The sequence below is a fragment of the Pithys albifrons genome, chromosome 2 (genome assembly GCF_047495875.1).
Source record: "Pithys albifrons albifrons isolate INPA30051 chromosome 2, PitAlb_v1, whole genome shotgun sequence".
NCBI classification, from domain to species: Eukaryota; Metazoa; Chordata; class Aves; order Passeriformes; family Thamnophilidae; genus Pithys; species Pithys albifrons.
Genome location: NC_092459.1, coordinates 71,286,339 through 71,358,427, shown reverse-complemented (window position 1 = coordinate 71,358,427; position 72,089 = coordinate 71,286,339). Strand labels below are relative to the sequence as shown.

General features: G+C 40.1%; 1 protein-coding gene across 2 annotated transcripts; it reads left to right on the top strand.

Moving 5' to 3' along the window:
• The first annotated feature begins 55,104 nt into the window (after positions 1-55,104).
• TBXT (T-box transcription factor T) lies at positions 55,105-63,873 on the top strand. Of its 2 annotated transcripts, none has more exons than XM_071547962.1 (8): positions 55,105-55,393; positions 55,518-55,782; positions 56,350-56,484; positions 57,219-57,280; positions 57,372-57,433; positions 58,132-58,308; positions 59,974-60,103; positions 61,927-63,873. In XM_071547962.1, the coding sequence occupies exons 1-8, from the start codon at positions 55,188-55,190 to the stop codon at positions 62,192-62,194; spliced, it is 1,305 nt and encodes a 434-aa protein (XP_071404063.1). In that variant the 5' UTR covers positions 55,105-55,187; the 3' UTR covers positions 62,195-63,873. The 2 variants fall into 2 exon arrangements, with proteins under 2 accessions (XP_071404063.1, XP_071404062.1); XM_071547961.1 differs by having other exon boundaries at positions 59,971-60,103.
• Positions 63,874-72,089: the final 8,216 nt, after the last annotated feature.

The following is a 72,089-nucleotide window of genomic DNA, read 5'->3' as shown; positions in this document are numbered from 1 at the left end:
TGTGATTTAATGCTTCAAATTTGCCACCTTTCTGAATCCAGATCTCAGAGCTGCTCTGTGTAGACATGTACATATGGAACAGGTTATGGAGAGTGAAAGCAAGTGGGCATATACAGTGTAGACACTGCTTTGCTCTCTCATTGCCTGCAGATGTCCAGGCTATGACTGTCTGTGAGCTTGCATCATTGGATACAGGCTGTAAAACTGTAGTGTGTGACCTGTTGATCTCCATGGTGTCTCCTGGTGATCCTGTTTTACAGTCCTTTTACACCTCTCTAGCCTTCCCAGTGCTTGCATTACTGGAATGCAGCACCAGACTCTGGGACAAGACAGGTGAAATTGATGTAAACTAAGACAGAAATGAAAGCTTTTGCTCTTCTCACCCATTTTAGATTTCAATTAGATTGTTAGTATGGCAGGGTTATAGTTATGTTTAAAGGAACACAAAATGTGAATCACTGTGTGTAGGCTGCTGTTTCACTTAAGATCGGGATAGTTACTAACACCTGAATATCAATATAGTGCTGGTAGGTATCTATGAATCTTTTCAACCAGCCACAGCAATGTAGAGAAAGGCAAATCTCATGTCAGGCTCTGATTTCTAGAATTTAGAGCCACTTTTAACCAGACGCTCAATCATGTTGGTTTTCTACTCACTTTGTAAGTAATTCATGTGAGAAGGGAAATCCTAAAGGAGGTGACAATAGGAAATGAACAGAGGAAAATAGTAAATGCCCTGTCTGCTCCTTTCTCAACCTATTTTTGAGTTTGGTTTATCCAGGACTTGTGAAACAGCATGTTGTTTATTCCATACAAGGAGAAACTGGGTACCCAGTGACTGAAGATTATGTATGTTACTAATACAAGCCTGAATTCTTCAATTTCTTTAAGTTAGCCTTGCAAGAATGCCCAGTGTGAATCTCATCAACATATTAAATATTGCTCCCTATTTAATGTAAATAATAGTTGTTTAAAAGAACTTACAAACTATCCCCAATTGGTCTGAGGAGTTTTTTGTTCTGAGGTGTGTGTTTATGTGGAATTATCTACATTTTTTAGAGAATAAATGCTAGTATATACTTAGCTGGCGGGGAGAAAGAGAAATTGTGCTATCAGTTTTAGTAGTGCAAGAGGTACGATTGAGAGATTCTTCAAAAAAAAGTTGTTCTTACTGTTTGCATGAATATTGTGCAAAACCTAAACAGAACCTTGAACTCCTGAAGAACAACAGATGTGAAAGAACTATTGTCTCTAATTGACACTGTGGTGTCAGATGAATAGAAGCAGTGAAGCTAAACAAGTTCCTTCTCTGGGTTGAGCTGCATTTCTGATCTTTGGGGTGATGCCCTGTTCCCACCTTTCCCTTTGGCCAGCACTGAATAATCTGTCCTTTACTGGGTAACATGATCCCACTAAATGTTTCAAATTTTTCTTATATGTGTCGGTCATATTTAAATGGCTAACACATTTGCAAAAAAATAATTTCACACCATTCAAAATGTGAATCTCATTTTCTTGGGAAAATAGAACAGTATGAACCTTATTTCTTTGCAAAAACACACAAAACCTCCCCAGATCTCTGACTATAATAGATTCAGTGATCTACAGTTTGAATTAATGGAGAGCATTAGATGATTTTTTTTTCTATAGGAAATTTAAATTTTTACTTTCTTCTTAAGCCCAAGTATAATGTGAATTTTTCACAAGTGTGTGAATCTGTATAATCCTGCCTAATCTTGTAGTATGGGATTTCTCTTAGCATTAACTGCTGAAAGCTAAGTATCTTTCTTAAACTAGTAATCTAGGAAGTAATTTCCCACTCTTCCCCCACCTCCCCCAGCAGATAGTGCTGCCAGGGTGATTCCTCTCACCTGTTTTACTCACCTATCCTAGAATGGGATAAATGGCAATCTGGAGACACTTATCTATCTTGCTTGACTACAGAAGGAGCCTTGTTGACTGGCTTGAACAAGCCACCTGATTTCCAGGTGGCTATAGAGCAGAGAGACTACCTCTTTTGATCTCAAGGTATAACATGTAGTTTTCAAAGATGCTTTCTTAGTGTTGAAAGGATTTCTTATATTTACCCACAGTTTTCTCCAAATAACAGCACTTTTCTTATTCGTTGGTGTTTTGTGCATGGATTTTTGTACATTTCAATGATTAGTACTTAAGTTTATAATTTTGTGTCCCAAATTTCTTTCTGAGAATCAGCAAAAGTTGAAATGTGTGCACAAGGATAAGTTGTGCAGGCACAACAGCTCTCTTCACACAGGGCAACAGGGAATCTCTCACTGTAAATGAATGAAACTCTCACCAGTTTGATATCTCATAAAGACCAATCTAGGCTAATCTCAAATGGAATAAATAAACCTTATTCTGACAATTCAGTGTAAATTAAGTGCCCACAATCATTGTATCCTTTTAGCTGCAGAGGAGGATGTTCACATTCATGGACTGGCACACCAGCAGAGTCCACTCAGTTCAGTTCTCTGATAAGTGTAGATCTATGGAAATGGGTGAGCTGGTTAGGCTTCCTGTACTCAGGTTTTCCTAGTTGTAGTTTTTCTGTATTGTTGAGGAACATCAGTGCCTGAATTGTTTTGGTACTTTAACTTACATTACGCAGCTCTCCTGTTTCAGCATGACAGGAAAAAATGATGCAGACCCTTCAACAGTGGGTTCCCCGCTGAGCCGAGAGGAACCACACAGGTACTGAATTTCTCTACCTTGGTGGCCACACGGTCTCCTTGGAGTGCCAAACTGCAAAGGGCAGTGAGAAGTCAATGCTACCACAGTACTCAGTGGGTCTTAGACACTCCCCATGGCATGAGCACTGGACAGGTGAGCTGTGGGTGCACACAGGAACTGTGGGGTTTTTGTCAATTATCTTTCTGGATTCTAGGCTGCCAATACCTGGGAATGATTAGGACTCTTCTGTACCAACACACCTGTATGACAGTACCAAGACACATGTCACAAGGCTTAAGGCAGATAGGTGGTTATTCTTCAGAACTCATTGAGCAGATGTTCTGAGAACTCTGTGAGTACTCTGTTGCAGAGTTTATTCCTGTCATAGATGATTTTCAGTGCAGGTTAGAGGGGATGTTGCATGCAAAGGCTGCATATCTCTCATGCTACTGGATGAGCAGGATTTGGGAGCTTCAGTGAGAACTGTAGCAAAGGCAATGGAGGGGAATAAGGCAGGGTGGGTAACTGGGCACACCTTTGGCAAAAGCCAGTAAGTAGTTAAGATACAGTGCTACTGGAAAATAACTCACTCCTCTGCTGATGTTTGCCTTGATTTTTTAAAATGGCAGAAATGAGAAAAAAATTATTAAAAATGAAGGAAAATCAGAGAGACATGGGGAGTTCTGAATTAGCACAGTTGTGGCCTGCTTTCCTTGTTGTCTTGTAATGCCAAAAGCATCGAGAAACTATCAAACTTCAACTGAGGATGTTTTGATTAACTTTCTTGTAACAGTGATGATGGAAGCAGAAATGGCACATATGAGAGCAGCCTGGCTGTGGATGGTTGATGAGACAAGGTTAATTTAGTGGAGTTAAGTAGATTGTTTCACCCATATTGCATTATATCATGACACGTGCTAGAAAAAGCTCTCAGTTCTCTGGGCTGGACTCTGACTTTCCTCTGTTTTTTGCAATGCTGTGAAAGTACTTCATTTTGGAAAAACAGTGGCAAGTTGGCAAAATCTTGGTTTGGGAGAATGCAACCTGCTTTTTTATTTTTTTATCTTACAATCTCAGTGCAAAAGTGAGAATCCTATTTTGCATCACATTTCAATTAAACTCTGTACTTCATAATGGAAGAAAGATGTCAGGCACAATCTATGAGTGACTTTAAAAGGCTTGGTGAATTTATTGAGGTTCTTCATATAGTACATACAAAATATCTCACTGTTGACATAAGGATCTCAACATTTCATATATTCTGTGCAATATTTTTGACTGAAGTACAATACATTTTTGTCACTCTTTGTTAATTGTTGAAGACCTTGATTTAATTTTAAGAATTTCATTCATTTCTACCAGAAGTGTTATGATTTGAAAAAGTACTGTTCTTGTTGCAAAAATCTAAGAATTCACATATGTTTTCTCTGTGAGCCCATTTTCCTGACCTCAGCCATTGAGTTATGCATTCTTCTCCAAAAGAGAAGTTGAAAAGGAGTGAGAGAGACAAAGAGGAAAAGGATCACAGTATCTCAATTTTACTTTCTTTCCTGAAGAGTATTCTCTTTGGACAGACAGTAATTGTAGTTTCTAATGACACAAACTTGAAGGGAAATAGAAGACTACAAACAGGTTTATGGGCCTATCAGCAGGAATATGTGGCTACAAATTGCTGAGTAAATGAAACAGCCTGTTGTTTCCTAAGCCTGAGTTTGTGAGTGTTATGCCAAAGTATTTGAGGAGGAGCTAGAGCACCAGGCGGTGTAAAGGATACCTGCTGGGCCCTAATTGGTGCCCACTGTTGTTAATGGCTTCCTGTGGCTGAATGTTTACTTGTCATTTGTTTTGTGCTTTGTTTCCCAGCTACTGGAAGGGAAAAAAAATACTGACCAAAACTTTATTTTGCTTTTAAGTGGACATCCCTGGACATCAAGTGCCATGCTGCAAATTGTCTCATAATGCTAAGTACCTTGAGACTATTCCTCAGTTCTCTTATTATCTGTTAGGCTTCAAAAGTTACAATTGCTTTGGCTATTGTTTTTGAATTTGAAAAATTATGTGACTTTTTGCAAAATATTTTTATAATATATTATATATGTAATACATATGCAGTATAAATGTCTAGAGCTTTTTCTCCTGCAAGGCTTTGTGTGGTAAAACATTGTAAAAATAGCTCAGATAGTACCAGTCTATTTTTAGACATCTGTTATCTTTAAATGTCCATTTTTCTTATAAATCTCATTTTTGTGGGATGCTTGCAAGTGGTCTGTGAAAGATGAAAAAAAGAATGAAAACTTGCATGCTCAGAATTGCCCGGCAAAAGAATTCCCTTCCTGTGTGTGATGCAGTTGCTGTCTTTTTTAGTGAGATTTTTTCCCTTTCCAATCCAAAGGCATTCAAAAACCCCCAAACCTATCCAGGTCAATGTTTCAGCTCCTTTGCTTACCCTGCCCTTGGTTTCTCTAACAAGACAGCCTGTTTTTACCAGCTGTGGTGTGAACACCACCCTGCTGGGAAAAAGGAGTGAAACCGCTGTTTGTAACTAGGCCACCAAATAGTTTGTGGTGAATAACCATGTACTCACGTTACTGATGAAGAAGGAGTTAGAACTAGTAAAAACATCCTAATCCTATAATCTTAAATCATCTGCTTCTCCTACACTGCATTGTGGAGGTTGGGGTTTTTTGAGTAGTGTCAAGGGAGATTTAGTTTCAGTAATCCTAGAGAGCAACACAGAATTCAGATAAAAAATACCTATGTATCAATTTAGCAACTAATTCTTACTCTAAGAATTTTTGGATATTTTCCTCTATTTACAGCTTGATATACAGAAACCTAATATAACTGCAAAAAACTGAACCAGTTTCTGACAAGGCTATGTTTGAGAGCCAGTTCTATAGCAGTAATATGTTAGATTTCAGACAGTGTTTGAGATGTCCTCAGAGGCAGACCAGACAATATAGGAGATGTCACTGAAGTACAGAGCATTTTGTCTGGGGACATAAGTCTAATTTTTTGATTACCACTGCCTGTTGTTTCACCTCTGTTTCACATACGTATCTCTTCCATATGTGTCTAGCACTGTCTACAAAGTATTCTCATACTATTTTCTTTCCACTCTACATGACACCATCTGGAATTCTCCTTTATCAGGCATGAAGTTTGGAAGCTACTAAAATCTGATGGAAACTTTGCCCAATGTATAAGACCATGATTTAGATACGGAGTTCCAAATATTTCATCTGTGCTTACCTAGGTGCTGAAGAGAGGGAAGGAAAATGGGTTCAAAACTGCCCTTAATATGTAGCCAGGCGGATTTTTACTTTGCAGACTGCTCTTAGGAAAAGCACTTCTAACTAATGTGTGAACCTGTTCGTGTAATTCCTGAAGGATCTCAATCTGTAGGAAAAAAAAAAAGAGGCATCTAAGCTGCATTCACCTGAGTACGAAGATGGTAATCAAAAAACAGCAGAGGGAGGAGTAAACAGATTTGCCACATCTTCAAGAGGAAGCTTAGTGTATTGTAGGGTATCCTTTTTCCTAAGTATGTCTCTAACACAGCTTCTGGTATGTAGCAAGGTATTTGCTATCTTTGACTTGTTCTTGTTATTCAGAATTAAAAAATGTATTTTTATGTTACCTCTCTCTCAGGTTGGGAAATCAAAGAATAAACTCCAGAACAAACATGACAATGAAAACTTTTGGAAGCTGGTTCCACTGGGCTGTCATAATTCACAGCTTAAACTAAAACCTGAGGATATAAATTCAGAAAGTTTGCTTTCTTACACACTTGGTCATAGCTGAATATTTAAGCAGTTTAGCTGCAGGGGAAGAGAGGAGGAGAAAGAAGATCCAAACCAAAAACTAATAGCAAAAAAAAAAAAGCCAGATTTTTAGGTGTTATAGGAGTGTGTACCTCATTAAAACCAATGCATCTGTTCTCATTCGTGTCACCTTAGAATCAAGCCAGTAAGATGGTGCTATCCCTTTAGAGTAATTATTTTGTTTATCACATTTTTTCTGCTTAAACAAAACACATCCCAGTCTCTAGAAAAAGAAAGACTAAAGTACATTTCAGATAGACATATGAAATACTAAAATCCAAAGTAATCTTCCAATTATTTTAGTAAAACCAGAAGCCACTATGTCAGAATGTGTAGGCAGTTTGATTAAGTTGCCCAACATGTTTTGAACAAGCGGTTTTCATGACTGACTGTACTATAGCATTAAACTGATTATTCAAGTGCATTAATCTTTGGATTAGGATGACACATACCTTGATTTTGGTTTTGATAATTTATGTATCACTCACTTATTTTGATCCTCTTAAAAGTCAATGAAATAAGGAGATGATGTTTTCAGTCTTTGTTATCTTGCTTCTCTCTTAACCTTTCCCTATTTTTTTACACCCTTATGTTGGTTAATACCTTGATTTTTACCACAATCCTACAAATATGGACTTGGTTTACTGCAGCTATTCCATTAATCGGAACTTCAATGTTGAATCAAGGCTGCCAGATCTATAAATTGAGAGAAAAAAGTATTAGCCAATTAAAACTGTCCCCTTGATTTCTATAGAGGTATCTCAATCTCCGTCAGCAGATCTGGAGTGTAGATTACTCTGCACTTACACTCTGCTTATAGAAAAAAATACCTTTTTTATGCAAATCTGTGAGTACTGTCATATCAATATATTTTTAAATGATAGAGGTGAAAGCTAATCTAGAAACTGAGTGTTGAAAAGCTGTTGAAATGGAACCATTTTATTTCTTTCACAAGGTTGCAGTAAAATTTTGATTATGGCTTTTCTTTGACTTTACAGTGATTTTTTACCAAAAGTTTCCCTTTTGGTGTCTTTGTAGGAACCACTGTGGACCAGCTGGCCATGGTTTCTCTAAGCCAAGGTTGTGAGCAGTTGAAAAAAACTAAGGAATTTGTATTATAGGTGAACAAAACACTTATGCTTTCAAACAGAGCTATGTGGGCTTGTATTATGCTATCCAAAGCCATTCCACCTTGTGTCTAAGCTGTGCTTGGTACAGGAGAATAGTGGAGGCAGCTACTATGGGCTGGTCTGCTCTGGCAGAAGACCCAATGCCTCAGTCCTTGCTGAGGACCTGCCTCCTTTGCTTATACAGGCAAAATAATTCTTTTGTTGATAGATGTTCCCTGAAAAAAAAAAAGTTCTTCCATTAGAACAGCATTTTTGCCTTTCAAGCTGTGGCCTCACTGTGGTTTTGCTAGAGTAATGTCCCCTGGTGATGGAATTGCTCCCTGCCTTCCTTATAGTATTTTTCAGTCAGAGAGTTGCCTGGTGAGGTTTAAAATTTGGACCTAGCTTTAGAAACATTCTTGTCCAGTTTTTTAGTTCTTTGTAACCTCTCAATCATGAGGAAAACCCCTGTGTTTTTCTTGGAGGGCTTGGGATGATACTTTCATTTTAGTATAAGTTTGACAGCAAACATGTACACCTGCATGCCATGGGAACGACACTGTGCTGTATGGGAGGAAGGGACTGTAGATAGTTAGAGAAGAGAAATACTAATTATTCAGGCAGTGTTTCTAGGCTAGCGAAGTTCTGTGTCAGATTCAGGGACTTGCTGCTGCTGTTACAGGAAAACAAAAGAGCTAAAAAAAAGAATATGGGTCAAGGTATCCAAGTTTTTGATGCTCTACATGAAAACTAAGTGGCGTGGAGGGAAGGAGAGTGAGGGTTATAAGTAGAAAATGAGTGACACGGAGATAAGGTTGCAAATGCTTAGAATAAGCTTTATTGGTGTTTGCCCCAATCTTCTTGGTAGAACACCTTCCTTTCCAGTTCATTGTGGCCAGGTGTCCTGTGCAAAGGTGCTGTAACCTGAAAATGCAAAAAGGATATTTTTAAAGGATGGTGATGAATAATGTTTAAAAAGACTCAATAGCACTCTCAGTTCCACTTATATTCATTGAAAGGATTCATTCTGATATCTGGAAAGTGTTTTGGTAAAGAAAACACTTTTCAAATAAGTTTGCAATGAAAACTGCCTGGCTTAAACAGCAGCAGGATAAGAAAGGAAACTAAAATATCTCCCAGTTTTACTTTAGGCCCCTTCTCATCTCCTCCCCTCAAACCCACTTGTTTCCCCTCTTTGTGTACAGTTCACCAGCTGTGCCCTGTGAGATGAGCTGGGGTGGGCCACGTTCCTCACACCTCCATGCAATGCACACATCACTCTCCCAATCTGCCAGACTTAGCAGTATTTCTTGGGCCAGACTGTCAGGTTGTGAGGATAAGTGAGGGTTTAATTTGCAGTTTGCATTCTTTTCCTTAGTACTATATGCTCTGGAGAGAAGTCAAAAGCAGTCGTATGATTATGAACTCAACAGTTCCATCCATCTATCTTTTAATTTAATGAAGTCAGTTCTGACCAGAAGGTATTTCACATGTTGGGCCCACTAAAGTCATTTATACTGCAAGGAACAAAAATAACAACCTTTGTCTACAGGAATGAAAAAGAGCCTCAGTCTCTTCTTGCCTAATTAAATATTTTAATCTTAAATCCAGACAGGGGTGGTGGTGGTATTTTTTTCTTTTTGTTAATAGTTATACATGTGGTCATTTTGTGCTTGAATTTACTAGTTTCTAAAGTGATACTCCATTTGATGTTTTGGTGTGATACAGTTTTTTTTCCTCTTCTCAGAAGCACTGAAACCAAATAATATAGTAACTAATTGTCAGAACAGCTTTTTCCCTGTTTCTAGACTTGTAGTGTATTCATCAGTGTTATCTACATGATATAACATCAGCAATTTTAATAGTATTTGCATAGGAGACTTTTCCCTGCCACTCATCAATAACATGTTGGTTGTTTTCTGTTTTGACTGAAGAGAGAAACAACAAGTTTGGATTCCATGCCACAGGTGGCAGAGCTGCAGTGCTGTGGCACTTGTCCGATGTCCTCATCTCCAGTGGTGAAGAATGCACCTGCCACCAGCTACTTACTTGCACATCTTTAGCCTGGTCTTTTGCAGCTGGTGTCATTGTCAAGGCTGCACATTCTTCCTGTGTCAAGGATGCAGGTGACAAGCTAGTTTTTAGTTAAAGGATTTAAGTTATAAGGCTGAGGGTTTTAAGGTGGCCTCTAATGTTAGAGGAAGAGCTGACTGATTTGATACGATGAATGCTTTCCTTTTGATTAAAAGTGAACTTCAGTTTCCTGTCCATCTTAAGACCCAGCCTCATGCCAGTTAGACTAGAGAAAAATGTGCTGTGTGGATTCTGCAATATGTAAAGCCTTGAGAGACCTGAAGTTGCGCAGGTCTCCTCTGTCAAATAGAAATTGCTGCCTTACATTGTCGCACCCAGCTACAGTCCCTTATACAGGATCTCCTCTGTAGGATCACCTGGCATGGAGGACTCCCCAGTCAACCCACTGACATCCTGGCAGCCTGCGCAGCCACTACCACAACAGTATCAGGACACTTCATAGAAAATTACTGCCTTGTTTTTTGAGAAGATGAGGGGAAGTGCAGTGATGCAGTTATCTCTTCTGACCATTGACTTCTCCACTGGTTTCAACTCTGACTTTTCTGGGTAGCACTGTAACTCACCACCAGGTGGGACAGTAGCTGGTTACGGCAGCTTTGTCCCATGAGGGCAACAACATGCCCTGGAAAATAATACACAAATGAAGTTTAATAAATGAAGACTTACTTGAGCTCTGGGTAGGATTTAGCTTTGGAGAACAGGGATTGTGAGAACTTTGCTTTGACTCGGATGTGGGGTTCTTGTCTTTAGCCCACAGTACACCAGACAATACCAAACAGTATCTTTTGTCTGTAGGCTGGAAAAGGGCTAAGGTAAGCAACTTTCACTCTGCTTTCTATCCTTACACCTGACAGCTACAGTCTCCAAGCTGGAGCCAGGAGTAGCTCACAGTGCACCCTTCTGATGAGCAGACATCCTACATGGAACAGCAGGGCTTGGACTTGCTTCATGCTTTTGTGTAGGTTGACAGGAAGGCTTGGGTAGCCACATATCACTAAAATAGATTTATTCCGTTGCCATTAAAAGCAGTTTTGAGGCCATTTCCATGTCCACTTTTACTGTCCAAGTTGATGCTTTCTCTGTAAACTGCAGTTTTGTCTACTCTTAAAATTACTTTTCCATAGGATTCAGCCACCAGCTGACACCAATAGGAGGATTTTGGTTAACTGCTATGCAGTGTGCAGGGCTGGCAAAAAGCAGCATGAAAGGGACGTGAAATTTACCCCACTGGCTGATCAAAGGTGAAAACACATGAATATAATTGTTCTAATTCTTTATTTAAGGAAAAACCCATGCATGAACTACTGTCTAGCCTGGATTAGCTGTCAGGAAGCCAAGTTGTGCACCCAGAGAAAGCTCTGGATGATTTCCCTCTGTGACAGCACCCTGACTTCCCAACATGTAAGCGGCAGCAGAAAACAGGTCCCAAGTGCTGGTGGTGAGAAAGCTGCTTCTCTTAGCTTCTAGAGGTTTTTTTGCAGTCACTTTCAGGTGACTCTTGGTAATTGTTCCCAAGCAAAGGGAGGGTTAGCTGGGGTGTCACCAAACCGTGAGGGAGCCAGATCAGCCTTTCATCCTGCCCCAGGCCAAGGGTGGGCCACACAGACCCTGTTTGCCTGACCCAAGGCAAATATGCCGTGGCTCAGCGCTTGTTTCTATGTGCTTGGCTAAGGCAGAAGTGATTGTTCACAAATGGGTGAGAGAAAAATAAAGCAGAGAAATGAAGGAGCAGCCTTTTATGCATGCAAAGGGGAAAAGGCCACTTGAAAATTACTTGAAAACCCCTCAGCCTTTCAGATGATTCTGTTGGCAGGATGATAAGAAGAGCAAATGAAGTGCAGTCAAGGTATTTTTAGAAGAGAAAATGAAAAATATAAAGTTCAGGCCAGGCGTTTGGATGGGCTGGTTGAAATGGGCTGGCTCATTTTGGCATGTCCAGCTTGGGGCAGCTTAGCTGTGTTCTTCCCAAGAGTGGAGTCCCCAAGAGGGGAACATGACACGTATGCAGATTTGCTTCTGGATATTGGCTTTCCTTCCAGTAAATATGACAGCCAATCTATAGTGATAACCTGTGCAAAGCAAGCGTATAGGTAGCCTTGGGTGCAAGTCTGTGGAGAATCAGGCTCAGAAAGCTTTTGTTTTTCTCTATGAAATGCAAATGGCTTTCAAAGGCCTGCTTACAAACTGCCACTAATTTAAGTGTATCTTCTTTTTTTTTTTTTTTTTTTTAACTGATACAGGCAATTGATGTGGGTTTTACATAGACATTGCCTAGAGCATTTCCTGATTTTGTCTTGTTGCCCACCAGGGTTAGAGAGATATATTCAAATCCTGTATTAAGATTTGCTTGTATGCTTAGGGGCTTATGCTCACAGCACAAACCTTCATAAATGTTAGTGCCCTTGCACTTCCTTAAATTCCTGCGCCCACCATACAGACAGGCAACTTGTCTTTCAGTTTTCATTTGATTCATTTGTGCTTTTCAGCTTTGGTTAAATGAGGATCTTCACACTCATGAAGATAAAAAAAATAATTGTTTAAAATTATTTTCTTCGGCTCTAAGTTTAGCTTACAGTAAGGCCAACTTCTTGTTATGCTAAGAGAATTTTTATGGGATTGCTGCAGGGAGCAACCCTAGACTAGAGGAGGACCAGATCCAGAGTTCACATTTCAGTATTTCACCTGAATGTTAAAACAGAAGACAAAACAGAATAGAATTGTTCAGCTGGAAAGGACCTACAGTGATTATCTAGTGCAACTGTTTATCAGTATGAACAACAACAAAAAAAATCCATATGCAAAATCTTTTGCAAAGAAGCTGTAATTCTTGCAAATTTGTCCCAAATTGTAGCTATTACAACAATTACAATGTAGGTAAGGAAATGTTGTTTTCTTTTTTCTTGGATGCCACTATGTATAATAAACTATGGAAGTGAAAAACATTTAGCTGAATGGCAAGAAAATAGATATCCTTTTCTGATGTTACTTATACTTGTAACATTGTTTATGTCTAAGCAGAACTGCATATATTTAACTGTTGAAAGTTGGCATTTTAATAACATGCATCTCAGGCATCAAACTACCATCTGTAATCTTGGTTTAGGTAAAGACACATGCGTTCACGGACACTGGAATGTGCCATACAGTCCTGTTGCAGAGAACAGCAGCTACAATGCACCAGGAAGGGCTGCCCATAGGCACCTTGCGTGCAGCCACATTGACTTGAAGGGTAAGAGAGTTTCCTGTCATAGGCACCAGCTGCTTCATGCCGCTTAGCTTCTGTACTAGAAAGCTTCCCTTGGCATGTTTGATTTAATAGTGCTGGCAGAGCATCAGCAGCCTCTATGAAATGGTTGTAGTCTGGCATTTTGAAAAAAAAAAAACAGTGAAAATACTGAGAGCAAACAACAGTGTCTTGGTGTCCTGAAAGGCAGAGTATCCTGCATCAGTAGCATTCATTTCATTCCTCCCTTCATTTCATGCCTCTTGAAAGATAGTTACATCTGAAGCATAAAGATGAGAATTTAAATATAATAATTGTGGCATTTTTCACTGGAATTATTTTAACCGAAGGTAAACTGGAGGAACTAAAAGTATAAGATAATTGTCTAAATAAGTAAGTAAATAAGTTCTTCACTATCATACTTACTCTAAGGAAATAAGGTTTGTTTCTAATTCTGCTGTCTGTCCCTCTGTCTTCCCCTACTTCTGAACACAGTGACTGGTTTGGATCAAGGTTCCAAAAAGATTTGTGAAAACTGGTATCTAGGAACAGGAGTATGAGTGAGGCACAAATTTGAAGAAGATATTTTCAATGCAAGTTCAAGTTGCCTTTTTAAATATCAGTTTGAGGGCATGTTCATCATTGGTACTGCAAGGAGCCAGCAAATGAGAGCTTTTACCCAGCTCTTGGCGTAGAATTTAAGGATAATGGGCAGGAATTGAAAATTCAACAGTACGAAAAGGAAGTCACAGAAGATATGGATCAAAAGTTTTTGTTACTGCTTCTGCATTTTATTTTTAATGTAATTAAAGTTGCTGTGAAGTGTTTGCCTTACTATATCTAAGGAAACCAGGTCCTGAGTGTGCAATGCATATGTATCATTCAGTTCATCACAGGTCCAGAAAGACAGGAGCAGAGAAGAACTGAAAAAAAAAGTATTTGTAGCTGATCCAGATGACCAAGATAGGATAAATGTGTTGTCTGGATTTATTTCATTATGGAGGAGGATCTGAAAGGCATGAAATATTCCAGCACTGGTAGGTAGATATATTAAAAATTGAAGTTTTATAAATGAGAATGATGTTGCTGCTAGCAGCAATGGAGAAAAGGAAATAACATAAAAGGAAATAACATCAAAGGAAAAAGACAAACTGCTCTGTAATATCTGAAAAGTTTAGTTTTAAACAAATAGTCATCCTCCTAGGGTAGCAAATCAGAAGTGCTATTAAATTTGTGGTGCTAAACTGAGGGAGATCACTTTGGTATTGACGTGTAGATTTGTGAACCATTTACCTAAAGGTAATAGTTATATCAGTGTGAAGAGAAGAGGCTCCCTGAGGATAAGATACAGAAGATGACACCTGGGATAGAGCTTTGAAGAGCTCTCACAGACAGGGGACAAGAGATAGTGGAGAATGAGGAGCCATTGGAGGGTGATGAGAAATCCATGTATGTGCTGGGCTGCAAGGGACAACAGAGAACACTTTGTTAGGACTAGAGGGCATCAGAACTGCTCACGATTTGCTCCTTACAGCTTAGATCAAACTTACACGGTTTGAACTTGCATGTTAAAAGTAAATTGAATATCTCTACTTTACATTATAGTCATAACTTCAAAACTAGGGGCCAAAGCCAAGGTGAGATTTAAAGGAGAAAAAGGGTGACAAGGAAGGGTGGGGGCCTGGAAGGAGAAATATAAATACAGACTTTCAGAGGGATGAGAAGGGGACAAAACTGAGTGAAGTGCAGGCAGTGTTCAGCATGGTGGAGGTGAAAGGGAAAAATCCAGGATGGGTCAGGGAGGAGGAGCTGACTGTGAACAGGAGTATCAGGCTACAGAGGGATGAGGCAGGAGTTACCAAGGAGGGCCTGGGATCCGTGGTTTTGTGTCTCTGTCTGGTGACCACAACAGTATACTTGAATGATAGTAGGTGAAGACTGTGACCCCACTCTCTTCGCTCCTACATCAGTTTCTAATAACAACAAAATAAATAACCAAACTGGTCCACTTCATGCTTCAGTCAGCCTTTCTTTTCCAGAGCAGTACTACCTTACATGTGCCCAGTGCCTATTGTCCTGAGAGAGACCTTGGCCTTTCCTCCTTTCAGGCATGACTGAGATGCACCTGCCTTTTATTCTGTGGATGGTGGAGCCTGGCCCCTCTGTGCAGGGGCAGAAGGAGAAGCTGCCCCTCTTGATGTGTAATTTTGAGGAACTGCATCTTCTAAGGATGAGCCTTGCCACCCATACCAAAATACTCTTTCACTTTTTGGTATAGAAGTTTCAGAAAAGCAGCAACTGATAGGCAAGGAATTGCCATCAGTCATACAAACCTCCTTCCCTTTCCACTCCACCTTCCATTGGCACACACAACTCACAAACCAGAGCCTCCTGAACACTCCCTGCTCCTGTTAACTCTAGACACAGCAGCTGAGAATGTGAAATTGTTTTCTGAAGCAGTTTGTATTGACATTCACTTCATTCTAAAGTTGCTGTTAACCTTAGCAACAAATAGAGTTACATGCGGAGTGGGAGATGCCAGAGAATCTAGATAAAAATCAGGGATTGTGCAAAATTTCTACAAAAGAGAATGTTTATATCATAAATCTCTAAATATGTAGTTTGGGGAAAATCATGATTTGTTTAGGACATTTAAGGCAGTTCAGAAGAACATTTTCAATATGTCAGTGCAGATTTTTTTTCCCCCTGTATCAGAGACAAGGCATGGATTCGTAAGTAATTTTTGTTCTTCTCTAACAGCTTAATGTGTTTTTAGTAAAGGTACTCTAGGGAACTTCCCTGTAGTAGCTTACTGGTTATGAAGCAGGTTATGGATGGAAAACAATCTATGTGGAAATTGGTGGAAAATAGATGGCATATTGTGAATAGACAGGTGGCTCTTCTGACTGGGAGTTTTCCTTTAAGGTACTTAATAGTGTTGAGGAATAGGCTTCTTTACACAGAGTGGACACAGGTAGATAAATTCTGCAAGACTGTCCCTTAGGAAGTTATTTCAAGTGAAACATTTCCAGTTATCTCTGGAGTGAAAACTGATAATCAGGAGAAAATCTAGATTTGTTAACCACAAATTCTTTCCTGAATGGAGAAGTCTCAGATATGACATTGGTGATCTCTTGACATCCAGCAAGAGTGATTTATGTGGAGAATGGGAGATTTGTGTCTGTTCATTTTTAGCAGCATAGAACTTTGTGCTTTTCAGCAAACTTACCTGAAAATGCAAACCACAGTATCACTTCTTTCTTAGAAAGTCTGGGATTATTCAGCCATGTAGTTTAAAAATAATACATAACAATGTCTGAGGTTGCATGCCAGTGTGATCAAGCAGTTTCATATTTGATCTCGTAGTTGTCTGTGGTGTGCTCTTGAAGCTGTATCGCTGAGACAGATCCTTGCCTGTGGGAATTGGAAGTGCGCTCTAGGAATTGTGATACCTTTTGCTGACAAGTCCTTGGCAAGTGTGAACTCTCACTGTTTTCTTCATCAAGGTGGCTGCTGGGGGCTCACGTCCTGTGTCAACTGTGCCAAAGAACAAATCCTAATTAATTTTAAAACATGCTTAGAACGTAACATGTGAGCAGGGGTGCTTCAATGTTTGTGCATATATTGGCTATTACAAAATCTCTTGTAAGTTCAGTGTACAAAATGTGTCATTTATGTAGTATGTAGTTCCACAGAGCTTATTAGTCTTATTGCAGTATGCAGTAAGTTAGACATAGTGCATTACATAGTGAGGTCTGTAAAAGGGCTGCAGGTGTGTTTGGCTGAGGCTGTACATTGCAGACCTGTTTTCTATCATCTTGCTCTTGTGTTGTCATTTATATCAGTGCAAGTAGATATAAACTGAGGCTAACAGGAAGGTGGCAATAACTGCCCAAGGTGCAGACACTCAGACTTCGTATCAGTTATACGTGGTATTGCACTGTGAAATATGCTTTCTGTTTCTCTTTCAGAGCACTTTTTAAACAGCTAGATTTTGGGCGGGGGGTGGGATGAAGTGGGGTGGTTGTGTGTGTTTCATTATTTGAGTGTTTTGCAGGGGTTTTGTGCGTTCTTTCTTTACAGAAGTGCATACAGAGTTGCTTTATCAAAACTATTTTTTGGAAAATTTCAGTAATAGTGCTAAAGTCATATGCCAAAAGGGCATTTAAAGGAACAGCTTGCATAATTTATTAAGGTTTTTTTATTTACTTCTTGAAAGCATCTTTGGTTTTTGTCTGACATATGGACCTGAGACCCACACATTCCATTGTGAAAGAATCCCTAACGATGTGCTAGTTCTCAAGGATGTATCAGAGTGCTGCAGCTAACACCCGATAACACTGCTCACTCCAGTGCTGGCACACTTTGCCTGATGGGTGCAAAATCCCTCCAGAATCAGATCTGAAGCAAGAAGTCAGGGTCTGCATTGACTTGTAGGACTGTGCACCAAGCAGCAAAAAAGTGAATTCTCACCCATAGCTCTCTTTGTCAGGAGGCTAGGTTGAATGCCTGATCCTTTCCCTCTTCAGATGTCTTCTTTTCTCCCTTGTCTTCTTCATGCAGGAAATATGAGTGTTACTTTTCTTACAAGGACCTAGCAATTTTCTTGGGTTTTAGAGCCTAATAGTTATGCATTGTGGCAAAATTTTACTTCTTTTTTTTTTTTTCTCTCCAGGACTGAAATTAAAGCAGAGCCCCTGTGTTTAATACATTAACAAAGACCAGGAGAGTTATAATGAATGTCTTTGCCCTGAGACTGTCCCTTCCTTAACTCTTATTGTTTAAATTAATGTGCATCTGACAAAGAACTACAGGATGCACATACTTAGAGGTTGTTGGAAATAACTCCCCTTCCTTGCTTTAACTTGTTTTCAGGCTGCATGGGGTTTCTGCAGAAAGAGAACTACAAGGAATTTGTTATTTACAAAGTACCATATATAGCTAACCTCTGGCACCAGGTCTAGGAGGCTGCTCCACTGCCTTCTCTCTTTGCTCAGCTGGCCTCCTGCCTAATCTGCCTGCTGTAACTGGGATGTTTGTAGTTACTTTCTCTCTCAGTAGCGGCTTCTGTTGAACTGTGTGGCCAGAAAGACACAGACAAGATTGTTAGTAGATTTCTTTAATTAGACCAGCTGAAGAAAGGGAATGATCTTTGAGGTATACAGGCTCTTCTCCAGGCAAAGTCTAATAAACCTGTAGTTTGAAGAATGTTAACTGAGCTTCAAAGGGTGTTTACTCTCTGACATCTCTTCATCTAATCCTGTATTTATTCATTACATCTTAAGGCCAAGAGGGCCTAACTTACTGTTGACCCTATCTCCTGTTCAGGGGCCCATTATGTTTCACCCAGCTGTCATACAGACAGGGCAGTGACTAGTATTTGGCCAAAGAAGGTAGTCCAGAGAGGTGTTCCATTTTGATAATGACCTTGGCTCTTATTATTTGTAAGTGTTCTTGGTTAAGTACTCTAGTGAAGCAGGATGTCACTGTTAAAGTGACTGGATCAAAGCCACTGCTATAAGCACTTAATAGCATTGAAAACAGTGGTTGCAAGGGACCTCTGGATCTTCTGCTTCAACTTCAAATGTAGATCATATTGCTTGAGATCTTTCCGAGGAACTTGGCCTATCTCAGTATACTCATTCTGATTCTGCCTGTGCTGCCAAGTACAAAATTCCATGAGAAAATTTTAAATCAGATACATTAAAAAATCTAAGTGTATTGCATCCATACAGTTGTTATTGCGAACATAATTTGTCAAATAATGTAAAGCTGCTGACTGCATTCATCATGGTTTTATTCAGTAAACAAACTCTTTTTGGTAAATAAACTCTTCTCTAAATTGTTGTCTTAAACTCTTCCATTCAAGAGTCTCTAAATTGTTTGGGGCACTGACACGAACTTTTGCATGAAACTTGCCATCAACAGATCCAAATCAATTCTACCTCATGGTTTAGATCTCCTTTGCCGCCTCATTTGTGAATGTTTGCACCTCCGGCTTGTGTCTGGAAATGAAAATGTGTAAATACCTTACACTCTTGCTGCTTCCAGCAGAGCCAGATCCAGGGTTTTTTTTAAACACTAGTGCAGTGCTGCTTGTATGCCACTTCTGAGAGCTGCAGGTAGCAGTTGCTTGATCAACAGTGATTTGAGGCAGATGGAGGAAGCTGTGGGAGGAAACACTGAGCCAAGGTAATTGCACTTCTCTAGGTCTCATGGAAGTGTAATAACTGCTTGAAGTAAAATCACTGTACTTAAGGTTTTATCAGAACAACCTTAGTGCAAAATTTAGTACAGTCCTCTCCCATACCAACCTTTTTCTATTGAAAGAGGAGTATGACGGTCTGAATAAGGCTTTAAATCTCTGTTTCAGTTCTTGGTCTCTGAGACAGATTTTGTGTCTTCATGTATAACTGCCTTTTATGACAGATCTCAGAAAGAACCACTGTAATTTTCTACCTGTGAAGGAAAAAAAAAAAATTAAAGGGTTTTTAGGTTTTACTGTTGCTAACAATCAGCTTGCTGCAGATGCTGTAGGTAACGGGTTGCTGCCACAGCCATGTTGACCTAATAGCTACTGCTGCTAAGTCTGCTCCCCTCCCTTTCTTCTCCTTGGTCTCCTGCTACTGCTTTCTCTGACTCCAGAGTGAGCCAGTTGACAGAGCTCAAACAAAAAGAAAAAATACCTCTTTTTTTTTTTTTGAGTGTATCTTTATTTTTTGAGCTGATTCACTTCCCTTACTTGTGAACTGGCCAGGACTTCAGTTACACAGTAATTTTGGATTGATGTATTTGTGCTGTGGAAAATGAAGTTGTGAACTCCAGCTTTTCCCTCCTTGTGCTCCCACTGGATTTCATGCCACCTGTGTTGGGAGGCAGGTCTCAGTGCTGACCTGGAGGAAAATCATTTCCCCACTCCCTAGTCTTTTCAGGTTAGTTTTGAGATGCTGTCTTGACATGACTTGCTACATAGCTGTACAAATACTAGGAGGAAGGGACACAACTCCCTGTAGCAGGTAACTTTCACATGTCTTGGCTGAGATGGAACGTGGAAAAGCTACTTCAGCTACGCTCTTGTAAAACTGGACCTGTTTTGCTGACATTAAATTATTGACTCTGTATTTCCATTGAAGGTAAATTAAAGCAGAATACAGCTCAATGGAAAGAAAATATAGAGGATGAAAAGAGAGCGAAGAATGGAAAAAGCAGAATGTGATCCTCTTCAGAAGTCTTTTTTTTCAAAGAAGTGGAGATTGGATTGAATAAGGAAAATATAATCTCTAAAACATGCCCGCATTTTATGTTTTTTTCCAGGTGAAGATGCAGTTGATGATGGCACATCAAGGGGCAAATACACTATCATGAGCTGAATATCCCACTTAGAAAATGCATCCTTCTGAATTGTTTTATTTCTTCTGCCCACAGCTCTGAGTCAAATTGCAGGGATCGGCATGCTGCCAATGGCTGCCTCGTTCTCATAAATACACAAACTCCAAAAAGAGATTGAGCAAATATTTTCAATGCTAAGTGTGAAAATCCCAGCCCTTGCAAGCTCCTTGCAGCTGAATTTTGCTCTATGAATACTAAACTGAGCATATGAAATAAAGGCTGTGTTTGTCAGCAGTTTTCCAGTGGCCTTCCCAGAGTTGCTCTTGGTAGCCACTTCTACAGTTACTCTTAATTCTATGTGGGGTTTGGTTATGCCAGGCTTCCAGCTCTCATTGCTGTTAAAATTTATTTGAACTAAAAGGGAAAATATTTGTAACTTGTCTATTCCCACCTATTGAAGAGACAGTCATGTTATAACCATCCTTTTTATAATTCTAGTTGTAATACCTCTCTGATGTGTCTTTTAAAAATAATCATAAAAATAATCTTGCCAAGTAACTCAAGGATTTTTTTTCTTTAATCATACTTTTATTTGTATCTTTATGTGGTGCAAAAGAACTAGTCCAGCCTTATGTATCACTTGGGTTGTGAAAGTCCTGCCTGTGGTTTGCACATAGGGAGGGATTTTAAGCAGTGACTATAGTGTTCCTCTCCTCAAGGCTTTCCAATTAAGCTCTCCATTCTAATGCTCTCAATAAAAGAGATATCATATATCACTAGTTCTAAATGTTATTCACATAGTGGTTTTAAACAACCATAGCTTCTTCCTTCTTCCTTGCAGCTGAGGATTAAACAGTATATTTATAAATTGGTCTTTTCCATCTAGTTCGTAGATATTGTGAGAACTTTGTCTGAATGTCATCTCTTTGTTGCACCGAACCATTGCTCAGGCCTACATTTAGTCCCACCTCAATAATACAGTGATGTTTAGCCCTCCCCTCTTCCAGGACTGATATGTCTATTCTCCAAAGCATAACAGGTAAAATAATTTCTTGGTCTATTGCTGAGTTGTGGTCCCCTGATTGGAGTAGAACTCGAAGCCCTGTATAAGTTCTTTCCTTCCTTTCCCTGATTTTTTTTTCTGTGTGTCCATCTCTTGACCAACTTGAGAGGTAAAGCTACTTCTGCAACATTACAAAAAAATTATTGTTACACAGAACTTGCTACACACAAACTATTTCTGTAAGTAGCACGTACAGACAGCTAACTTTAGTCAGGAGCAGAAAAAAAAATAGAATCTTGAGAGAGTAATTTAAATTTCAGCTCTAGCTGGTGGAAATGAAGTCTTCCAAAATGCCTTGTAATTCTTTACTAAACAACAGTGCTTCACCACTTTCACACTATGGTCATTTTCTATCACCTGAAATATTGTATGTGCTCAGAAGTTTTGTCTCTACTCCATTCAGCATCAGCAGAGTATTCTATGAATGAGAGTTATGGGGCAGCACTGAGGTGTGCCAGTTTGAGAAAGTGGTCTGTATCAGGAGTTCAGAATTCAGGTGCAGTCTGACCTGCTGTTTTGGTTTGTTTTCCTTTTTTTTTTCTCCATGTGTGTCTGTATGTTTTTTTAATTTGCATGGTTTCCCTTCCATTGCTTTGATATCTGTACCATATTTGAAGGATCTTTATGCTCCAACTGTACGTAGAAGATGCCTCAAACAACCCCTTGTCATTGCACTAGAGAAATGCTCACCAATTATCTAAGAGAAAAATGAATGTTAATTATTGCTTTAAAACACAATGAACTTGCAAGTCTGAAAGTTTTTTGCTTGATATATAGAGACTGTTGATGACAACAATAAAAACTCAAGCTCATTTGTTTCATATTGCCATGGTGCTGTACTATTTACCTTTCAAGATTCTTCGATTAAGTATTTTTCAAACATCAGCTCATTAAGCCTTTGGATTTGTGTGGACAGTTCCCGAAATATGGTTGTACCTGCTGTTCATTTTGCACCCAGTGCATTGTGAGATGCACTCTAGATCTTGGGGCATTATTTAAGATAACAAGGCAATTTTAAGGAAGTTAATGAAATTGTCTGTATACCTTTAATCTATGTAGACTCTCTGGGTCTGCTGAACTGAGGTTTGGCTAAAACTAAAGCCAAAATTACCACACCATGCACTGGGACATTGTTCAGAGAGATTGTGGAGTTTCCCACACTGGAGATATTGAAGAACCATCTGGACCCAACCCTGTGCAATGTGCTCTGAGATGACCCTTCTTGAGCAGGTAGGTTGGACCAGATGACCCACTGTGGTGCCTTCCAAACTTACCTATTCTGTGATTCTCTGATTTTTCTATTAGAATTGAATGGGGAAAAGTAGAAATGAAGGAAAGGGGAATATTTATGTTTGAACTCCACTGATTTTCATAGTATGTTTTATGCGGTTTAAATTTCACACCCTTTCACTATTTTGGCAGGTTTAAAATTTCTACAGTTTGAATACAATATTTAAATTTAAAAATAAAAGCACACAGACTTGACTAGAACTTATACTTGCTTCAGTTGCTATAAACTGATCAATCAGAATTCAGGAAAAAATTGCAAAACTCAAATATTTTTAATAGAGAAAGTTTGCAAGCAAGTCTGAGAAACTCTAGATGTCCTAGAAACCCCTGAGCAAACTAGGAGGGTTATGAGAAGCAGGATAGCCCTGCCAGACTGGTGCACCATCCATATTCCAGTAAGAGATTTAACCTTGCACCACTGTGTCTCATTCAGCCTTGGGGCTTAAAGCCTTGGATTTCAAACTAAGAAGGAGCATGTCATGGTAACAAATAATGTAACATTAAATGTTGGTAGAAATCAGTGTTTGATATCACAAAGGTACTTGTTTAAATCAAAATATATCCCACAGCTCCACTGCTACAGAGCAGAGGTAGCAGCAGTGGCCTGCAAAAACTCTTTTGCCAGTGTGTAACATTTATAACCATTATGTCTTTTAAGTAACCTATAAGATTTAGTAAAGCAGGGGTGTCGTGCTGAGGTACACATCACTTGTGGCAGACAAACCATGTCAGTGTTGCATGTGGCTTAGAGCTGCAGTTGCTGCTCCCCCAGCTGTGCTGGGAAGGTCAAAGCTCAGGCTGGGAGAGAAAATCCCACAAAACAGTCCCAGTAGGATGCTCAGCAGCAGAACCAAGATAGAGTCCTTAATTGTCCATGAAGAATGGGTGAGCACACCTGGAGTTACGATGTTTACCCCTTGAGCCTTATAGATGGCTTTACCAAAATTTGATTGAGGCATTTCAAAGGAGACTTGTAAAACAGTAAAAATCAGGATGCTGCATGTGGCACTCAGTTTTGCTGTATCCATAAAAACAAATCTCAGGATAAAGAATTATACAGAACTCTAAAGAAAGGCAGAACCTAAAAATCAGTGGGAGATAAATCTGTTGTCTCAATTATTTTTATGTTTCAGCCCTTACAACCCTTAAGGCTGGTTATTTACACATTTCATTACAACTTCTCATTGAGAGATGAGGGTTATGTAGCAATCATCACCACAAAAAGCAGTTGTGGTACAAAAAGACTGTATAATGTGGCTATTGAAAGTCCTGTGGCAGAGCAGGTAACTTACCACAGTGCTCTGCAACAGTCCCCACCATGTCCATTCTCCCTTGGCTTTTCAGTTTTTAACATACTTTTAAAAATATTTATTTTCTTGTGGAAGCACAGAGGATTGCCTCATGACTCTACAGAGTTGCAAGGTCAGAGCTTTTCTTGAAAAGCTGATGGCAGGGTAGTTTTCATGGACTGTGTAACATTTGGTTGGAAAGACATTTTGGGGCATCGCAAATGTAATGAGAAAGGTTAGTACATGTAATGAGGTGACGTGTTTGGGCAGCATGAAAGCTGTCGAGAATTTTGGACTTTAAAGAAGATTTTGTCTCTAGTGCTTTGCTATCTACTGGCACAATGGGGAGGTTATTACAACTGCAGCAGGATGGATAGCTAAAGATTAGTCTAGTAGTCAAGGGAACCAGCGAAAGCAATTATTCATGAGCTCACCTTGCTCTTCCTTCTGACAGCTGGGAAATAAGTTTCTACTAAAAATATAGAGTTGTTACCTGCTCTATATATCTTTCCCTTTTTCCTTGCTGTACATGGATACCCTGACAGTTCTGTTCCTGAGCAAGGTTTTTGAGCTTTGGTTGCTTTTTTAGATTACAGACTACCTTTGTGGAGCCCTGGGATGAGCTGTTTGTGTTATGTTTCCTTGCTGAAGGTACTAGCACAGTTTCCACAGTGGTTACTGGAAAATAAGAGGGACAGTGTCTTGTGTCCAAGTTCTCTTGGAATTCTGTTGCCAGAACTGGACTTAGGTGCAGCAAGAATACATGCACATCATTCCCTAAAGTTTTGAGAAAGGGCACCTGATGCACTTGTCAGCAAAACCATGCCATGCCAGCTCTGAGCAAGTTGTAATGACAGACATGGAATAAACCACACTGCATTTTTAAATGATGCAGACAATAAGGTTCATTTTGGTTACTAGTGATCTTTCTTAAAGATATGTCCAGCTATTTCATGACTCCATAAGCTGCTCAGTAGCACAACCAAATGCTGATGTGTAATGCACTGGAATCCAACTGATTTACATTTGGCACTGCTTTTCTTCAGGTTTTTGATGGCTCCCAGTCCTGGTTTAAGCTTCTAGGAATTGCTGCATCAGAAATGGTTGTTCAGGGAAATAAAAGTATTAGGAAAAATATATATATGAGCAGGTCAGGAGCTTGAAATTTACCTAATGTTGCTTGCCAGAGGGGCAAGACACCCATGTGGGTCCAAAATTGAACTTGCACCTTTGAGATTGCACCTTTGAACTTGCACTGGCAGTGCCCAGCACCTCTGTATCTTTAGGAGTTGTAGCAATAACAAATGTAATTCTCTTACACAACTGTGTGTAGACAAATCCCCACTTTGCTAAAATTTTGATGTAGGGGCAAACAGCAGAGATGACAGTGCAGATGATACTTTTCTGACTCACTAACTCCTCTTAGACGTCCCATCCCCTCACAATATGTTCCTCACTAGCTGGTTCTCTCAGTCCTTATTTGCTCACTCTTTTTTAGTATCAAAATACTGCCCACCTTTTAAACACTGAAGGGCCAAGGTTAAATATAGATGCCTAAAGATTGCAGTGCTAGGGGATCTAGGACCGAGAGGTTGCAGAAGTGTTAGAGTCCCACACCTAATTAGTGGCTGAGGGACAGATTTAAAGCTCAAATGGAACTGTTCAGGCACTCCTAGTGGGAGATAAGGACACTAGTTGAAGTTGGGCACTAAATATTTTGTGAAATCTGGGCCATGTCTTGGTGTTTGGATGATCTGAAAATTGAAGGCCCATTGAGTCTTAGTGGTGGAGAACATTATGTGTCACTTGTGTGTTCTGGAAAGTGATTTCTATAGGCTATTATTTTCAGGCACCCCTTTCTAAAAATCTTGAGCTGGAGTTGTTTAAAATTGTTCTTTAGGCACAGTTCAGAACACAGTTTGAGCAATGTTTAAAATAAAGCAGACTTAAGTGATTTTTACAAGCTAAAAGTTTTAGATATTTCTATTACATTATTCAGTTGTTTCAAGAACAGCAGATTGTTGTTTTTTTTCCTATTTTCAGGGGGGTTTTGTTGGTTGGAGGGGGTTGGGGTTTGTTTTGTTATTTGGGGTTTTTTTCCCAGAATTTGGTCCCGTCTGCCTTCATTGCCCAAATTTAAATGGGTGCAGAAATTTCCAGATTGAAAGTTTATGACATAAATGAATCCCAGTGATTGATTTTTGTTTTCCTCTGAGAAGTCTATATAATGGGAGCTGGCTTCTTATCATTGAGTAAGACCATTGAATGATTTAATGGAGGGTTAAATGAAAAGTAAGAGTTTTCATACTGGTGTGATGTAAATCCTGCATCCAATTAAAGTCTCAAAGCATTTTTAAAAGCTATATAAAAGGTGAATAATTTCTGTAAACAGCCCTTAAAGTGAAAACTCAACACCTTTGCTGTGGGAGAAGTAATACGATCTCAAATACCTCTGCAAACAAAGAGTCCCTGGCCTTCTGCGAGCTGTTCTCTTTTTTCAGCAGCTCAGCATGGGGTGCCAGAAAAATCATTAATGGGCCCATCTTGCACTTCTGGCTTTTCCACACCTGCGTATCACGATCTCTGCTGTAACTTTATGGACCGTGAGGAGGCAGGTTTGACGCCATGAAAGACAGGCTCAGCTAACAGCTGCAGGATGGGCAGAAAGCCAGACAGTAAAATGTAAAGAGGAGGAAGGAGAGGGATCACCTTTGAAGTTTAAAAAAAAAACCACCCAAAAAAACAACAAAAAAAAAGCATGACTTTGACCACTTCCTTTTTTAATTAGCTGTCTCAGGTACATTGAGCTACCAGTTTGAATGGAAACTGGTGGGAGTTCGTTGGAAATGCTGAAGGTAATACTGTAAGACTTTCACTCAATGTGACTATTACTTTTTTAAACTTTTTTTGGCTTTCTGTTGTTTGTTTGGGGTTGCTTGAAGGGGTTTTTTGGTTGTTGGGTGGGGAGGGAGCCATTGGTTGGGTTGGGTTGGTCTGGTTTTTGTTAAGTTTAGCATTCTAGCACAACCTCAGGGAAAACAGCTTATTCTGTTTGGGAACCCCTGAACTACAGCTAAAATCTGTATCTTGGAAGTGTGAAAAATCGCATTAAAGCCCTGTTGAAAGGTAGAATTTTGATCCCATTCTAGCCAGGAAATTGATGATTACCACTCCCATAGCAGCCAGGACACACCTCTGGGACACAAAGATTAAATTTTCTTTATATATGTATATAGTGTTAACTTCTGGTCAATATCCATGCTAGCACCAGGAGGTTGTTTTTGATGTGTTTTACTGTAACTGAAAGCTGAACTGGGGGGATCCTGTACAAGAATTGTAGTTGTTGCAGGAACCAAACTTTCCTCTGCCCACTATAGGCCAAAAGTTCACTTTGAACTAGTATGTCCCTGCTCCTGTCTATGCATGTTAAAGCATATTCAGGCAGAAGAAGCAAATGGTCATCATCCATGTAGGAACTATACACATTTAATTTACAAGAGTGTTTAATTTACAAGGAGTGTTTTGATGTTAATAATCTGTGTTAGGGTCAGATCCTTATAGATGGGAATGTTCATCCTAAAATGTAATTTTGTGACTGAAAAGTCTTACTGTTAAAAATCCCTTAAGGGTAAGGAAATCTATTTGTGCCTGCAGAGCAATGTATAGTTGTTGATATTTAAACAAGTATTTCTTGTAAGGGTGATTCCAATTATTTACATATTCTTGCCTATGCAATGATAGTGATATTTCACAGTAGGTATTATGAGCCTTAAATACTCAAAAGATTTTTCATTTCACCTGCTGCAAATCTGGCAAAGGCATTCTTCAAATGAAAGGCTGCCCCAGAAAATCAATTTTGGTACTTATTTAAGAAACAAAAAATCTTTCACACTGAATGGGAAAAAAAATTCAGCATAATTTTCTGCTGTCCTGCTGTAAAGTGCAGAGTGATCTCACAGTCAAGTCCCTGGGTGTAGTATCAATGATGTGAAACTTTATTGTGATTTGTAACTGCAACAGGCTTGAGTCTGTTCTCTGCTTGGGGGAGAAAAAAAAAGGAATGAAAAAGTAACACTTGATATTACTATAAATCCACCAAATTCAGAAAGAAATTAGCTTTATACAGGAGTTGAATCTGGTCCACTGTGCCAGTGTAATTTAAAAGCTTCCAAAAAAAAGGACAAAGGGGCACTAAACTGTATTATGTTATACTCAGGTGATTTGAATAAATTAAAAAAAACTTCTTGGAGTAATTACTCTCTTGTGATGTTTTTCATACAATGATTTTAAGCAGAAAAATAAAAAGAATGTTTATACTCATAAGCTGTAGTTGAAACATAATTTTTATATATCATATCATTTATTTAAATTAGTCTAAGCTATTATTCATTTTTACAGAATCTATTTTTAGTATTCTAGTATAATAAATTTGTCTCATTCTTTGGTGTTTTTTCTATCTCTGGATGTAAGAATTAACAGAAAAGCATACTAGAGAGCATGCAGATAGGTGGTTCCCTATAGCTAAAATGCCTCCCACTATTGGAGTGTTGATTTTATTTTTTAAGATCAGGCACTGTAGATGGAATTCATGGTGTTTTGAAAAGTAATTTCTGTAGACTAATGGTCTTTAAAAAGTCTGTCTAGTGTTTATGGCTTGTTACACTCCTTAATTAATTAAGCATAAGACAAAAATTTTTTCTCAATATCATATTACAATAAGATATTATGAACACATAACAGCTTCTTGTAGAGGATGGTAGAATACAGGTGAATTGATAGCATAGGTCATAAGTGGTTTTTTTTTTTAAAGTTATGAAAACCTTGTCAAAACTTGCACATTTTTTGAAGGGATTGGATCTTGGAAAACACTATTAACTGCAAAAGTTTTAGACTTACTTGGTTATTGAAACTAAAGAATTGGAAGGTTCCTCTCCTTGAAAAAAAAGGCAGTCTAATCCACTTGCCTGCCCAGTGCAGTCTCAGATAATATCCACTCTATCTTTGATAGGTATTTATCTCACTTTTTCATAGGGACCCACTCTCCCTGTCAAACTTGGTCCAGAACCTCCCCTCATCTTAGGCTATTTCTCAACCTTGTTCCAGCAACTAAAGCCTGTTCTGGTTTTTTTGGGTTTTTTTTTCCCATTTCCCCTGATAACTAAATAAATAGAAAAAAGTCTATCAATTCTTTTCCACAAGTTTGCAGATAATAGTGTTTCTAATCTTTTCTTTTTAAGCTAGCACAATTTTACTTAAATACATTTTCCAAAGCTCCGTTCACCTCTTTTGTTCTCTTCAGCTGTTCTGTGTCCCTCATGAAGCATCTCACACACAACTGGATGCAGTACTCCCTTGAAGGTGTAACACAGCATATAATTGACTTATTATGTGTTGTGGTTTCCAGCCTGGATTTACACTTCCTAGTTCCTCTTGCAGTGCCTGTGTGCGCTGTCTTGAATTTGTCTGTGATGGATAGCCTGCTGCTGCTTCAGACCATGTTTTCAATTTGTGCAAATCACTTTGTATTCTAACCCAGCTTCCTGGTAGTCTCGTCCCACTGGGTATCATCCACAGGTTTAATAAACTACTCTGTCACTGCATGATGTATTATGGACTCTAAGATTAATACAGGAGGGATATAAATAGAGTTTTTCAAAAGGATTAAAGCTATGTCTAGTGGTTCCAATAGTAGTCCTTGGAATACTAAATCAGAAACCTCAGTGATGTAGTGTATGGATGTACAAGGACTTATGGTCTGGAAAAGAGAAGGAGTTGAGAAGTAACAAGATAAAAAGCAAGGTCTATCTTGTTAGGTCTATCTTCCTGATGGAAATATAGCTCCACTTCCTAATAATGTAGTAGGATGTCTAGTGACAGAACTAAATGTTGAATTGGAGATAAGAGAAATAATTTTTCTGATGAGGCTAGGCTCAGTTTTCCCATGTGCCTTTTGTTTCAGGTGATTTACTAACGTCACCAGAGTAAAAATCTAACCCCTGTCATAATTCTCCTCTTTACACTGTGTTAAAGATTGGATGATAACAGTGTTGTTCTTACTAGCTGACTGTTCTTTTTTGTACTGACATAAAAGAGAATCCCTATAAACCACCCCCAAACGAGCCATGACTGAAGTTGTGAGTCATTTTCTGCTCTCAGGAAAGTAGACCTGACTTCTGTGATGTCTGGATCAGAGAGATTATTTTTCATAAAGGGCCATATAAATAAATTTATTATTCTTTTGGTACCTTGCAGCCCAAGAAACATGGGGATCACTAAGTCCTCCAAGTTAAGGAGAGCAGGTTGGTTTGGGTTTGGGGACTGTGTAGGAATTCCAGTTAGTCATGGAGATAGGGGGGAAAGAAGGTAGAACTTGACATCAGCACTGAATGAGTGCTGCAGCAGACAATAAGCCACTGTGATGTTTCACAGTGTGACACTTTTGAATGAGCCTTCACATGAGTTCTTTTTAAAACTGGAACGGTTACCAAATTTTTTCTCAAGGTAAGAATGGTGAGGTCTCATTGGAAGAAGGAGTAGTATTACATATTGAAACAGTTGGCAGCCTGCAGTTCCTATTCCTGTTTGTCCATTTTGTTATTTCTGTTTTATGCTAGATCTGGGTGTTGGAGCCTTGGAAGGAGATGAGTTCTGCCAGCAAATCTTCACAGCATCTCTGTTATCCCTGCTTTCTCCTCACTCCTTCACCTCCCAGCCCAACAAAAAAACCCAACACGAAACAACAACAACAACAAAAAACACAAACCCAACAAAAAACGAAAACCCAAGGTTTATTTGAACTCTTGTAATTAGATCTGTCTGGGAGAACAACCGAAGTGTCAAGGTTTCAAAGGGAATTCAGAAAAGTCAAGAGCAAGTAGAGACTTGAAGGGGCAAAAGGGAAGTCGAAAAAAAAATGCTGGTCTTTATCATGGTAATAGTAATGAAGCCAAGCTAAAAAAGCCCTGACAGGGGGTTGAGTTACTGTACTGTCAGCTGCTTCCCGCCGCTGGCCTTCACACGGCAGCATCCGCGAACGGCTTAGGGAACCACGGGGCCGCTCAGGTTACCAAGCCTTGGGATTTGTCACTGGGATATTTCTGGTTCTCACTCTGAGTAGTGATGGAGCAGAAAAGACTAAAGAAGCAAACCGCTTACTGCTTGCAGGTGGGGGAGCGTTTGGATGGGGAAAACATTTCTCCTGCTGGAGAGCCTCGCCGCAGGGGGCTGAGTGTCCTCACAGCCTGGATGGCTTCTATGCCAGCTGGGCGGTGAGCAGCCTGTAGGACGTAGCAATTAGGTTTTCCTTCCTGGCTCTCTTTCTCCCAGTCTACAATCCAACTTTGTGCTTGGGAGCATGCTGGAGTTGGGAAGGTGCTGATCCAGAAGCAACCCGTAGAAAATGATTTCTCAGCCCGGGCCCCAGCAGCACAGGAGACTCCATTGCTCTAAAGCTGCCGTGCAATCTCGCTGCCTCTGTGCATGCATATCCCCCGCGGGGCATCCAGTCCTTCACGGGTGCAATCAGGCTTCTAATCAATTAGGCAAATTGACTGCAGGGGTGAGCTATTTCCTACGCTTGGTAAAAAAACTGGGTTATGTTAACTCCATATTTCCCAGAGCTCTGGTCCTTCCCACCTTAGAGTTTTTTTTCGATGTCTGAAGGACTAAATAATGAAAAAGCAGAGAAGTTTCCAGTAACTGTGAACATGCTCTGTTACTGCAGAAGAGAAAATATTTTAGCTAAGTGCAGGAGGCTTTTGGTGATCCTTGAAAAAAAATGCCTTCATTTAGATTCAATGGGACAAATATTTCAGCCTAGCAGGTATGGGAACACTTGCTCTTTAAATCCCAGTCAACCAAAGAGAGAGTGCACAGGGGCAGACTCACAATTACTCACACTGATACTCATGCTGTATGTATTTAAATCTGTAGGTGCTACAAGCGGATATGACACGCCACTTAACAAACACAACTTCAAACGTCTTGAAGACAGAAGTTCCAGATGAAAGTTAAGCTGCACTTTCCCTCTTTGTTGTTCTCTATAGCAGGGATTTATTTTTACCAGGCTCTGCAAGGAGCATTGCATTAACACGTCGCTGAAATCCCAAAGACTACATGTAGGTACAGGCATATTGGAGGATCAGGGCCACATGACGTCACATCTGTTTTTCTTAAATATAATTTTACATATACCAGACTATTAGTTTTGCAAATTGCTTCCAAAAATGTTGCCAGGATACACTATTCTGTCTGATTTGATTTGCTGTTTCAGGAGTTTCTTTCACTACAGCTTTTTGCCTGGTGTTACATATGGGACAGAAAAAACAGCCCCCACAGTGCTGTAATCAGTTGCTTTCGGTGGGTTGCTGAGCAGCCCACAAAGCATATGGCCCTAATGTTGTTTCTGTACAGTCATACCAGTTGCTTTAGCCTCACTCTACTGGAACACAGAATGCTGAGGGTGCTGAACAATGAGTCATCCACACCAGTATTTTAAAAATTGAAAGTGAACTCTGCAGTAAGAATGATTCTTGAAGTCTTTTGAAGCTCATTGTCACAGCCTTAGCTTACAGCTGGTCCTAAAGTCATTTAAAACTTTAGAGATCAAATAACTCACATTGGAAATTGAATAACTTTGTTTCTTTTTTTGCTAGATTTGCTTTCTTTGTGAGACTAGAAAGCCTCTGAATTCATACAGAAAAACAAAACAAAGAACTCAATGTATTTGCCATCATAAAATATAAAAATTAAAGATTGCTGACATTAAAAATTGCTACTCAAATTCATTTATGAAAATGTATCTATTCTATTTAAATAACATGTAAATATACATGCCATATATGAGGGATATGATTACACAGTAAAATAATGAAAAGCAGAGATAGTTAGTGACAAGTCATATACATAATATAAAAATTGTATTTTAAAAAGAGTATTGCGTCTCTCTATAGCTGTTCCAATATGGTAGAAAACTATAATTAAACCAAGAGTTTTGTACTCTGAGGTTTATGTTATGGGTTTGAGGGGGGGGGGGTGTTGCTTGGGTTTTTGTTTGGTTTTGGGCGTTTGTTTTGTTTCATTTTGTTTCTCTTTTTCGTTATAGCATTTGTGAATCTAATGCAAGGCTTCGTCAAATGAGTTACAGAAATAGGAATTTCAAGAAGTCATTAAATGTTAAGTGTTATACAGTATTTTACAGACAATGTTTACCTCCTAGTTGATTCAAATATGAAATTTCTTTTAAATAAGCTCAGTTTATAAAAATCACAGTTTATAATAATCACAGCGTCTAATTTATTTATTTTTTTAATCTATACTATAGAACCTCTAAAAAGAGGAAGAAGTACTTCCATCATGAAAGACATTTTCTTTATTTGCATCATATGTAGGATCTTAAATATTGGTATGGGGGAGGAGAGTGAGTGTCTGAAGTAAAATTAACTTTGTAGTGACAGCTTGTAGCAGACAGATGAGTGATAGGTACCAAAGGCAGAGTGCTCACACATGGAAACCTCTGAAACCACTGTGCGTGCAGTTTGGTATAACTGGTGCAAAGCTGAATTGGGGATTGAGGTAACAGAAATCTGGTAATCTTGAGTGCTAGTTTCTGGGCAGACACAAACTGTAGGCTGAATGTCCTCCAGCACTTGCAACTTCTAGTTAGAATCATAGAATCATAGAATCGATTGGGTTGGAAAAGACCTCTGAGATCATGGAGTCCAACCCTTGGTTCAACTCTAGTCCATTTACTAGATCATGGCACTCAGTGCCACGGCCCGTCTGCATTTCAAAATCTCTAGGGATGGTGAATCCACCACCTCTCCGGGCAGCCCATTCCAATGCCTGATTACTCTCTCTGTAAAGAATTTTTTTCTGATATCCAACTTAAATTTCCCCTGGCAGAGCTTAAGCCTAAGTCCCCTTGTCCTATTGCTGAGTGCCTGGGAGAAGAGACCAGTCCCCACCTGGCTATAACTTCCCTTCAGGTAGTTACAGACAGTGATGAGGTCACCTCTGAGCCTCCTCTTCTCCAAGCTAAACAACCCCAGCTCCCTCAGCCTCTCCCCAGTCCGTTCACCAGCCTTGTTGCTCTTCTCTGGACTCACTCCAGCACCTCAATATCCTTTCTGAACTGAGGGGCCCAGAACTGAACACAATACTCAAGGTGTGGCCTCACCGATGCAGAGTACAGGGGAAGGATCACTTCCCTGGTCCTGCTGGCCACGCTATTTTTGATACAGGACAGGATCCCATTGGCCTTCTTGGCCACCTGGGCACACTGTTGACTCATGTTGAGCTTCCTGTCAATTAGTATCCCCAGGTCCCTTTCTGCCTGGCTGCTCTCCAGCCACTCTGTGCCCAGCCTGTAGCTGACAGGTCTGTAGTTGCCAGGGCCAGCCTTGCAGCCCTTTTTGTGCGTTGGGGTGACATTGGCCAACCTCCAATCATCTGGGACCTCCCCAGAGAGCCAGGACTGTTGGAAGATGATGGAGAGTGGCTTGGCAAGCTCTTCTGCCAGCTCCCTCATCACCCTGGGATGGGTCCTGTCTGGTCCCATAGACTTGTTAGGATCCAGCTGGCTCAGTAAGTCACTAACTGTTTCCTCCTGGAATACAGGGGGAATTCAGCTCCCTCTCCCTGTCTACCAGCTCCAGAAGCCAGTTGTCTTGAGGGCCACCTGTCCTTACTGGTGAAAACTGAGGCAAAGTAGGTGTTAAGAACCTCAGTCTTCTCCTCATCATGGTTAACTATATTTCCCTCCAAGACCAACAGAGAATGAAGGTTTTCCTTGCCACTCCTTTTGTTATTGATGTATTTATAGAAGGACTTTTTGTTATCCCTAACTGAATTAGCCAAATTAACCTCAAATTGCACTTTTCTTTCCCTGATTTTTTTTCTGCATGACCTAGCTATCTTCATAAATTCTGCCTAAGTAGCCGGTCCTTTTTTCCATAGTCTGTAAACTTTCTTTTTATTCAGCTGGCTCAGTAAGTCAGTAACTATTTCCTCCTGGAATGCAGGAGGGCTATTCAGCTCCCTCTCCCTGTCTACCATGTTCTCATGAGAGCTAAAACTAAGTAAAATTTTATTTTAAAGATTTTTTGAAAAATTGTGCCTCTGGTAGATAAATGGCAAATCTTCCCAGAAGACTGGAGGGGCAAAAGTTCACATCTTGTGTTTTCAACCTCTCTCTGTTCTGGATGAGGTTTTATTTAAATGAAATGAATTTAGAAAAATTGTCTGCAAGAGTTCTTGGATGTATAGTTCATGTTTTTGTTGCCCTGAAGGTTATAAGTGTTTATTCTCAAATAATAAATATGATAAGACTAATTTTTTCTAGATCTTTAAAAATGGAATATAATATCTATGTATATCTAATATCTACAGATAAACCTTTCAAGTAAATTATATCAGGATCTTTATAGAACACCTGTTTGCAGGTATAAATCCAGAACAGAGTAAGAGAGAGAGTAAGCTTTTATTTTTATAGTACACCATAAAAGGGAGTGCTGAATATTTACTACTAACTAGATACATGAAAGCCAAAGTGAAAATCTGAGAGTAATGACCCTCTTTTTGATATACAAATGATGGACATTTCACTAAAATAAGAATCATTATTTCAAGAAATATTATAATATTAAGTAATAAAGAAATATTTCCCTCATTTAGCTAATATTTTACTGAAAACTATCAAAACCAGCAAAACCCATGAATGTGTTACAATAGTCTCAGATCATGGGACATTCTTTCTGAATTCAGGCCTACCCAGTTCTTCTTAACAAATAAAAATTCAAAATAGTGTTCCTTTACAGACTTTTTTGCATGACTTCTCTAATTACTTCTTTTTACTGTGTAATTAATAAGCAGTGTAACTGTGTTACTCTGGTAGAGGAAACCATATAAAAAAGTAGTTACTTCTGACCTATTTTTAAGCACCTACTTTAAACATCTAACCGTCTGCCTATCTCAGTTTCACCAAATTTGAGTTAGCCATAAACCTCGCTTACTGTGCTAACTGGCAGAAATATACTTGCCTATTCTTTCCAAAATTCAGTGTAAAACTATTGTCAACCCACAAAGGTGGTGAATAGTTCTAGTAACTAACACAAGTGATCCAAAGCTTGTAGGATGAATTAATTTCTGAGCATGTTAAGGATTGTTGCCATATTTGATACCTTTTAGCTGTATTCAGAATTTTGTTGTGAGGGTGCAGAGTTGCTTTTTGTTACTCAAAACAATTTTATGTTTCTTTTATCACAAGGTGGATTATTTACTTTCCAAAAGAATCACCAGGTGTCACTGAGAAAGTTATGGGGGAATTCCCATTTCCAGTTTTGTACTGAATGGAGCAGCAGAGACAGCACTGCAAGAGATTTTTCAAAGCATGCAAAGTTTTCTATGAATTGAGAAATTAAGACAGTGGGGTCACAGAAATGTGAGTATATTTTCTCCACATAATGATATGAATCAACATATTTCTTAGATTACAGCCACTCTTGCAGGAAGCTCTATTTAAGTTTATTTCTACAAGACTAATAGTAGTTTCTGTGAGTAAAATGCCTATATTCTTTCATTCTCTGAAAGCAAAAGCCTGATTTATAATAAACAATAAGGTCTCCAACGCCTTTTTCTTATTTGTAACTGTGATTCAGAACAATGCAGTTCTGAAAGTAATCACACATTCAAATACAAGTAGGTGTGAGCTTTCAAATATACTGAAAGTGAATATTCAGAACATCACATCCTGGTGTTTGCTTCTGATGTTAAAAACCTGCTGTGCCAACCAGGATGCATGTTTTCAAAAGTCTATAACTTCACTATTTCGAAGCCAGATTTCTTCAAACAGAGCAAGGCATATATTTACCTTTCAGGGATTTATGCCATTTGTGCCAGCTTTGGTACTCTTAAAAGAAATTGATTTTGATTTTCCTTGATTGCAAAATACATGCAAATAAAATTTGCACAGCTCATTATTAGATAAATTTATTTAGGTGTTCTGAGTAACATTTTGCTAGCAGTTTAATTTCAGTTGAGGCATGGAAGGTTTGATATAGTCCTACCAGAGAAGAGACATTCTAAATAAATGAAGTGACAGAAATTAATTTATTACTACAGAAAATTTATATCTAACATAATTATTTTGCAACATAGCACTATGCTGAAAACATTTAAATTTGGCCTATGACACTAATTGCTTATAGTGAGTCTTTTCAGAGGAGTTTTTGATGTATCTTGCAGTCCTTGGCATCAGAAATTCAGTGCCAGTGCTGTAGCACCACAAGAAATAAACCCTGTGCCTCTAACTCTTCAAGACATGGCTCTGAAGGATCCAGTGCTGGTACATTGCTCCTCATTTATTCTACACCATCATGTTCAGTTCGATAAGTCTTTTGCACCAATTTTGGAGGCTTTGTCTAATCTGAAGAGATTTGGATTTGATTTTGCATTCAAGTCTGAATGTAGCAACACAGACTTCAACTCTATTCCTATAATAGGCATGCACATGTTGTTCTTAATTCTTGTCCCCTAAAATATAGTGTTAGAAACTTTAAAAGTACAGGTTTTAGGCATTTGATTAAGAGTAGGTCTAATGAAAGCTGAGAATGCATGAATTTTGAAACATGTTCTCCTTCCTGAACAAAACACCCCCTATAATATTTTGGAACTACCCAAAGAAGAAATCTCAAGATTTCTGGCAATAGGAAAGCTGTATTTTTACTTAAAAACTAAAAAAAATCCCTCAACTAAAACATTGATGTTCTTGGCTCAGATTGTGTTATTTTCGTTTGCTGGAATGACACCAGTTGCTCTGGGTCAGCTTAGTGTTAATCTGTATTCTTCTGACAGAGGAGGGCTGTAACTCACATAGAAAGAAAAGCATGGACGTCCCCTGTCAGGCTCTCACATCAGGCCAGCCTCCTGAGCTGCACTTATTCATGAATTCTCCAGTTACCAGAGGGGAGACCTCCTTGCATCATATCTAAACACAGGATGTGCAGTCCAGCAAAGGGAACCCCACTAGAAATAAGCCACCATCCTTCTGTGGGACCTGGCCCAAAGGAGGCCGGGTGTTGTACATGGCTTGGCTGCAGACATTTAGATTGGTTTAACAAACAGTAATATTGGGACTCAGATTTGGCTTAAAACCGTAATTTTTTTTGTATTGATTTTCCCTGTTCAAATTATACATGTTCTGTGAAAATACTTCTGCAAATACTGCATTTTTCTCCCTTATTAAGCAGAAAAGTACTGAAGTATTTTTAAAGAAGCTGATATAACTACAATGATGACATATCTCATTAAGGACTGATACTATTAATTTACATGGCTTAGTTCTTTTATGTAATAGTGAACTTTTGTTTGTTTTTTTAACTGTAGTAGCAAAATAAAGACTTACTCATTTGGCTAATTATGAAGATAAAAAAGTAATCTCCTAAACTGGAAAGGAATTAGTAAAATAATGAAGCAAGAAATTATCTTTGTATAATTTCTCAAAAAACTACATAGGTACAGATTATCTATGAATACATGAAAGTTTTGGTATTAAAATCATCCTGGTCCTGCACAAAGGCAAGAACTTGTGTCACTCTTTTATTTTCCTCTTCTGTAACAAATTCATAAAGTAATTTTTCAGAATGGTTGGTATTACCGCAACTGAAAGCTTAAACTGCAATAATGAAACCTGAATTTCTCCATTTGCACTACTAAACTTACAGCACTGAAAACTACAACCAGTGACTTTTTCTTTGTTATGCCCTACAACTAAATTAGATGAAAATGTTTTCCAGTGTAAGACTTTCCATATACCAGTATGTACAAGTAACGAAACTGAATATGAATCAATGAATTCAGCTTCACAGGAAACAGTATAATGAGCGTATTCAGAAGTCTGTTCATATTCTTTATATGTGAAAGAAATGGTTATCAGTTTTGTTTTATGGAAGTCTTCATACTTCACATGTGACTGGGCTGTCCTACACTCTCAGCAACTATTCAAAGAACTAGACACCACAGATTAATTTTAAACTACAAATATTTGCTGAAAGCTAGGAGTTTCAACAAACTGAGAATTCAAACATTCATGATGGAGGAAGAAATATGTAAACCTCAGAAAGTTGTGTGAGATGAAACACCCAAATTTTATATGAGTCAAAATTCATTCACTCACTCTTTAGAACAAGAAAGGCACAGGCAAAATGTTTTTCCTGTCATAATCAATTGCAAGGCAAATTTATCCAGGTACATAAACTGCCTTCCTGGTCCCTGCAAACTGACTGGCCAACTCTCTATTTGTTTTACTGCAGATGAAGTCAAAGCACCAAGTCCCCCACAACTGCTGGAAGAAATGCCCTACAACAGTCATTCCAAGACTGTGTGTTGGTGGCCACTGCTAAGTAAGCAAGCCTTTGGAGAGCATTTGTCACACTGCAACCATGCAGAAGAAATTGGTTTTAAGGCTTGAACACACCAATTACTAGCAGGAACAGGGATGGATATGGAAGGGCACTGCGATTTCATTCCAGAAAAAAGGAATCTAGAGAACAAGTTTATTTCTTACTTCCAGAAATCGCTGCTTGTTTTGCATATCTTGCACAGAACACAACATGTCTTAAAACAGAGCAACTGAAATGGTAAATGTGTGCAAAGTAAAGACAGAGATGAGATTTCACAAGAACAAAAATGGGACTGGCCAGCCTGCTTTGCAATAACATGATTATTCTGTTAAACAATTCACGTTCATACCAGGAATCTTCCTAAATTTGATACTGCTCTCTTCTGAGCTATTTTTTCTTTCTAGATTTGATCAATAAATTGATGTTTAATCCAATTTTATAACTGAAAATTCACACACCAAGATAGCTTCATTTCCAACTACCAATTTCAGAGTTCCAAGTACAGAAGATAAAGGCCTGGAAAAAAAAAATTTCATCCATGACCAGTGAAAAACGTTTTCCAATCTTTATTAACCTCTTAAAATAAAATTAAAATAAACAAAAAGTTTGATCAAACTAAGGTGTCCTGTTTCTTTGGCTTATTCTTCAGGCAACAAGCCAGGGGATAAAAATGCTGTTTACAACAGACATGCAAGCTTACAAAAGAAATTAATGAAGACACATTTTGTTGAAGGCATCTAAAATCCAGAACAAAGGTTGTAAGATTTTTAAATGGTATATTTCTGCAGTTAACTGCTAATAAAAGTGGCTACTAATTGTTAGGCCCAAGAGTTATATGAGAGGGACCATTAACATGTTGTTCTGTTTTTGAAGTATCTGTCTGCATTAACATAGGGCATTGTAGTGCAGATTACATTGAAATGCTGACTACTCTGCAGTAATATTGGTGGGAGGAAAACATTCAGTCCTACAGCAAAGAACTTATATTAGTTAGTTTAGAAAAGGTAAGTATTGCTCTGGGTTTGATATTTTGGATGCTCTGCTTGATAATTGAAAATGCATATTAATTCCCACGATGATTCAGTGTTTCTTCTTTCCACAAATAAATGGCTTACACTAGGAGTTTTTAACCCTAAACAAAGCAGTTACATATACAAACAGTACAAAAACTGTGACATTAATGCCATCTTCTTCCTGCTAAATCTCTCAGGATACACAACAAATTTAAGTTTTAGATTTACAGAAGAATCAAATCACTGTAGGTCGGGTTAGTTTTCTTTGCAGTCTTCAGCCCTGTCTGAGAGAAACCAGTACTTCTGAGCTGCTAAAAATACCCATTTAAATCAATGTGTCAAGACCAATGAGATCAGTATTTTCTATAGCCTTGCCAAATTAGATTTTCTGCTTTACATTTTCATAGCTAAATGTTGTTGTCCAAAGTCCCAAATGAAGAGAGAAAAAAGGAAAAATAGATAGTTGTCAGAAACAGAGCAAGTGCAGCATGTTTGCACATGCTAATCAGTTTCCTCTGTGTTTTAGTTTTCCCCTTCGTGGGTGCAGACTGAGAGTAGATAGGAACAGTGAACAACAACAGCTATGCTTCTTCCATCATCTCCCCTTCCCCTTTGTTGTCTCCTCCAAACAAAGAAGCTTCTCCTACTGGGCTTCTCTTCAGCTTACCAGATCTGGCTCCTTTCTGCTCCCATTCCCCCACTACCCCACGGCCCCTTCCCCCACCGCCTTGCCTGTCTCCTGCCTGTTCCCACTGGTTTTCTGTCTTCCCTCCCATCACTCCTGGCTCTTTGTTCCCACAGGACTCTGCAAATGTGCAGCAGAAGTTCAGCTCTCTCTTTTTAATTTTTTTTTCCTCAGGTGGAAAACACAGAACAACTGAAGCCCCATTAACAGCAGACAAGAAGATAGCAGAGCAAAGAAAGAACCATCATATACCTTAAGAAAATACTACATTAAACACAGCCACTTTTTCCTTTAGAAGATACAGAAAAAGACTGTGTACAACTTGCATGCAATTTTGACAGACTACTGTTTAAGTAATTTTTACAGAATTAAGGACTATCCTTCACAACAAGTTTAAAAACATTTTAAGAAGCATCTTTGTACCTGTGAAGGAAAGTGAAGAGAAATTAAGCTAAGCAGTCCATTTGGGGTGATTTTGCCTCATGGGATCTTCAGAAAGATTTTACAAATAGAAATAATGAGTATATTTTCAAATCCGTGTAAGGATGTTTAGCAAGGAACTAGCATTCTGTAGTAGAGTACAGAGAGGCCTCAGGTGCATAGTACTAACCTGCTACTCTAATGGTGGTCTGGGCAAGAGAGTCATAGTCTCTTTCAAGAGGAAGAGAAAGCATAGCTGTCATTTTCCCAGCTTTGGAAAGGCATGTGATGAATTTTTCACTAAAACCATAAAAAGCAACTTTCACCACCACCACATTATGATTGGGAAAATAACTTCCAAATCAGGTTTAAGTCACCAAGAAAAAATGTTTACAAATGGATGTGTCTCTCTTACCTATTTAAAAATTAACACTATCCCAGCCAAATCCAAGACATAAAGAAAGGAATTATTGAAAATTAAGAACATTTGCTTTCTGATTATTGGAAATGAAGAACTTTTGCTTTCTGATCAGTTTCTTCAAAGAGTTTTTAAAGTCTTGCCAGCTTCCAGACTCTGCTTGAGATAATCACAATGTGTTACCAAAAACTGAGTTAATGGAACAAGCAACAGTCAGACCAGTCCAGTTTAGATTGCATGGCAGTGCTGAGAAAGATGAAGGCACCTACAAATTCATTATCCCTAATATCAAAGATCAAAAGAATTAAGTGTTACTCTGCAGCACAGCATATAAACTACTTTATAAGGAAATTCTCATGCCTCCTGATGGACCTATGAAAACTGGCAGACACTAATAGGCAGTAAAATAATTTCTCTAGAAGTTCACTTCTGCTGTTTGTTTGCATACCTCTCTGGGACAGAAGTGAAATTTGCTAGTATTTCCCCCTGAATCCTCCTCCCACGCATTGAAAACAATGAAATTCTATTTGAATTAGGACAACAGGAGAGGCAATTTAAAGGGGCCCTAAAGATTCAGTCTCTTAATCACAACTGTAACAAAATGCAGTTGTCCTTGCCGGCAATTCCCTAGCAATTTACAGTACACTAGTGTAAAAGGAGGAGACCTTGCATTGCAAAGAAACCTGAGTAGGTACCCAGATCTTCATCTTCTGTTTCCCCTGTCATTGCACTGTTACACAAATCCTGGTGATCACCAGTTACTCTGCCACCCTGAAGCCACTTGGGAGCTACATTTCAACCCTGACATTGAATTTAAAGTTATTTAGAAACTGCAGTCAGTGCAGACGTTGGCTTCTGAATAACCCAAGGAATGAGGAGGGCATTTCAGAAGGACAGTGTGAAAATACACCAGCAGCCCCATCAGACTGCAATGGCAGATTAAGAGTTTCTACTCTGGGGGCAACCTAAAATCACTATGGCTGAACTGCAATTTGGGCTGCTCCACAGAATGGACATCCTTCCTGTGTATAAGACAGAAATTAAATTGTTGGGCAGGTTTTCCCTGCGAGGCCCTGTAGACCTAGGTTGCCTCAAGTCCAGCAATTGTTTTAGTGTATAAGAAAAGGAATATATAATTAGGAACTTTGGAAAGAACTGAGGGACTTTAAAGAGAATTTCCACAAGCAAAGAAGGCCTAAAGAAAAGGTTAGATTTTTTTTCTTTTATGTCACTGCTGGGCTGATTTCCTGATGAACAACTGCTCAAATGTAAAAAGATTTTGTTGGACTTTGTTGTGGTAGCTAAAATAGAGTAAAATAAAGGCGTATTTTTATTATCTGCATATAAATGAGGGTAATTTAAAATGAAGAGTGTGAGCAGGTAGTGCAAAGGCCAAGAAAATACCCCAAGGACCAATCTGGTCTTCAAAAGATTGTGAAGTTTCTAACAGCTCATTAATTGCTTGTTTATAAGTAAGTGCCAAACCCAAATCAGTGTTTCAAAACAAAAACCATAGGAATGCCAACCTCTGTGAAACAGCATAAAGAAAACAAACTCCATGTATTTGTGGACTTTAATAGGTTGTATTTATGCTCTCTCAAATCAGTCCCTACTTAGCCATTACCACTGCTGTTTTCAAATCTTGAATATTTGAATCTTAGTGTCCTTCCTATGCGATGCTTGAATAACTGGAAACTGCTAAAAAAATTTGGTTTTTACTCTTTAATCTGGTCACTTTTAGCAAGAGAAATAATTTTAAATGACAGTAGCTGTTCTTAAGGCAAGACTAGTAAACCATCTATTCCCATATTTCTTTAGGCTGAAAGCATTCTCAAATTTATTTTTCTTTTTGACCAGTTGTTGGGAAAAGGCAGGAGAAAGGTTAAGAGGAATTAGTTTATTTTAAAGTATATCGCTAAATTAGCATCACTTTCCAGAATAGCATATTTCTGCTGACAGCCTTTTTGTGCAAGGTCTTCACCCAGATCTCCATGAAAAGTTCAGCTTCCAGCAACCTGTAGAGAGAAACTCTTCCAGATCTGTTAATTTATGTAAAATTAAGAACATAATTTCAAAACAGATATGAAACAAACAATTGCCTTTCCCTTCCTGAGTTTCCATTGGTTTGTCTTCTTGAAGGAGATTCTCACCAGGACTTGCAGCAACAAAAGGACTTTCTCTGGTGCTATGCACAGAGCTCTTCAGCTACAAGTGGAAGGGACGATAGTGCTTTTGCAGCCACTTCAGGATTTCTACTTTGAAGCCTAGTGAAAACATGGAAGTAAACTAATTAGAAATATTAGGAATTGAATGTCAAACTTTGCTAACTGAGGCATTGCAAATATATCCACTGAAAACACTCTCCTACCTTGTATGGTTACTGTTCAGTTGCTGTTCATTATTTTGTTCAAATGATGTCTTTAGTTGGTCTGAAGATGTGGAAACTTCACTTTTAATGCTTCGTACCATCCTTTATATATGACTAGTTTTCTGTAGTTTATACTCCTTTGCTAACTCTGAGGTAATATATAGAAAATTTTATCTTTTTTGAAAAATATTTTAAAACTATTGTTCCCGTTTTGAATTATGATTGAAGCTTAAACCAAATTTTTGCAGAGACAGACCAAAGTTATCTCCATAAATGCTTTAAATACACTGGGGATCAGTTTTTCTCTGATGTTTCTCTGAGTCAGAACACTGACAATATTAAGAAAAGTCTTTCTAAAGTCTTTGGGAAAGACTTAACGGTAAAATTTTATTTTGTATACATCCTTCAGATGGCTTTTGCAAAGCACTTTGAAGCATGAAGCCTGGAGCAGGCAGTTACGCTATACCTTGGTCTGTCATGATAGCTTGTTGATATCCATAAGGCTTCCTGGAGCTGTACTTCCTCTTGGAAGAAAATCTGGAATTCTGTGTAGCTATCTGGTTGTCTTTTTCTATCTTCTTGTTTTCTTTTCCTGTAATTTTAAGCTAAAAAATGTATCAAAAATCTGTGGCTAATTTTAGGCATGAGAATCCAATTCAATAACTTAATTTCTGCAATACCTTCATCTAGTGTCAATGAGCCTTTCACAGTCTGGTGAGCAAAGATGAGAACATGCATACCTCTGTGTCTGAGGGCAGGTGGGATATGGAGGTTGTGGGGGCTGAATTATCCTGGTTTTCTACAGTTCTTAATTTTGGTAGGAATCATAGGTATTTAGCACCACCAATTAACAGGTAATTTATTTAGGTGTTTAATTTTAGGCACCCAAATAGGTTGAATTTCAAATGGTTTTTATTTATTGAGTTTGGAAATAGGTAAGGAAGGAGTGGCACTATCTTTTAATATGTAAAAGTATGGAGGGAGAGAACTGGTTTGGGGTTGCATATCAGAATATGTCTAGAAGGAATGGGATTAAATCTAAGCAGAGAAAAATGTGTCCACCATATGGCAAAAAGCTTGCAAGAAAGACATTTGTCTTTAAGAGTGCTTTCTAAGACAAGCAAAGGAAATCTTAGCATACATGGACATTTGAAAAGAATCTGATTTAAAAAAGAAGCATTTGCTGGACCCTGTTTAGAAATGGTTTTCATCTCTTATATTTACTCTGGATATTTGGCATGAAACACAGTGATTTTGCTTGAAAATACATGGGGCAACCAAAAGCTTGTAGCCACTTGTGCCTTGCAGAGAGATCAGCTTCCATAAAACTGAGTTCCTTTAAAGAAGGTGCCGTGCTGCCAGCACATCTGTCTCAAGAAAGGGAAGGAAGCACTGAAGGTGGAGGATTGGTTTTCATTAATTGCATCATATGGAGCTTCCAGGCAGACAAGTACTTGAGACAGCCAAAAGGTGGAGATTTTTAGGTTCCTCCCTCTGCTTTTCTATCTCCTCCCCCCTTCTCAAAAGAAATGTTTTGCCAAAACGTTCTTGTGGCAAAGCAAGGGTTTTAAAAGAAGAGTCAGGAAAAAAAGCAAAAATTTTGGAGACCTGGTTAATTTCAATCCTTTGTTTTTTCAGAGGAAGACTTTTAGTCTGTATGCTCAATCAAGTTGCACTTCTTTTTCACTGTTATTCAGGGTTAAAATCTCAAAAAAAATTTAAAAATATAGCAACAACCAAATTAAAAAAAAAAGATCACAAGCCATTACCTAGTTGTGTAAATACAGGAGTCTTCAGCTTCCAGTTGTTGTGCTGAGAACAAAAATTATAAAATTAGGGAGGAATTCATCCTTCATTCAGTTTTATTCTTGTATGAATTACTCATGGAAAAACTTCCTATGGTTTGAGCAGAAATAGCTGATTACTAAGAACTTTTTTAGCAGAACTGTTCATTAATAAAGTGAGATTGTGGATTTTCTAATTTATTTGTCAGAATTATATACCTGACTTATTAACTTACTATTGTTTCAGTGTTACACACTGTAATCTTGTATTTCTAGATGTAAAATGGGATGAAAACTTTTCAGTGAGTCACAGTAGTTGCTTTTTTAATAGAAATATATTTACTGTAAGTGTACACAACTTAATGTGTGACAGAAGACATCTGCCAAAGATAAAGTCTTGAGTTAAATCCTATTTTCATCAAAGCTCTTGATGTGTTGAGGCTTGAAGTGAAGGATTTTCTTTCTGTGGGAAGTGCCTTGAAGTGCTTTTCCTATGGCTCAGAGTGACCATCTCTTTAACATCTGGACAGACAGAAGCAGGAAATTAATTCCTGGGTATACATGGCATCTGCCATAAGATTCTTGAAGTGAAATGCACCTTAAATTACTGACTTGGACAATATTGAAATCTTCCCTCTTGTGTCTTAAAAAAAAAGAAATATTTGCAAAGCCAGTGTTAAATACAAATAACAAGCTGTCAAAAGGATGGAATTGGAGAAGACTTCAATTAGTCATTTTTGTGGGCTTTTTTTACAATTTAAGTCAACTGATTTAATTCAACTTGTTTTTAAAGTAGCTAAAGAAGGCAAATAAATGCTTTCAATGTGTGTGCAATGTATTACATTAATGAGGATTTAAGTGGAAAGTCCATGATTGAAAGAACTGCCAGCTTAACGGAGCACACTTGGCAGCATCCTTAGATTTCAGTTTTGAGAAGTCCCCAAGTATGAAAGTACTTCTGAAAAAACAGAAATGTAATTCAGATTTTAAATTATTGTTACCTCTTATATGATGGCCATGTTTTTTTCACTCGTGTATCTGGGATACTGAATGTGATACTCTGGAATATCACTGCAATTGGGTCAAATTTTCCAGTGCTCACTAGGAGAAAATTCCCGTGGTATGGTGTGGAACAACATTAAGGAAAAAATTACAAAATACCTTTTGAATTAGGAATTACCAAAAGTATTAATGCAGATAAGCATGATTGGGATCAATGTCTTTTTCTCTTTACACAGAGGAGTTAGGCACACAGTCTTAAAGGAAAAGACAGGACAAGACTTGGAGGTTTAGTGTTGTGTAAAGCAAAAATACTGCGCTGGAGAGTTACCTTGGTATAACCATGTAGCACAACAGTGATGAGCCAACCATCACAAATTGTAACTTTGTAGATGCTGAATGATGTTATTGCTGGAAGATTTTATTACAACTGAATTCCTAACACTAACAAAGTTGGGTATACCTGAATTCATATTCTGTCTTATTAGCCTCTCCTTCTATCATTAATTTTTAAAATAAACCAGGAGTGAGGGATCATGTCTTCCTACATAGCAATTAACCTCTGTGAGACAGGACAAAAGACTACACAGGCCACTGATACAAGGTCACAAATGATATTTTTCTTAGCAAAGGCAAGAAATATTTTCTGGCCCCTGGAAGGTAGTTGACATGCGGAGGTTTCAAAGAGAATCTCAGGTTTCTGCGATGTTCCCTAGGCATTCCTGGCACTGCCTCCCATGGCACAGGCAGTGCTGGTTATTACATGATGTGATCCCTACACATTCATCATTTGCTTATCTCTGTTGTATCTGCATGTGCTACTGATAGTACCTACAGATTGCTAGACAAAAAGGTAGGTCTTAAATTGTTCCTTTTCACTCTATGGACTAGTTTTGCTATTGTTTTGAATTTTTAATTAATTGAAAATGCAAAATTAATCAATGTCTGCAGCATGCTGGAACTAAGTGTACTAAAATTAGCAGTTTGATAAAAATGCATGTTCCGAAAACATCCTCCAGGAAAAATGCACCCCTGTTAGAAATTTGGGCTAAATTTGCATTACCAGAGATCAAAGGTTGTGAATTTTTGTTTTGACATGTAATTAATTTTCATTGTGCCTTATTAGCTTATTGGATACTTACTTGCATTACAAATGGTTCTAGAGAAAATAAGGATGGGATACTAGCAATGAAAAGTTCTGTATAAAGTTTTTGCTCTGAAGGTTACCAAAATAGAGTGTCCAAAGACTTGCACAAAGTTGAGACAGTGAGTCAGTCGAGCCCAGAATCAGCTCTCCTGCCATCCAGACTCTTGTGCTGTACATCACATCAACCACCTTTCAATAGCTACACTTGTTAGGTCACAAACGGCCGAAAAATGTGGTCAAGACTCAATTAACCTTTGCTGATTGCCAAACAGGAAACTGAAGCAAACACTTGTCTTTGTTAGAGCTTGATGGTTATGTTTAACACAAAAAGGCTTTGCAAAAGATTGTAAAGTTTGCAAAAAGAATTGCAAAAGATTTTACACTCCTGATCATGAAATGACAGGTAGAGAACCACAAGCATATCTGTATGTCTCAGAAGATTCTCTCAGGGTCTGAGATCTGTATGACAAACAGAAGTTGGCAATAGTTTTGTCCATTGTCTCCCTGAGAAGACCAACAGGAGCTTCTTTAAGGAGTTGTTGTGTCAGCAGTTTCTCATTTCTCTGCAATTGCCACTTTCCAGTGAGCTTCACCTTGCTTATTTATTCTTTGACCAGATTTAAAGTTTTTGGTGTCACAGTTCTGTTCTTCTGATCTGTGTGGTCTTTATTCCATGTACTTTCCCCTGAACAGACCTATCCATGATGGTTTACAACATAAAAGCTCTATACATAACAGGGAAAAGATTTACAGAAAGTCATGGTGGTGACTTCAATGGTTTGTGAGCTTTTCACTTTCTTAAAACTAATAATATGAAAATATTTATATCAGATGTGGAGAAGACCTTGTTCATGAAGTAAATGTGAGTAAGGCGAAGAGTTGGATATAGTGAGTAGAAGTAGGTCACACAGAGCTTGGAAGAAAGAAGTTAATTGCATTCAGAGCAGCGTAAGACAGGAGGTAGTGAAGAGGCCTAAAAAGGGGCTCAGTTGGTGTAAAAGTATGGTACATGTGAGTTCAAATATTCTCTAGGTTGAGTTAAGTTTCCATCCTTTCCTCTGAGCCTGCTGCACTAAGATGATGAAAACAGCATCAGAGTTATGCAAAACTATTTTTATCAGACACTGGAGGTTAATTCAAATGAGGTAAAGAAAAAACCAGTTTTCTATCTGAGAACTTCCTTGCTGATGAGAAGCAGAGAATTTGCTTTCTGTAACTGCTCATTGCTGAAGGTGCCCAAGTGCTTTTGTTTCATCTGTATGAGGGAGTTACCTAAGCAAGAAATCAGGAAATAATCTTGGCTCTAAAGGGTTCAGACGGGGCTGTAAGCTTTGAGGTCACTTTTAAGGCAATTACAAATTTCCAAACAAAAGATAATCTAGATTTAGGCACAAGTTTCCAGGTGAACACTAAAATGTTATCCTTATTATAAAATATAAAACAGTGCTCATTAGCACTGTATATTTATTTTTCCTGTGGACCAGTGAGGAGGAGGAAGAAAAGCACTGAAATAGTAAAGCAGGGGAAAAAACATTCCACAAAACAATAGAAAAGAACTTGATTTGGTTTTAAAAAATCTGCAGTTTCAAATTAGGGCTTATATCTCTTCTTCTAGAGGTGTTAACATTGTCTATCTGTGGAGCACCCAGTTTGTCTTATGCCTTACAGTAATTTTCATGAAATGTTTAAAGGAGAGAGAAAGTAAAAATTATGGATTTCCAACTGCCTTAAATATTTTATTGATGTTAAAAGAACCTTGAAAGTTTGATTCTTAGCACTGCATACTTTTATAAAGATAGATAATGCTTAGGGCAAAGATGAATATCCCCAGGAAAAGTCTGTTGTTTTGGTTATTAATGTCAGCAAATCTGAGGGTTTTGTACTTGTGACCTGAATATTAGCTTTTTAACTTGCTCCAACATATCTCCACAAGAAAATGCGAGTTTACATTACTGCCCTTTGGGAATATATGGATTAAAGTGTAAGAAAAGGTGTTGTTTATTGTCGAGTCTCCCAACAGGACTCCTGCTAGGTCATTTATGACAATGCTAGTACTTTCTGTCATCAGATTCCTATGGTTCCTGTTTGAAGCAGAATACATCTTCAGCGTGGGGTTGATTTTGGAGGGACTTTTTCGTTGTTTTGTTTTTGTTGTTTTGTTTTTGTTTGGTTGGTTTGTTGTGGGTTTTTTGTTTGTTTGTGGGGTTTTTTTAAGGTTATCCCTTTAGATCAGGATAATGCAGTAAACCGTATCTATTATTCTACTACTTCTCTTTGCATCCCTTGTTGTCCCTGTTGTGCTTGTCCCTCTTTGCAGCTCGTAGTGATCTGGCCTGTTAAGAGTGGTGGGTGGTTCTTATTTGTGTCATCTACTTTCTCCCCCTAGTTCACTCAGGATAATGTGGTTTAAATAACACTAGTCATCTAAGTGGTATTGTTAAGATATTGAAAAAGATATTCTAGCTCAAAATTTTTAGTTTGGATATCAAATGTACTCTGCTTTCAAGTTTGCTGATTCATCTGTCTTTGATCCAGACTCAACCTTATGGGCTTTCATGAGCGCTTCAGTTTATTTTATTGTTTTTCCCCAGTTGGTGCTGTCTAGTGCAGCAGGCACTGAAGTCATTGGAAGTTTCATCATTGACTTTCATGAGGGAAACCTCAGGATCTGAGCATTTGAACGGGAGAGGGTGCTTAGCAGTACTCAAGCAAAGATCCGACTAAGTCAACGGGAGTTTTGCCACCTTCCAAAAATGCAGGATGCCACTTTGCCTTTGCCTTGCCCTTCCAAACGCTAAAGGGAGAAGCAAAACAAATCAAAATCAACATATGCTCTGCTCAAACTACTTGAAAAGAAAATGTTTTTCAAAAATGTGTATGCATTAAAGCCTGTGGAGAAAATCAGTCCCATTAAATACTAAAAGCAGAGAAGCTGAAGCATACTTATTCCAGAGGCTTAATGCTTAAAATGTATGAACTTAAAATGGATAAAACCACTGTATTTTTTTCACAGGTTATCATGCCTTATATGGGTATATGTTAGCACATTTGGGTTACAAAATAGTGAGTCCTTATATAGAGCTCTTGCAGCATGATCTTTAGGCTTTTTCTTGTTTAAACCTTGTATATAAGGAAAAATGGTATGTCAGAATAAATGAAAGCCAGAAGCTTCCTATGTAAATGGCATTTACATCCACATTAATGCCTCAATAGTAGTATCAGTAGGAGATTCCTTCCCAGTGTCCAGGAAAAAGCAGCTGACAAGTAGAGTTGTACATCTCTATTACATATATATAATAACAATAAATGTACTCATTTCTATTAAAAGGGGGAGGGAGAAGCAAAAAGCTAAGAGGTGGGAAAGCAGGCGTATATTCTTCAAGGTTGGGAAGTTTTGTCCTTTGGAATGTGGGTTTCATCCCTGGACGCAGTGAGTGCCGGCCCTGCCCGGGCTGCCGCCCGAGGCAAGGATGGGGTGCGGCGGCTGCAGTCGCGGGTCCGCACCAAAGGCTGTGTTAATCGCATGTGTCCCCTCTAGGACTGCAAGTTGAAAGACAATGAAACATGTACCTCCAATACTTAAACACGCTGTCACAGTTTCTCACGGCATCCCCAGGCGGTTAAAGCTGCATAGGGGTTGTTGGTACCCAAGGGCTACGGACTACGGGGACGAACTGTTTCCTGCTGGGAAGGTGTCTGAGGGTTTGCGATGTCCCAGGGAATAAGGTAGGAAATGACAGACAGGCCTTCCGAAGCCGAAGTAACAGCTGGAGGCTACTGGTCTTCCCATACAAGAAAGAAAGTATTGCTATAAATCGGGAATCTTTATAGCTGTTCGACTGGAGGAAGTTTTTTGGCTGTAAACTGTCATGCACTGCAGCTCGCAGTGAAAAGACTGTTGAAGTGGGGAGTTCTCTCTCCTGAGAACCGAAGTGCAATTAAGATCAGAAAGAGGGGGAAGGAAATAAAATAAAGACAACAGGAATCCAGACCGAGGAAAAACTTTACGGTTTGGGCTTGTTGGATTTTTGGGGGTGGCTGTTAAGTTGTTTTTTGTTTATCCCGTTCGAAAGAAACTTTTTTTCCAGAGTAATTTCAAAATTGATAGCTGAAAAGACTTATTTTTTGAAAGACCAACTAAATTCGAGAGTATACATCATTTGTCTGGCATAAGCATATCGCTCATTTGCTGAGTATTCAATAAAACGTGAGATATATCAAAGCAAATTGAAATTCGACTCTCCTCCCTTAGCCTAAAGTGAGTGATGAGTGAAAAAAGTATTAACCATATACATAAGTGTCTCCTGTCGAAGGGCTTCCCATTCCTGAGTGTATATATATATATATATATATATATATATACACACACACACACACACACACACACACACACACATATGTATATATATATATGCATAAGGAATTAGTCCTTCCTTGAAGAATAGATCTGGAAGAATTAAACAGTGTTTTAAAAGCTTAGCTCACCTAAATACACATTTAGAGCGTATCTAATTATTTTATTTATTCATTTTCGGTATGGTTCATTTTCCACAGAAACCACTCTGTCGCTTTCAATTCTGGCTGTTCCCGGTGCTTTCGGCTCTTAAACACGTTCATTTTCAGTGGGGTCGAGCTGAGGAAGAGCTGAGGTTGGAGTCCCCCTATCCTCCCTCCACTATCACCCCCACCCCCACCTCTACCACTGTCACCCCCTTTCCCCTCCGCGGACCGTACCCTGAAAGCGACGCAACTTCTGCAAGGGGTAAAAAGTCCCTTCTCTTCCTGTCACCTGCACGGAGCAGGCGAGTCCTGGTGCTCGGCTTTTTTCAGGATTAAGATGTTTGAAATATCGCCTTCAGAGCACAAACACAAAGATGGGGCTGCCAGCTCATTCGAGGGTCAGCGTGCTGTGCTCTGGCGGTGTTTAAGTGCTCATGGCTTTTGTTAGGTCTTGTTTGCTTGTTTTGAGTGGAGCGCCTTTAGTGAAATAAACACCTGATAGTGGAAAGATCATCTCCAACTACCGCCAGCAGTGACTACGTAGCAATTTAGTAAACTTTGTCCATGATTTCTTTGCAAATGCTCCTTTCCCCCTCCGAAGAGGACAAAAAGGAGGCGGTAGCTGCTAAAGCAGAAAGAGTTTTACGAAACTTTAACGCATGTATAAATCTGAAGGGATAATTTTTCGCATGCTTCTGCACAGTGGTTAAAGAGCGTGCGGAATTCGGCATGTCAGGTTGAAGGGAAAAAAAGTTCTGTGGGAGTTGAGAAAGTTAATGATGTACGAGCCCGATGGTGCTGTGTAATGAAAATACAACCTCATGCTGTAGCTCCTTAACTAAAAAGAAACCGAAGATAATAGCGGGAGATTTGGCATTATTTGAAGTTGGACGAGCGCAGATACGCTCGGGCTGCTGCTCCCTTGGGTGGAGAGGCAGGAGGTTCAGGCAGGAGGTGTCTCCGCAGAAAGAGCCGATGCCCGGACATCCCACAAAAGGGACATTCAGAGTGCCATCCCCTGGCAGCTCTAACTTCCAGCTCCTTCTGCTGCCAGGCAGCTTTACAGCGTACCCCGGGCACTTTCTCCTAAAATGTGAAAAATCCCGACAGCGATCATGCGCAGTGTTTGGAGAAGGGGAGATGCCTATTTTAGAAACAAGTCTGATTTTTACACCGCGCCCCTTCTTTCCCCCTCTCCTTTACTCCCGTTTAAAGAACTTGTTATTGTTTAAAGAGACCCCATTGAACTATTTCCTGGTCATTGTCACCTCTCTCCCCCTCACCCTCTATCCAGGGATTCTCACGGAAAGGTAATAAACAGTTTCCCTCACACCACAGACCGCCACAGCCCGGGAGAATGCAAACTAATACAAGAGCGGCGAGCGGGAGTGCCTCAGAGCATCCTTCCTCTCCCTCATCCCAGCTCTTGTTTTTGAATCAATTAACTTTAAAAGAAATTCAGCCCGTTGCAAAGTTTCACCCGTGAGGCTCAGCCTCCTCTCTTGCCCACAGGAACTCTCAAGAGTTTCTCCTTGTTACGGTAAACGAAGCCTTTAGCTACCGATCTGTTTTCGGAAGTATGTTTTTATTTAGGTGGGATGGCAGGTAACGATGGACCTGCTTTTTTGATTAAAAAAAATTATTTAGGTAGAAAGGCTCGAAACCAGTGCTGTCCAGCACCTCGGCTGCGAAGGCCCTGCCCGTGCTGGTGTTGCTCTGAGACAAACTGCGACTTTTCTCATGGGTGGGCTCTTGGGCTCGCTTAAACGCGGGGAGCCGGTGGCGGGGAGTGCCCGTGCTGTGGCAGGTTTGTGATAAGCCGCTCTACAGTGCTGTTTCAGCTCTTTGGCTACATTTTACTGCCAGGTTTGTCGTTGTCAACTGCATCCTTCACTGAAGCAGAAGTTTCTGTCAAGGCGGCAGGGGCAGCGCGGGAACGGGGCTGGGGTAGGGAGAGTGCTGACGGCCTGCGTTTGCTTACGGGGGAAGGACTTCCCGACTTTTCCCCTAAATATAAATCAGCGGCGGGTGTGTCTCCCGCCGAGAACTGGCTGCCTAAAAGCGGACCGGGGGCTTCGCTGCGCCGGTGACTGCGGCGGGAGGGTGCCGCGCTCGCCGGTTGTGAGGCTGTTGGCGAGATGGGCCATTTCCTCCGCGGCTCCCGGAGCCCCGGCCCCGGCGGCTTTGATAGAGGTGCAAACATTTGGGGGCAGATTTACATAAAATAGCCGCGTTTAATCCCGCAGGCCGCAATTAACATCACAGGCTCCCGCGGGCTGCGTTGTGATATGGCCGCGGGCAGCCAATGGGGAGGGCCGGCCGGCGGGATCAAAGGCGCCGCCCGCCAATCAGCGCGGCCCCCCCGTGGGCAGGGTGATGTCACCGGGGGGGCGTTTATGGCGGGGTATAACAGCGGGCCCGGCCCCGCCACCCTCGCTGGGGCCGCCGAGGTCAAGGGGAGGCAGCGCTGGCCCCGACTCCCCGCTCGGGGCTGTGCCAGGGAGCTGCCCCGCGGGGCGGGCGGGCGGGCGCGCGGGGCCAGGATGAGCTCCCCCGGCCCAGAGGGTGCGGGCAAGCCCCCGCAGTACCGCGTGGATCACCTGCTGAGTGCCGTGGAGAGCGAGCTGCAGGCGGGCAGCGAGAAGGGCGACCCCACGGAGCGGGAGCTACGGGTCGCGCTGGAGGACAGCGACCTGTGGCTGCGCTTCAAGGAGCTCACCAACGAGATGATCGTCACCAAGAACGGCAGGTAGGAAGGGAGGGGATGCCGCCGGACCCGGTCCCGGCCGCCCACGGGGAGGAAAGGGGGGTTCCGGGGCCGGGGGGCGCGGGATGGTCTCTGCCTTGCCTCGCGCCTCTGTGTCGCCCCGCAGGAGGATGTTCCCGGTGCTGAAGGTGAGCGTGTCGGGGCTGGACCCCAACGCCATGTACTCTTTCCTGCTGGACTTCGTGGCGGCCGATGGGCACCGCTGGAAATACGTGAACGGGGAGTGGGTACCGGGGGGGAAGCCGGAGCCGCAGGCGCCCAGCTGCGTCTACATCCACCCCGACTCTCCCAACTTCGGCGCCCACTGGATGAAGGCGCCCGTTTCCTTCAGCAAAGTCAAACTCACCAACAAGCTCAACGGCGGCGGACAGGTAAGCGCAGGCACCGGCACCGGGACACGTTGGGCAGCGAGGCTAGACCGACCCGGCCCATCCTTGCTGGGCGGCAGGTCCTGCCGAGCGTGGTATCCCTGTGCTTAATGCTAGTTTTCATACCGATGTTAGCAAACGCGCTGGGGCGGGTCGCGCTTCCCCCTCTGCCTCTCCTGCATCCCGCCCTCTTCCCCAACTTCTTTCCTTGAGGAAAGCTGTTTTTTCCACTGAGGATGGGTGCCTTGATGTTTTATGACTTTGGTTTTTAGAAGTTTCTTTTTAGTCTGAATAATGCCAACGATGTGATGGATGAATCTTTCTGGCTAGCTTATCACTGATGCATTTGTGACTCTGCAAGTGCCTTGTCAAGTTACAGGGATAACTACACAGAAAGTTGTGGTGCCTGTCCTCAGTGCACATTTTCTTCTATTACGGCTCCAGTTTTAGGGTTTATTTGTACCTGTTGCCTTTTTCTTTTAGACACTTTAAAACATGTATGCTCTCTGTACCTGCCAGGATCTGCCACTACCCTGTTCCTGTTCACCTGCTCTGTCCATTTGCTCACAGATTATGTTGAACTCCCTGCACAAGTATGAGCCAAGGATTCATATAGTGCGAGTGGGTGGCCCACAACGGATGATCACCAGTCATTCCTTCCCAGAGACCCAGTTTATAGCAGTGACGGCCTACCAGAATGAGGAGGTATGCACAGCAGGGAAGAAAGGATGCCACTACCAGAGGTTTCAAGTAGCAAAGTGCACGTTACAGAGCATAATAGATCTCGTTTCACGTTTTTCAGTTCTTCCTGTGCTTTTTTTGAAGATAAATATAGAAAATGGAATTAATGTATGTAAAACCCCTATAAATGTATTTTAGCACAAACTTCTGAATGCTATCTGCCTCAATATGCACTGCAAATTCATTAGAGGAGGGTAATTTTTCCAAGATTTTGTGGGGCAAACAGCTATCTAAAACATAGAGTTGTCATTTTCAGCTACGCAATGAAATAACTGGTTGTGCCAGTTTTGGAATAGCCCTTTTTCTGTTAGCCTAAATGCACATCTATGTTGAATGATAAATTACCAGTCTTTCTGAGATTTCTTTGATGTCATTCTGCTCTGGCTTGAAATGTGAAGACTTTTATAACTCTTTAGTGTACTACCTTTCTTAGGTGTTTCCTTAGATGATCAATAAACCCCGGGAATTCAGCCTCTTAGAATTTGGCAGAGACTGATTTCTAGCCCTTTGATAATGCTTCAGACCTTAAGGAGCTGATAAATTGATATCTGTAGGTTGCTATTATGGGCCTGCTTTTATTTCTTAAAAAAATCTGTGATTTTTACCAATTTCAGTGGACAGTCCTCATTCAAATCCTAATATCAATGTGATAATGAATGGTGATAATTGTGAATAAAGATATTTATTGTTCTTTTTAGATCACAGCTTTAAAAATTAAATACAACCCGTTTGCAAAGGCATTTCTTGATGCAAAAGAAAGGTGAGAGCTCTTAATTCTAAAGTGCGGGTTTTTTTTAACATAGATTTGTAGAGGCATATTCTTAACAAATACAACATGGTTTCCTTTATAGAAGTGATCACAAAGATATGATGGAGGAAGGGGGAGACAATCAGCAGTCTGGGTATTCACAGTGTAAGTGTCCTTTCATTTATGCATCATGTACATAACCTTGATTTCTTTTGTCTCATATGTTAAGTTAAGCAAAACTTTGAGACCACTGTTTGGTGACTGGCTTACTGGTTCATAGGGAGAGTAATATTACCAATCCTCCAGTTGCATTCATGTCCAAAAGGACAACTGCCTTTGTATACAATGTTCACATGGATATGGAGAAAAAAGTTTATTTCTTAAAATTATTGCAACAGTACTTATGTTTTAAGTACTCTCAGAACAATATGGGCATTTGCTTAGATTTTTTTGAGATGATTAAATACATTAGTGTTTTAATTGGTTAAGTAGATGATTTTCAAAAAAAGTGTGCAGTCTATAAAGGAGTGGAGTTGATTTGCAATAGGAATTATTTCAGAGAAAATGCTTAATTGTTAAGAGCAAATACATTTTAAGAGCAGTCTGAGAAACTTCAGAGCTTAGATATAGGTTGAGACCCCCAAAGAGCAATTTAAAACTGAATAACATGCTAACATTTACTGAGCACACACTACCTACATATGGGAGGGTTTAACAATTTCAATGTTTCTTTTCTATGATTCTAATGAAATAGCAATTTAAAAAATAATGTTGGCTTGACGTGGGGTTTTTTTAAGCTGTTGTTTATTTTCCTGTCTGGCTGCATTACATACGCCTCTTACAGACCTCTTGCTTCCCCACAGTAGGTAGTTGGCTTATTCCTGGGACTGGGACTCTGTGCCCACCTGCCAATCCTCACCCCCAATTTGGAGCCCCCCTGTCACTCTCCCCTGCTCACAGCTGTGAAAGATACTCATCGCTGAGGAACCACCGTCCTGCCCCCTACACCAACCCCTATGCCCACAGAAACAACTCACCAAGTAAGTCTGATGTTGCAGCTCTGCAAAAAGATGTGGAATGAGCTGAGGGATGTGAGCTTTGAGCAGTGGTATCATGTGGGATGCCACAGAAATTAAGGTGGCTAAACTAGCTCAGTTTATGCAGGGGGCTCGGGGTCAGCATTGCAAAGAAAAGGGGGTGATGGGCACAGGGAGTGATGGGTACATGTCCCAAGTCCCTTTATGATGGAGAAACTAGGGTGAGTGCAACTGTCCCCGGGTAATTGACTGCATTGTATTGTGCTGGCTTTGTCTTGTGCTCTTGAGTTCTTGAAACCATTGAGCTTAAACTTACTTTGTTTTTGTTTTTCTTTTTTTTTAAATCAAGTTTGAAAATGAGGATTTAAATTATTAGTTATAGGCAATATAGTGAAATGAAGATGTACGTCTGGTTCTGTTAGCATCACTTATTATTAACAGGTAATAACTGAGGGCCAGATTGTGTTAGTTTCAGTTGCGTATGAGGTAGTTAATGTCTGTGCTGTTGTCTATGAATGCATCATGACTGTATAGACAGAAATAATATGGAGCTGAGTAAATTCCAGAGCTACTAAAAGTTATGCTCAGAAATAGCCAAATATCCTAGGGCTTAGTATCTCAAGCACTAGGTACTTCAGGCAGAAAAAAGCATTTTTAACAGTGATTTTTTAAAAAAGTTTTAATATATTTCATTCTTCTCACAAGAAAAGAATGCTTAACGTTTTTTGCCTTTCAGGCTGTGTGGGTATTGAAGGTTCCCCTTTAAAAAAGTTATTAAATATTTTGAATTATGAAGTAACACATAGGCTTGTAGATGAAGCTTAACCAATCTTGTATGTAGCTTTGTACTTAATTTTGAAGTAAACAACTAGCTTTCTGTGAGCTTTTTTTTGCATCTTGGAAATTTTATGCAAGTTTTGTGACTTAAAAAGGAATAAAAGAAGAAAACAACACCTCTGGTGTCCCTTCTTGTTCCCTGGTTCTCGACAGGAAACCCCTTCTCCCTCACTTAGCCAGCTACCGCAGCAACTACTTTCTTGCTATGGATAGCTGTATGGGATTCCCTTTATAGTTTCCTAGTGCCTCTGTGGTATTGGCCAGCCACTTTTGGTCACAAATTGAGTAGTCTAAGCCACAGTCCAATCACTCCTGATGGTGCTCAAGGCAGACTCATGCTCAACTCAAAACTGGGATGTGTGATTCAGTGATAACACTTGTTATCCAAATCTGCCAGACTGTTACTGACAGTGTAGGTGATGGAGATGAAGAAGGTGCCCTGGAAGGTCACCAAGGAACTGGGATGGTGTAAATAAGAGCCCACCTCTTCCCACCACTGAATAAAGAGACATGGGTTAGATTAGTGGGTGATTTGCAGACAGCCTTTTTGCTATAGCTCCTTCACAGAAATAAGACTTTGCAGTTGGGACTTGAGCAAAACAGCACATGAGGAAAATGCCAGTGAGAGGCTGAGCTTGATACAACTGGCTGCTGGCTTAATATTTTTTTTAATCTGTGTGTGTAATTTTGTAATTTTGTCTTCCCTACCCCCCCACCCTGGTAGTTGTTGGGGGAGGGGGAAGGGTGGTTTAAAGCTATAGATTGCATTTAAATACAAGATTTTTTGCCCTGATTCTAGTGTGTTTAAGTGATTATTTATTTTATTAGCAGCCTATGCCGATAACTCCTCTGCCTGCCTATCCATGCTGCAGTCCCATGATAACTGGTCTTCCCTAGGAGTTGCTACACACACAACGATGCTGCCCATGAGTCACAGTACTGGCACAGCTACCAGCTCCAGGTAGGATTCCATCCCTTAGCAGCCCTCAAGTCAGTGTCTTGGTACTTTCTATGAGGAGAAGGCTGAAAAAGGAGATAAAGGAAGAGTCATCAGCAAATTAAAACTCCTTATGGCCATGTGCGAATCATTAGCTCTCTGTGGGGCACTGAGAAGGGGTATCCCCAAGGAAAACAGAATTAAAGAAACCGTGGTTTTTTTTTTTAATGCTTTGGTTTTGGAAATGCTGTCACTACAGTGTTTGATAGATTAAGGACTGAAAATCACTTAGACAAACATACATTGAATTTGAAGATTCTTTCTTAAGCTTCATCTCCTTTATGCATAATGGTGTTTAAAAATTTATTTTTTATATCTTTCATTTTGTCCAATCACTGCTTTCCCAGATATCTCCATAAACCCTTGTTCTGCCACAAATGTTGGGGCAGTAAACTGTATTGTGGAGAAGGAGCACATGACTGGTACAGTAATTCTTTACTTAAGCGTTACCACACTAACAAGCATAGCATGGGATTATACATGTGGTGAAAGTCTTTGCTATTTTGTGATCACATATCCTTTTCTCCTCTTTGCACTTATTATCTTAATTAAACTTTTGGATCTTTTATCAGAGATTTAGCTTACAGTTAGTCTCTTGCAGCTAAACTTGAAAATTCAAAGAGATACACAAAGGTGGTAAAATATTTTGTATTAAGCACAGAGGGGCAAGGTTTGGACATCTTTCTCAGCAATTCAGACCTCCCATTCTATTTGTGGAAAGCATATTTATTTGAACCATGCACATGGACACCCAGCTGTTAATTAGACTATGTACTACTAGCCAGTATGAGTTGCTTATATTACTGAACATAAGTTTGTCTTGAACATGGATTAACTGAGGCAATAGGTCCTCCTAGCACTTGTTTCTATGTATGACCCCCAGGATACATATTTTAGAAAGCTGTTAAGTCCGCTGAATTTCAGTTGCTGCACTGAGCCATCCAGTAGGTAAACCCAGTAGAACTGAACCTGTGGTACCTCAAGGAAGGCAGTCTGCCACCTCTTTTGTCTAAACCCCTATCTGTAAAGTAAGAATAACATTTCTCTTTCATATTAAACTGCTTGGGATCAATAGGTAGAAAGTGCGGTGTGGTATTATACATCAGGACTTGATTTTGTTTATAATACTTCTCTTCAGTCACCCTGTTTCTTTTAATTCGTCTATTTATACATACATTTAAGTAGATGCTCAGAGGAGAGTGCAGAGGCTCTCGTGTCCTGACAAGCCTTCTTTTTCATTCAAGTACCCCTTTCTGTGGTATCCATGAGATCTGCAGCATCTGCAGTCTGGTAGCTTCCCCTTCTAACACAAACTGATGAACAAGGAGGGCTGAGTTACTGTATGGAGGCATCCATCCCAATCTGACTACAGAGGCACCCAAGGGTTAGAACTGCAACAGACTCCTGGCAGTAGATTCAAACCTTCCTGCCCCTCCCAACAGCTGCTGTGTCCAGCCACCTCCATCATGTGCCTTTCTCCCTAATGCCATCATGACTCAGGAATCAGCTCTCAAATTTCTGCATTTGTCAGCTAGCCTGTTCATTCCTCAGCTTGGCTCAAAATTGGCTCTTGGGGAAAAGGAAGTTAGATTTATTTATGGGGGTACCATGAACACAAATCCTGCCTAGGGGTCCTTCCTACCTCACAGTGTCTGGGATCTGCCTAGAGAATTTCACCATCTCCAGCAAATGAACCTGACCTGAAGCCTGTGTTGTGACCTGAGAAACTGCCAGCAGGCACCAAAGTCCCTAATAACTTGTTTCATTTATCGCTTTCCCTCTTTTAGTCAGTACCCCAACTTATGGTCTGTGAGCAACAGCACCATCACGCCGGTGTCTCAGTCGAGTGGGATGTCCAATGGCCTGAGCTCCCAGTTTTTGCGTGGCTCTCCAGCACACTACTCTGCTCTTCCGCACCCAGTCACGGCCACCTCCTCTGCCTCCCCCCTGTACGATGGTGGGGCACCCACGGACCTGCCCGACAGCCAGTATGATGCCTCCGCACATGCCAGGCTGGCATCCACGTGGACACCTGTCACACCACCTTCCATGTAAACCCTGACCTTTTCCTGTAAGACAGACTTTTTAGCTACTGAATTACTTAAAACGTTTAATCCTCAAGGAAGAGAAAAAGGAGATATGAAGGAAACTGCAAACAAAGCATCTGCACTGCTTTGCATAGAGCATCTACGTTATACCTCTTAGAGTGAACAGTGTGTATCGTGGACTTCATGTAGAGTTTACAGATCTGGTGAGCGTGCAATTCTGAGAGCAGAGTCACTGCTTTTAATCTCTCGTTTTTAAAATTTGATAGACCTACATTTTAAGGTTCCAAATTTCTCAGTGATCTGAAATGTTTGGACCTGAAGTTTGGCATCAATTTTGAGTAAGTTACTCTGAACTGCTTTTCAGTAATTTTTTTTTAAATGGCAATTTTAGCTATAGTCACTAGAAGACTATCTAATCAGAAATGTTCTGAAATATGCAAAAATGTAGCTGAGGAGAGAAGATTTTGGAAAACCGTGTGCACTAACACGTATTTGCCTCACAAATACGTTGTGTTCTTAACAATAGGCTTATATCCTTGCTGCTGAATTAATGTTGAGACAATCTGCAAGAACTATAATCTTCTGAATAAAAACAATGTTAATGTTTAGTCTAAAAGGTTTTACCCAAAATATTCCTTTCAGAGGTAAGTTTTACTGTTTGATCATATAGATTTTGAATACCCATCAGCTTAGCTAAACATCTCATTTCAAACAGTTGGTGTCTTATACTAGGAGCCCTATCCTAAACCTTTTGAGACATTGAAAATACATCACTGGTTTTTGTTGAGGGTTTTTTTTATTATTTTTGGCTCAGGCCTTAAGTGAGGGAGTTCAACATCTGGAGAAACATTCTAATTTATTTTATTTCAGTCTTCTACTCTGATCTGTATTTATTAATTGATAAGTTACAACTTTATTTTCTACATGTTAAGATATACATATATATATATATAATCCCTCAACCTACAGTGTACTCTTTTAAGGCAATCATATGTGGGCTATGTCACTCAATGGCACATTGAACAACATGGACATAAGGAGTTAACTTACTGTAAGAGGGAAATTTGTAGTTACCAAGAATTTTGGAGAAAGTTCAGGTATACTAAAATTTAAAATACACTGACTACTTGACTTGCTGGAAAGAAGGGGTCTTGATAAAATACCTCCTTCGTGCCTGATATTAAGTACTGTGATCCAAATCTCTAATGCAGGCTAACCCAAAATATTGGCTTAAAGTGTGCCCTTAGACATGTGTCTTTCTCCTACTGACAAATATATATCCTGAGGAAAGTGAGTTCTTTTGCATAAGCCATAATAAATAACTTTTATAATGAAGTGCCTGATATAGTGAAGCAAAATTCTGTGTCAGGGAGTTCCTTAAATAACTCACTGATGTGTGCTCATGTGCTACAGTGGCAACTTTAAGATGAAAAAGCAAGTATTTGCCACCATTTTGGTCTCTTTGACACCCTATGGGCAGGTCCCTGTACCTAGAAACACTTTGGCAGGGCTTTCTCCCTGCAGAATGATCTGTGTGCAACTGCAGGCTGTGGTCTCCTGGACATGGCACTCCAGCAGGAGACTGCACCACAAGTGGATGGCTGCACTGCCGCATCCTCTGTTGATATGTAAATATTGATCTAAGTGCTCCTATTTTATTGTGAAGGTAAATTGTGTAAATGATGTAAGTGCATTATTATTTAGACTATTTTGTAGAAATTAGCAATGTATTTCATGAGGTTTTATACTTGTATTTCGGAAGTATAATATAAATTTTAAAAATAGTAAAGATTCTTAAAAAAACTCAAAGCTTAATTTTCAGTTTGTGGGCATGGTGAGAAAAGTGAAACAAATGCATATCAGCTGTATTGAACCTACAGTCTGTTGACCTTCTATGGAGTGGTTGGTTTCACAAATGGTTCCTGCTGCATAGTGGCTTGTGTCTGTGAATGGATGTTCAGAGAGTTCTCATCCCCTTCTTCCCTAATTTTTCCCTACATCTTTGTTTCTGCCTGCTTTTGGTAAATGCTTGACTGGCGTTCAGAGGTAGGTGCTGCAATTGGTGTTGAGTGAAAGCTGTTTTCCACAGTGATCAGTTTGTAGGGTAAATGCTGGATTTGAATGTAACCCTGGCAGCTGTTGTGTTTTGCCTTGATAACCAGATTATCAATTATGTTTTGGAATCCCTGCCCCCAGTAATGAATGCTACTGTAGGAGTTTATCAGCTGATCTAATGCTGCTTCTGAAAGCTGACAGGGTGGGGGAGCCCAGCTTTAACCTTGCCCCAGAGCTATGCTCTCAAAACAGACATATCAAGGGAAGAAGATAATCAATCTGTCATAGAATCATTTTAAGTTGGAGATGACTTCTAAGGTCATAGTCTAACTCTTAGTGCTGCCAAGGCCACCACTCAACCATGTTCCTAAGTGCCACATCCACATTTCTTTAAAATGCTTCCAGGGATGGTGACTCCATCATTTCCCTGTACAGTGAAAAGGACCCATAAAGCAGGAGAGGTGCTAGGGCTGGGGCTGCAAGCTGTCCCTTTGTATGGCCCCCAGGCAGGCAACCCACTGTGGGGCAGTCTTTGCCTTGAAGAGGCTTGTGTGGAGGACAGCCCCCAGCTGCTGCCCCGCACAGAGGTCTGCAGTTTCTCAGGTTCTTGCGGAGCGTGTACTGATGAAATGTTTCCATGTCCACATGAACAAAAATAGTTGGGGCTGTTTATTATAAGAATGAGCTGTGGATGTTGAACTAACCTGCCTGCAGTTCAGGCCTTTGGGCTGTGAAGTGAAAGAGCCTGGTCCCATTCAATGCTGGTACCAGATGGATCTTACCTAATTGGCTATTTTTTGTGGGGGATTTTTTTCCCCCTCCAACACTTTCAAATTAAAAACCCACAATCTTTCACACTATTGAATGCAATTTGCATGCTGCATTAATGCAGACTGAGCATTTCAATATCTATCTATTTGCATCTGCTCTGCCACCATCTTCCTGAAATGTACTTTTACTGAGTTGGTGTGGCCAAGAAGCGTCAAAGGTATTGCAGACTCAGAAATACCATCAGGATTGTAGTTGCTGGAGGGGCTGAGCAGTCAGACTCAGATGACTTTACAATTGCTCACGCAAGCATGAAAATGAACTCTGTGTGACTCCTCTGGAGAGCTTTTCTCATCCATGGGCTCATGACACCAAAACTCTGCTGTGCTCCTTCCCTGGCTGCCTGCTGGTGCACCCCTGGGTTGCTGGTGGAGGCACAAATGTAGCAGACATGTCTGAATGTCAGGGAAAGCTGGTGTGAGACAGCTCGCCTCAAAGGCCCATAAGTGAGTATGGCTCTGCTAGTTCTCTGCACCAGCTTCACCCTGCCTCTTCAATGCTCCTCTCAGCATGCTGCATACCAAAAAACACTGGGGCTACAGACCACTGTGAGGCTGGGAGAGATTCAAGTGTTCAGGGACTAAGCTGTCAGCAAATCTCACGACCCTTAGGAAACCTATACTCTTTGCCATTTCAGTATGTTAACGGTTTTTTCCTTTGTTTTCCTTTGGGTAATGAATAATTGATGGCTGTAAAAAAATCCCTGTAGACCCCTCAGCCCACTTGTGCAGAAATGTCTTACTATGCCTCCAAAAACCACATGAATACTCAGTCGCAGGCAGGAGTAAAATGTGAGATTGGATGTTCCCAAACTTGTCTCCAGCCTGACTCTCCCTCATAGATGTCAATTAAATTTGTGACTTAAGTGAGATTATACACATTAAGGTACTGCATCACTGATGTATATATAAATAAATAAAAAGTAATAAAAATAAAAATTAGAATTAATACTGCCAAATATATTCTTAGACATGTGCAAAGACAGAAGCAGAAACAGGTAAGTTTTTAAAATCACACAGAGACCCATTTGAGGAGAGAAAATAATTTCATCTTCAGAGGTTCTGGCTTTAGTTGCTCCTGGTATCCTGTGCATTTGGAAACTGAGATAAAGAAAACAAGGGAGCTAGTCTGAGTGGTGCATGGTGCAGTTCCATTATTTCTCAGTGTCTAATAGCACCTTATAGATGCCTTTATTTCTGACAATGTCAAAAATTCTTTGAGATGTTAACAATCCAAACCCAGGTTCTCCCACTGCACACACCACTGTGATATTGAGCATCTGGACACTGGGCTGTAAAGCCCAAGGTTATATCACTGGCTACAGTAGTTGCTTTGGTAAATAGAGAAGCCACAGGGCTTCTCAGGGATCTCTTCCTGGAGCCACCAGTGCTTTTATGTCCACAATATTTGTCCTTCTGTTCTTTGTATGCATCTGCAACCCTTGCTCTCCCAAGTGGACACGGAGAGTTTTATTCCCATTAACCCCAGCAAAGTATCCATACACAGATGGAGTCTTTGTTAGCTGAAGTGCTGGATGATGTTTATTGCGTTTATCATGTTTATTATGTCTCAAGTCTACAGTGCTGATACAAGCAGAGTGGGTGCTGAAGCTGATTTCCAGTAGCTTTCCAGAGGTGGATGTTGGCTGACTAAGTCCTTCAGTCAGTATGGAGCAAACTGATCCATCAGAGCTTCCATATATTGCATACTTCCCATGTGATCACAGCTCGCTGCAATTCAAATGTCAAGCCAATCAAGGCTCCCCCCAGCCTCCCTTTTAATTTTTTTTTTTTTTAATGAATGGCACAGCTATACTTTTGGTGTTGCACTCCTGACATGTCTCTGAGCTTTGTCTCCCAAGGAACCACCCAAGGTGGTGCCGTAGGTATGTGACCAGAAGACAGAATACTCCTATAGATGACTATCTGTACCTTCTAGGCAAGTCTTGCTGCACTACAAAAGTGTGTTACTGTTTCTGGATGCTAGTAAACTAATTAACTGCCTCAGTAAGTCCATCAGTGCCAATAATTCTTCTGTGATATGCAATTACCAGACTTGTACCACAGAAAATTGGAAGGGATCTCCTGAATCTAGTTCCTTAATTATAGAAAATCTCTTCACCAAGACTTTTTAGGAAGGCATCAGGTTTTGTCTTAAAACCAACTGGTGAGAGTCTGAGGAGGGTTTAGTGTGTGTCTCTATGCCTGTGGCAAGTGGTGTTGGTTTTTTTGGATTTGAAGACTGTTGCAGCCCACTTGCTTTTCAATGCTTGGGAGCTATATTTTAATTGCCAGCTGAAATTTATGTGTAATAGTCTTATGACTATGTGGTCTTGAGCCAAAACCTATTCCCATCTTAAATAGTTCTTCTGCCTTTGTAGCATTTAAGCTAATATATATAGCTAGGAAGTAATTTCTCAGTCTGTCTTTAGATAGGTTATAAAACCCCTCTCTTCTTCTTGGGTATCTTTCCCTCTCCTGCTGTCCCTCTGTCCCTGTATGGCTGAATGAAACTGGAACATTGGGAGTACATGGTATAAAGCATGGGTTTGCAGAAGAGCCTATGCAATGTCATACTGCTTCCATATTTCCACTGAAATTAGCCATTTTGATAACTCTGAAAACCACATTTCCATTATCTAGAGTTACATCAGTGATTGACTGATCATGGTGATCCACATCCTTCTTTAGCTATTTTTTGCTGGTGAACTGCCATCTTTTGTCAGAAAGTATTATTAATCTTTTGACTATGACTTGGCACCCTTGTCCCAGTCAGCCTTATATGACTTACACTGCTCCCCAATTTTCTAGTTCGTTCTGTGTGACATTAATGACACCTCTCACCCTCACATCTCCAGCAGATCTTGTCAATGATCTCTTCACTTTTAGACTAAGATATTAATGAAAGTACTAGAGCAAAACTGGTCCATCTCCTCTGAGGGCAGCCTTTTTCTAACCCAGCCCTTCTCCAAAAGCTAGGCTCTTACCTAGTCCATAGACTTGCAAGTTGCTTGCTAATCTTCAATCTCCTTTTGTGATTTTAGAGGACAGTCTCAGTCTTGTGTGCATGGGAACAGGAGCTGCCTGGCTAGCAGTCACCTGGAAGGGTCAGAGCTAGCAGGGAGAAATGGTGGTGGGAGCAGGAGACACTTCTATAACACAGCCCCACCCCACTCTACCCCTCTAAATCTCTGCAGATTGTCCTTGGCCTTGATGGTGGTTGACAGGGTTGGAGAGAAGTTGACATCTCAGTGCTTCAGCTGAGGCCAGGTAACAGTAAACCCACAGGCCATATCAGCTTTCATTTCTACCCCTATCCTTTATTATACTTTCTTTCATAATTTGTAGTGAAGCTGTTTGTTCTGGAAAATGAACCATCCAAACTCTGTCATGTACTATTGCATCTCTGCGAGCCTTGGTCTTGCTTGAGCATCTTCCCTCCCCCACCTTGTAGCACATGTTCCATGTCTCCTATTTGTTCCATATACTACACCAGGCCCGAGTTGAGTGTTTTGTGCTGGGTCATGATTTCAAGTCTACAAATTCTGGAAGAGAAATGATGTATTTATTCCTTGTGCTCGAGCACAGTCACTTGCTCAAGCCTTCTTTGCATTTTAGAGTTGACTATTCCCAAACCTTAGCTACCATTAGCTTTTCTGCTTTTGCCTCCTCATTATATCTCCTCCTTCTCCTCAGTGAGAACAAAAGCAGGGTAATGAATCCTTGTGGAAAGAAACCCTGTATTAACCTTAATTTCCATCATGCTCTAATGGTACAGTGACCCCACTTCTCTCTCTTCTCTCTGAGCACGTGGATGCTCTGATCCTCACCCTTGGTGGAGGATAATGCAAGGTGGAGTATGTCTGGTTTGCAGCACTTGAGCTCTCTGAATATTGTTCAGTGACTTCTTGGAGTATCATCCAAGGTCCAGGTTATGTCAGTCAGCACAGGAAAAGTTACACGGTTTACACAGACAACATGGAAAAAACTCACTTGCTGAATGGAGAAAAACACAGACAAGCCTGACAGGATACATGGAAAGGAAACCAGAACGCCCAGCAGTTCATGAACAAGATCTGCCTGTTTGTTTGTACTTGCGATCCAGTATCCCATACTATTAATGCAGGGGTTGGTGTGCAGATGGGATGGCTTGTAGTCCATTACAAAAGGCCTTGTGGCCCTGCAAAAACTGGGCTGCCTTAACCCATGGAGCTGGCACACAGGTGGAACAGACCCACCTCATTGCTGTCTGGCTGGTCTCCGTGAGCTCTGAGGAGGAGCAAGCAGGTGATGCTTGTTTGGATTGGCACAGGTGAGGATTTTGGAACAGGCAGAGCCAGCTGACTGTGTGGGAGGTTGATCCATCAATGGAGAAGAGAGGGAATTGCAGATACATTTGAGGTATGCAAGGTAGTGGTGAGTCTGTCTTTTATCTCAGAAGCGGGCAGCCTGGAACTTGTGGGTAAGTTGTGGAGACCTCCTGGGCTGAGGTTATGCTGTGGGGCTGATGGTGCTGGGAGAAACAAGCTGCTGTTGGCTGGTGAGGTCTTTTTCACCACATCCTCCTAGGATAGAGTAGCTGCTTGACTGTGGTGGGGTGGCCAGAAGAGCCTGCAGCTTTGTTCTGGGGGCTGCCCTGTTGTGCAGATTCTAGAGGGAAAGCTTGCCCCAATGTGGTCTTCGTGATCATAGCAGTATTTAATTTATGATTGTTTCTGCCAAGAAGCTTATGGTCTGCCTTCAGAGACAAAGCCATTAGCCTTGTTGCAGGCCTCTCTTGCCTCTGGGGTGGAAAAATGTTTATTCTTCTGCCTTTCCTGTTAATAAGGAGGTAGTGGTGATGCTGACTGCTGCTTGACCAGCCAATCCTGGGGTAGGAAAGAGCATCCCCAATGAAGGGGAACTGGCTGGTAGCTGGAACCTGGAGACTCTGTCAGCCTTCAAAAATAAGAACTTGTCTCAGTGTCAGCTCCTGTAAGAGAAGCTGAAATTGCCTGGTAGCTTGTCTTAGCTTTACTTTTACTTCATGAATTTCATGCTATTTTAGATTCAAGGTGGCTGTTGCTTGTTACCTTGTACAATCATTGGTACTGTTTTGCCAAAGGTTTTGGCTTGAGGTGAGTTCTGGGTACTGACTAAATGTGTAAAACTTAATTCTTGAGGTATCCTTTGACTCAATACAACATTTGTAGGGGTAATTTTGAAATTTTAACTTTTGACAACTTTCCACGTGAAAACTTTTTTACCCATACATTAGAAATGGTGTCCCATGCTGTGTTCTGTGCCTGAATTTATGTCTGAAGTCATATGCTCTATGTGAGATGTAGCTGTAATACTTGTAATCCGTGATAGTTATGTGTTCTGATTGTCCCACTCTTACTGGATGGTTCATCTAAGTTTCTGTCATCTATCACTTGTTTCTTTAATGATGACTATGGCAGGCAGGAGGGGAAAAAGAAATTTCCACTTGTCCCAGCAGCAGTAATTTACATTTCTACTAAATGAAATGCAGTCTTGCCATCAATCCCTATGGAAACTTATGGCTTTTTCCTCTTCCTTTGGTTTGGACACATGCAGACTCTCAAAAAACCCCCTCAAAGTAGCCACAGATTGATGCACACTTTTCTTATGCCCTTGGCAGCCATAAAATCTGTCACTGTTTGGTGATGCTTCAGCTGCTGTGCAACTGTTGCCAGGATGCTTGCAGGGCTGGAGCTGGGGATCTGTGCAGGGGAAGGGGGAAGCCCAAGCTTAGGGTGCAACATGTCGGTGGAAGTCAGGAAACTTGAGATAATGAGTCTTGTAACATTTTGACATATGATATTTACAGAAATTTTCTTATATCTCTCAGTGGATTATTTGTAGTGAGTGTAGTGATCTCTTCTACAGTGCATAAAGATGATTGCAACAGTGTCACAGGGATTTTCATGTAGATACTAACATGAAATTAATGAGACTAAGTGTGACTATCCTAAGTTAGGGTTATCTTTTAGTGCATTAAAAATAACAAGCAACTGGACATTAACTTGAATATAAGGCTAGTGACACTTTCATTCCAGGATGCATAAAAAGAGATGAACTCTGGCAGCTGGACTTGCAACAGTCTTTCCCCTATGTTTGTTTTTTTTTTCTTTTACTTACAAACGCATTTTTCTATGTAGGTGAGGAATGGTGTTCATCTTGAAAACCTTTGCCTCTGTAAACTACAGAGCTGTTGTTGGGGGATGCCAGGCAATTCTGCAAATACACTGACTACTGAAAAATGGTAGCAACTAAACTGCCCTTGAAAAATTGCCTGTCAGAACAATGAATTTGCACTTTTAAACTGACCAGTAACAGCAAACAAAGCTAACTTTTAATTTTGACTTGCCTTTTCATTTCTTTTGCTAGTGAATAAATGATAGCATTCTCCTCAGCCTTCTAATTTGTCAGTTTAAGGAATGGCTTTCTTTGTTGAATTTCTTCTGGTCAGTAGTTAAATAAGGCAAACCTCATCTGCAGTTTGTGGAGAGCTTCAGAAGCTGGGTTTCAGTAGATAGCCAAGGGGTGGGGTGAACCTTTCTCTTTTTCCTTGAATGAATTTGCAGTATTGAAGCTTGGCTGATGACATGCACTAAGTTCATGCTCAGAAAGATGTCCAGTAGGGTCTATTTTGCTTTAATAGTCTTGATATCAAGTGGTTGTTTCTAATCCTCAGTTTGATTCCAGCTCTGAGTCATGTGATTGAGGTGACCTCAGTTAATAAAAGGATTGAAATTTATCACTGAAATGTACACTTTCATCCTGTAACCTGAATTTCGTAGTTGTGTGTACTATGTGTGTATTTTTTTTTGTTTGTTTTGTGGGGTTTGTTTGGTTTTGGTTTTTTGTTTTGAAAAAAAAAAAATTCAAAGGCTCTGACAGACACATTCCTCTTTGCTTTGGCTTTTGCTTTGTCCCACTGGGATGCATTATGGTGTGCTGCTGCCAATAAGACAATCTTCTTAAGAATGTAGATGTGTGGTGCCAGGTTCACCTCAT

What these genes read in the sequence shown, in the direction of transcription:
- TBXT (XM_071547961.1), top strand. Translation starts at nt 55,188, where the DNA reads ATGAGCTCCCCCGGCCCAGAGGGTGCGGGCAAGCCCCCGCAGTACCGC. An exon ending in CGGCCTACCAGAATGAGGAG is followed by an intron (nt 56,485 to 57,218) that starts GTATGCACAGCA and finishes TGTTCTTTTTAG; the next exon opens with ATCACAGCTTTAAAAATTAA. An exon ending in TTTCTTGATGCAAAAGAAAG is followed by an intron (nt 57,281 to 57,371) that starts GTGAGAGCTCTT and finishes TTTCCTTTATAG; the next exon opens with AAGTGATCACAAAGATATGA.